General features: G+C 37.0%; 1 protein-coding gene across 1 annotated transcript; it reads left to right on the forward strand.

The window, feature by feature from the left end:
* The first annotated feature begins 6,716 nt into the window (after nt 1-6,716).
* Nucleotides 6,717-35,476, forward strand: lrrc4cb (leucine rich repeat containing 4C, genome duplicate b). The gene is made up of 2 exons (XM_016541066.1): nt 6,717-6,997; nt 31,332-35,476. Exon 2 carries the CDS (start codon nt 31,382-31,384, stop codon nt 33,275-33,277), a length of 1,896 nt encoding a protein of 631 aa, XP_016396552.1. The 5' UTR covers nt 6,717-6,997; nt 31,332-31,381; the 3' UTR covers nt 33,278-35,476.
* Nucleotides 35,477-72,089: the final 36,613 nt, after the last annotated feature.

Genomic DNA, 72,089 nt, shown 5'->3' on the forward strand with positions numbered 1-72,089 from the left:
TAGATAGCAGTGGGAAATGAATCAATTTACTGGCTTAAGTACCTGCATTCAACTCGAAGATGTACACTGTTTAATTGTTGGGTTCCTTATTTAGGCGTATTAGCACACTGATCTGAACAATTCTTTGTTTCTTTTTGGAGTAGAGTGTTTAGAACATGGCTTGGTATTTTAGAACATTAGATCCCCGTCTAAGCGGTAAGCTGTTGGATTGTTTCAGTTTCACCAAACAGTCAAAATCATTGATTCAGGTGATAAATGACTACTGTAGTAATTTTCAGGATCCAGTTCAGTTCCTCTGTCTTAATCCTAATTCTTTGAAAACTGCACTCCACATCATGGTGATTTGGCATTCACCTAAAATGTGTGCTTCAAACTAATTTTTTTCTTTTCAAATGAATTTTCTTTCTTTGTACAATAAAACATACTACACAACACAAAATACAAGCATGTCAATTTCTAGTTATCTAGATCAGTGTTTCCCAACCTTTTTTTAGTCGCGGCACCCTTTGGAAATTTAAACAAACTTGTGGCACCCTACAAAATAAATTTTGTCACAGTATTTGAATTTCTAACTTCGATATGATAATTTGAAAAGTATAGATATTCGGTACAACAGGGAAGAACTGCAGAATATAATGTCATACAGATATTTTTAATATTATAAAAAAAAATTGTCCATCAATGGTGGCAATCAGTAGGCTAATTTCTAATGAAGAGACCAATTTATATGACAGATTTTAATGTAGGCTTTTATACATATGTAAACATTATTTAATTACCATTATAACTAGCTATCTCACAAATTTTTCTCACTCAGTGTTTTTTTAATTTTACAGTGGGGTAATTTTGGTGCAGTAGCACGAGATAGCTTGATTTCAAACTTTGAATTGAATAAAAAATGACAAGTAAGCAGTCAGTAATAAAATAAGAACAAATAAAGAAATTAATAATGATAGCACAAATAAAAAATAACGACAGGCCTTCGATAGAAAGCTATTATTATCAGAACACGGGAGCATAACATAGACCTAGCTGTTATGAATGAGAGGGCAGCATTACCAGAGTTGCCCATATACTGTACCACACCATGTTACAACACAGTAGGGCTATTGCAGACAGAAACAATACTGTACTACATCGATGTTTCCTGTCGGCTCGATTTTTGAGTGGACTTTGCTGTTCCGATGAGCATGAACGGTATACGAGTGGAGCGACTGAGCGGAGCGCACACGCATAGAGCGGGATAATACGCAGAGCGTCACACCACGTGAAAGTGAAACCTGAGCGGTGAACTAATTTTCGGAAGCCGAAATTTCGGTGCATCTCTAATTATTGGCGACATCAGAAATGGATATTAAATAATAGATGCTTTTTTGAACATTTTAGCAATTTAAAAATATTAAAAAATGATTTTTTACACGGCACCCCTGCTCTCGACAGACGGCACCCCGGTTGGGAAACACTGATCTAGATCAGCATTAATAATAGCATGTTAAACATAAAAAAGCAGAGAACTCTGAGTGAGTTAGAGCTATACAGCAGGTTAGTTAACTGTTTTTATTTGAACTTTTATTTGTTAATATGTGACCCTGGACCACAAAACCAGTCATAAGTCGCGCGGGTATATTTGTAGCAATAGCCAACAATACAATGTATAGGTCAAAATTATCGATTTTTCTGTCAGGATATTAAGTAAAGATCATGTTCCATGAAGATATTTTGTAAATTTCCTACCATAAATATATCAAAACTTAATTTTTGATTGAGGCTTATCCATTCAGCTTTCAGATGATGTATAAATCTCAATTTAAAAAAATTGACCCTTATGACTGGTTTTGGGGTCCAGGGTCACATATTATGCAGTTTTCCACATGATGCATCTGAGTGTACTAAAACGCTACATCATTGTTTAATTTTTATTTTGTTTTGTTTTTTACACCCTGTCTTTTGGTTACTCCATGGTGCTTTTTTGGTTATGCTTTATTTTGATAGTCTACTTTAGACATTCTACTAATTATAAGTAATTTTCCAACTACTTCTCAACTAACTATTTAATTTGTAACTACTATAAACTATAAAATATCAACTAACTCTTATTAGAGTATTAGTAAACTGTTAGGTTATAGGGTTAGGTTTAGTAGAGTAAGTTGACATGTAGTTGGAAAGTTACTTATAGTAGGACTGTCATAATGAAATGTTAAAAAAAAAATTGTATCAAATTTTTTTATCAAAATGATTTTAAATTCTTGACTTTTCTTTTTTTTTTTTTTTCTATATTAGAAAACAAGAGTGATTTTAACTTTGCTCACAAATCCCTGCTGGTTTACATACCGTTACTCGTTATTTGACCTGCTCATTATTTGGCCTTTTAGGCTCCTGGCCAAAACTATACCATGCCGTTAAGCATTCAGGAGAAACTTACATAACCCAAAGAATTATTGCACTAATGGTAATTTTATGGAGTCAAATTGAGACTAAAACTAAATACACCACCAATTAACAGACTCTTCCTCCTCTTCTCTGGTCATGAAAGGTGCTCCTCAAAGAGTGTAAGGCTGGCAGCCTCATCTCTGCTCTCTGAATGGTCCTTATCATATGGTTATTCTACATTGAGGTATAAGTCATTTAATATTAAAGTGAGACAGGAAAAAAAAACAAGAGCAGTGGGACAGCATTATTAATAATTTAAAGCTATAGCCATATTAGCTTTAGAAAGTCTCTCCTGATGTCTTTCTGTCTACATCTTGAAGACTGTCCCAGAAAGCTGACAGGTTTCTGAATGCAAGCTAGCTGGCTCTGAACTGCAGATGTGTGGGATGTAGCAAAAAAAAAAAAAAAAAGACGTAATAATTAATGCTTGAGGTACAAGAATGCTAGAGAGTTCAATCAAACAAGCAACTGCATGAAAATGACAGATTTTACAACAGAATTTACAACCCATCCGTCCATGCAGCTCTTCAGCCACATCTGGCAAACTGCACTGCGCCATATAGCAAATTAAAATCATAAAGCCTATACCTGCTGTAGCATTTTCTCTCTCCATAGAGTTTTATCAGAAAATGAATTCATTCAACATATGCATAAACTGCTGAGCTTCAGAAAACTTATTCAAAGAAAGCAAAATAACTCTGCATTTTTAATATTAAAGTGTTATCAATTCAAAGTACAGTCTTATAGATACATTTCATTTTGACGGTTGCTTTTTTCATTCGCCATAGTCTTCTCCCTCTACTACAAGTATTACAGCCTAACTCCCTCCCCCACAAAGAATTTAAAAAAAATCTGTTTATTTGCAAAGCAGATGAACCATAGTCGTTGAGGCAGCATTTTTCCTGCCGTCTTCGTTGGCAGCAGAACCAGCAGAAAGAAAACTTTGTATAGCCCATCCTGTCTATAAAATCATTATCAGCAAATGAAAAAGCAACAGGCGCATAAGACAATAGGGGGTAATGAGATTTGATGTAAACGGACAGTCACCCAATGGCCATCAGTGGGTGTGGAGGTTGGGGACACACAAAAAATAGAGATACTGTAGATAGATAGATAGATAGATAGATAGATAGACAGACAGACAGAGAGACAGACAGACAGACAGACGATAGATAGACAGACAGACAGACAGACAGACGATAGATAGATAGATAGATAGATAGATAGATAGATAGTTTTAAACTAAAACAAAGTAAACCATAACTGAATACTAACACGTTTTCTCAAACAAAATTATTTGTGAAAATCCATTAATTTTTGACATACTGTAATTGTTACATTAGGTATGTTACCTATTATAACATAACACTTGAAACATAGTTCACAAAGTTCTTGGAGTCGAGTTGAATCACAAAGAAAGATCAGAGAATGGTTTAATCTTCAAATAAGGCAGCAGAATGAGTATGATTTTAAATTTAATTTTAGTTTTCATCTGTGATTTTGATCTGTGTCTTTGACCTTGTTCTAATCCGACGTGCTGCGCCTCAGTTTACAGAGTGTATCTCTGTTTGGTTGCATCATGGAAAAGGGGAATGGAGTACTGGGACATTACCTGCATGAAAAAGTTACCACTCACCACTGGTTTTATGTATGCTGGAATAAAAAATGTACTAGAGATATATACCAATGACGCAAGGTTTTTCACCCGTGTTCAAACTCACAGGATCACATTATATAAATCTATGTATATGAGATTGAGGTGTTTTTAATGTTTGGAGTGATGGTATTATGCTTTTTCTGTTTACATTAATTGCAGCGACAGTCCCCCCAAGTTAGTTATCGTTGAGTGCTTTACTCTAAGCCATAATGGTGATAAAGAGAGTGCTATCAGTAACTCTCCTTTGATTAGATCACAGAATAGGGGAATATGGTGAACAGTATATTGCACTGATTAATCTGAAGGCTGATCTAATGGACCGTGTCACTACAAAAGACTGCTGTTACAATTTAACATAGGGTGATCTATGCAGAAAGACAGTTTTGGTACTACAAAAACTGGTACTACAAGTTTTGGTACTACAAATTTTTGGTAGATTTGCAAACAAGCTTTCTCAGTCTATCAAGTTTATATGATAACACTTCCCTCCTAAAAATAAATGTATCGAAACAATAATTAATATTATTTTAATATAATAATCATTGAATTTTGGTTTATAGCTGATATGTTTGGGGTGTTTGCTGGTAATATGGTCTAGATGATTGATCGGTTGGACTAACAGGACTGACATTGACTTGGTCTGATAGACTCTATCAGACCAGGTTAACGTCAGCCCTGATAGTTCAATTGATCAATCATCTAGACAAGTGAATTACCATAAATGAGCGACTTGCTCAAAGTCACACCATTTGCCATCATAAACCACATTTCCAGAAGGGGTGACACAAATGAGCTTTAACACTGCTATACAATTAAGCTATTAAAGCATATTAGGAAATATCCAGGCTCTAACTTGTATGACATGATATCTCATAATAGCATGATGATTAATGATCATCTTAAAAATTATACAGAGTGTTTCACTTTGTATTCTTTATAGAAGCTTATGATTAAGAGCATTCACATTTGCTAGTGAATTTTCCAGAGATCTGTGAAATGTTGAAGTTTGATCTTATAAATTATTCATTTAAGAAATGTTAAAGAACTTTAGCATGCAGCTTCATCAAAGGCATTCTTTTTCTTAGTTACTTTCAATTACTTTGCCATTTCATAATATATCATACTTTATAACAACTTAATTATTTTGTATTCTGCATTATTAAGCTGTTTGTGAAAGAACCGTTTTAGTTAATGTGCATTTCACAAATAAATCATTGTGATTATCAGTCAATATGGATCCACTTTGCACATCCATTGCAAATATTTATTCCCAACCCCTACTGATACACAAATGGATAGAAAACAGCTTTAGTGTTGTTTGTTGCCATGCAGTGTTTTAGGAGAAAATTACATCCAAGGGGCCTTTTATCCCAATGGGCTTTTAGCTTCATTGTACCCCATCATAGAAAGAGTATGTGCAAGGAACTAAACCTTAGAAAATAAAATAAATTGGTTCAAATTTGATTTATAGATTCACAAAGAATTATTTAACATTTCACATTGGGGGTTGGGGGGGGGGGGGGGGCACATTTGAAACATTTGAAAAATATATACCTGTATATTATTACTTAATTACTTTTATGTATTATTTTATATATTATTTATATATAAAAACGAATTGTTTGCGTTCATTAAGGCTCTGCATTAAAGGAACAACAATGCTTCCCTGCATATAAAATTTAGTGTTATCCTGCTGATGGTTGGCAGAGAACAGAAATACCGAGAGGGCGATGCATGCCGGTAGGTGGCAATCCCACATCAATTTGTGCCAAAAAAGAAGAAAAAAACATTACAGAGAAAATCCACACATATTAATAAATGCAAGTTTAAATAAAGATAGCATGCTTATCTTTTTGTCTTTTAGGCGAAATGAGTAACTAAAGACTGCACGCACACACACAAAACGATGCGCATCATTCAGCAACAGATGCGTTTCAAACGCGCAGTGTCAGGTTTTAATATATCATCCGTCAATCGCTGCAAATATTCCCTTCTCCTCAGCCACATTTTCACAGACGGTGTCTCTTTCCGTGTGCTTACACTTTCTATTTACATTTTCTGACGAAACATAGAGCTGGCCGGCGCAACGGCGATTTGTAAGCAATACGAAAGGAGCAGAAAACTGCAGCGCCAAACAAACGTCGCTTTAAATGAGCCTGGACGAGCTGAGCTGAGATTCACGAAGGGAACGTATTAAGTTTAGTGCGCTGACATTAAACGGCAGAATTAGCCAGAAGCTCCCTTAGCTTAACGCGAGTTAAAACGTTATTGCTGGATGTTGAGCCGCCGGTTCAACTTTGAGGAGGCTCTGCAGTCGACATCGCTCACGAGAAATGATGAAGGCGAGAGGAAGGAGTGCGCACTCAAGGAGGCTCTGAGGTGATGCATTCAACAGCGTTCAGCGGAGTCAGCACGTTGTGTTACATCTATGGACTGCGGTTGTGGATGTGGGCAAGATCTGAGGAGCATGGGGCCAGTTGAAGAACGGCGGTGTATGGCAGTGGTTTTAAAGGGCACATCTCGATCTGAGTGAAACCTACCAAGTACTAACTACTGGATTTTACCCAAAGGGAGGCTGTTCAAAACCCATGTGGTTTAGACATTTCCTTCCCGGATTTGGATACTAGTCTTTTTTTATGTGTCCAGCAAAACATGTCAACGGTGGTAGATTTATCCCAGATGTATTTACAGATTTTGTAGAAGATTTGTTCTCTTCAGGCCCCCCTCCCCCTTTTTTTGCACCTGCTTTGCTTTGTCAAAGCTCACCGAGCGCTTTAGAGCGCGCTGCTCTTACTTGCATCTCCGTACATCGTGCATGGATTCTACATGAACTGGTGGTTTTGTGAGGGCTGCAGTGATGCTCCCATTTACTGATATCGCCTCACAGCTCGCATTTCCTGACAGAAATGGGTAAGGAACCGTAGCCTAACCTAACCGGTCTGTACAGTCTATTTTAAAGCGAACCTATTTTCTTATTAAGTTGACGTTGAATGGATGCATCTCATCTTTTGAATGTGCTCCTATCTATCTATCTATCTATCTCTATCTATCTATCTATCTATCTATGCTGCAGAGGGTTATGATTTGCTTTATTTCTGTGGCTGTGATGTGGTATATTTGGGGTTATTTATTCAGCTGTCTTATGCTTTTCTGTTGCACTACTTACCATTACTTTTGCTAGAATATGGCGTTGGGTCATTCATATTCTGTTCACATGTGCATTGCTATGCTCTAAAGAGACAAGGGGAAAGAGGCAGTGTATCCATGATGGTCGACACAACTGTTTCTCATTGCCTCTAATAGACCCCAGTGACTTTTGAAGATTCCTGAATACCGCAAGTAAATGTTATTAGTTAACACACTGCAACATAACCATTTTATAATTAATTTGTGGTTGGAATAAAAAACGCAGGAAGTTCCAGGAAGGCTGGCAGCTCACACTGGTGCTAATCTGCATTTAACATTCAACCCTCAAAAGGCTTCAGAACTTCACTAAGGTAGAGAGGTGCTGTAATGGACACTATAAGCAAGTCTGATTCATTGGATAAGCTTCTGTGCTATGTATTGGTTTTTGAGAGAGTTTACATAATTTATGATGGATGATTCATGGATTCGTGGGTTGTTGCTTCACCAGTGGTGTTGAGGATTGAGGAGCTGTCTTTTTTGGGAAGGTGCTGAAAACCATTACTGTTTATGGTAGGAAAGAACATTATGAGAAGGTTAAAAAAATGGGCTGCAATAATTATCAAATTATTGCATTATGTACTTATCAGAGTAAGCATTGTATAAAAAGTTCAATCAAATAAGACTTAAATGCGCCAATTCATGTTTTTTGTTTTTATGGATGTCCTTAATGCATACTTTCCTTCAAGCATTCTTAAGCTCCTAAAATGAAAGAGTTACAGAGCAACAACAATATTTGACAAGTTAATGCTTGCAGATATAATAAAGATTCTCTCTTTGTTAGCTAAATATACTAAATGGGATTTAACTTTCCCTTTCACTGCAAATAATCCATGACAGATGTTCTGAGCATTTTCAGTCCACTGTGGACCATAATCACCTTAGCCAGCTTAAATGAAAGAATCAAATAGCTCAATTACAGTATTTTAGAGAAAATGAATTCTCCCAAATTAAATGTGTGATTAAAATCACATATCCATTGGGGTCACAATAAAAAAAAATCATTATATTAATCTGCAATTTGCAAGAATCGAGTTCTTCTGTTTCCAGTAAAGTATCTCCACCTTTCTGTTGTGGAAACATTCTTTATCTTTCTCTCTTTTCTAAGATTGTGACCTGAAATTAATTCTTGGGCTGGACATTCCTTATCCCCAAGCTCTTATTCGATTGATAATATGTCAGAAGCAGTTCAAAGAAACAAGGTTCAATGTGTAATGCAGGCACTGGCGTGCTGTCATGAAGATGAGTGTTAATGTATTGAATGTGTCTGCTGAGCCAAAAAAAATGCCAGATACCATTCAATTCCCCTAAGGCAAGGAGGAGCCTGTAAACGAGAGCATTTAGCCAATATCGCACACATTAACCTCCGTAATCTCTGCCATTTAGAGAAAAATGAAGCAGCTGAAATGCTTCTGCCCACCCTGATGCTTCATAAAGACCATCTCTAATGTGGGTCAGGCTGTGCAAAATTAAAAAAGTTTAATGACATAGATTGAAAGGATTGTATAGACTAGCTTCTTCATCTTTAGATGCAAAAGATATGCTAAAAATGGAGAGGATTGCGCTGTGGCAAAATTGTAAATGTAATGTTTTTTCTCTCAGTGCTGGAGTGTTAATGCAGTGCGGCCGAATGAATGACTGCACCGCTGGTGTACTGTTCTCGGGTCAGAGGAAGTGCTGTTAGACAAGATATAATCCAGCCAGCAGTGAGCACCGCTTCTGCCAAACACACAGCCACACTGGCTTTCTCTTTAAAAATGGTGTTTTATTAATCGTGCGGCGTCCCATTACTCTGTCCCAGCAGAATTTAAAGTAACAATAGTACAATGATGGAATTTTAAGTAGGATAAATGTCTGACTTCCTCTTTAGCTAAAATGTTTGACCTTTGGACCATTACTGTAGAATCGATAGCACTTGTTAGATGCATTCATGCTTATGTCAGCCATTGTGAAATGGCAACAAATAATTCAATTATTTTGTGGTTATTGATGAAATCTATCTGTTGTGTTTGAAGACAATATCATCTACACATACATCCCAAATACCACACTAGCAACGATACACTAAAAAATATATTTTTTTAAAGTATTTTTCTACTTCAAAATTTCATGTTTAATTCATAGTTTTTCTTGCCATTTCTTTGTCATTTTTTGTGAAATTTACTAGAAAATTAATTTCAAATTAAATCCCGCATCATTTTTTTTTTCAGTGTAGGCAATCAGTTTGTTTCATTCATTAGTACTGCCAATAAATTAAAGAATCATTCTGCTAAAAAAAATACTGGACACAAGACTACAAGGCACAAGCTTGTAAAGCTTTGTATATCCTGTAACTTTTAACAATCCTCATATCTGATCTAGTACCCAGGATGACTGAGCTTTGAAGAAACCCTCTGGTTTCTATGTGTTTTATTCAGGCATTATGTTTATGTTTAATAAGGTCTCCAGTGGCAGATTCTTGCTGATGATAATTCTGGAATCACCAAAGGCTGTTGCTGGGTCATGTGGTCTCTGTGAATGCCTGTTCACATTATTCTTCTGAGAATTTGTACCGGAGCGAAGATACCGTGGGTTATTACCTGCAGTATGTTGGTTGTCACAGTAGATCTCCCTTAACAATTTAGACTGTGCTGAGGTGAATGTGCTCCTGGAATGGCCTAACCTGGTTTCCTTGCTCATTGCCTACTTGCCTGTCGAGTAATATTGGGGTCATGGGTTCAAATCCCACTTGGAGCCATAGCAAAATTTATCAAGCATATATGTAATGAGCTACCCTGCATAGTGACACAAGCTAACAATTAGATCCATCCAAAATGGCTTCTTTTATAGACCCGTGAAGCTGTGAGAACTGATATATAAGCGCACCCTATTGATGTTTTTTGCTCTAACGCATTTTAGATCCTTCATGGTCTCTTTTATTATGTGATGTGCAATGAATCAGTTGTTGATGGAGATATCAGTGTATGATTTATAATTAGTCTGTCTGTGGTCGTTGCAAGGAGCAGATCGCCTAATGTGAATTACGTAAGAAATAGATGTAGGTCTTGGGGAACAGGATGCAGCCCAAATGGCTACAGATAAATGATGGAGCGAACATGCTGCACTGGTTTTAGTTCAGCAGCAGATGTCTAATGCCATACGCGGACGCAAAAACCCTTTCTGACAGACATTTGGCGCACTGGAGAGGAGCCAGGGTGTTGCACAGATGCATAGGAACGGAGAGGTTAGAGTTCGTGCATTTTAAATCTATGGAGATAGATCCTTTGAGCAGCTTATTAAGCAAATCTCTCATTTTAGTGAAAATGAAAATTGACTCCTATGCCCTCAGGCCTCGGTAACTGTAATAAATGTCTGTGCATTTGAAGTACTAAGGCTTTGCGGCTCAGTCAGAGCCCACCATAGAGATTGTGCCGTCACACAATAGCGACAGCCTCCGTGTTGATTGTTAATTCAGAAATCCTATGTCAACACTATATCCTACAGATGAGCCAAATGGCATAAATTGTACTGTTCAGAGAGATTAGTCAGTGGAGACAGAGAGGGAGGTGTTCTCAGCTCAGCTCAGCTTATAAATATCACTTTGCCTTGATTGCACTGTATGTTTGTCATCACCGCCGTGGAAGGCACAGTACAAATCTGGGTTGCTCATTATATTGGAACCCCTTTTCAAACAGCCACCCTCCCCTCCCCAAGAGGATGTCTTCACCCACTCTCAGCATATTTCGGATATGGGAGAGGAACTTGAAGGCAGTTGGCTTTTTCAAGCCTCTCAGATCAGTTGGCCTGGATTCACAAACAGAAGTGTGTCAAAGAGATCCGTGTCTTTGAGGCTGATAAATCACAGACTTCCTAGAATGCATACTGTTGTGACAGGGTCCGGGGTCGAAGCTTGTTCCACAATAAAAACATTTGCCAACCAACAGACTCTCCTAATATGATGGCAGAGGCGGATATAGATCGAAACAGCTTGGCATCTCGGCAGACGCATACTGACACATACTGCTATCCATGAGACAGTGTCTGGACAGAGTGGTTGAGCAGCAAATGCTGGAAGATCTAAATACATTTACTCCGTCTTAATGCTTTTGGTTTAGGTGATCATATTGCAATTTATTCAATAATGCATCTATTATGTGTTTGTCTGTTGCTTTATCTATCTTATTATTCTGGCATTCTGGCATTCTGTCATACTATTGTCCCATCATTGTATTTGTCCTTTTAGGCCTATAAAACTTCAAATTTCAAACCTTTTAAAACTTGTTTCAAATGTTTTTGACAACTTTTCTAATAAAAAAATTAGTCATAATTTCAATGAGTTTTAATTTAATTTAATTCAAATTTAAATTGCAATTCTATATCCTGTTTACTACCTCAATTCAATTCTAAAGGGAGATTGATTGTTCTGATCACTAAAAATTAGTTTCTTGTTCACACCAGATTCTTATTCATTTAAGTAAACTGCATGTGTTTTGGCACAAGAGTAGAGAACAATTTGCACAATAACTAAATAGCTTGCTAATCAAAACTGATGAGTTGTTTCTCAGTGCAACTGTCATAATCCTCACAACTTCTAAATATTATTTAATTGTGTAAGTCATCACATGCAGAATGATCCAAACATCAAAATTTGTCAGGCATACATTTATATGTGATAAATATCTAGGACCTGGAATATTTTCTGTTTACATGTAACACATTGCTGCAAAAAATAAATGTACTGTATACATACAAATGTGTACAATACAGTATTGACTTTTTCTTGTAAACTTCTACTGTTGAAATCTACTTGTGATGCACAATACAGCAGCATTATAGACAGTCAGTGTCAATAAAAAGTAGGATATGGTCCCATATATAAAAAAGTGTTGTTTCTCATTCAATTAGAGAATAGTAAGATGAGCCAAAGCGATTGAGAACAACTGTAATATAGATTGCAGTTGACGTGGTCATAAGCTTTAGATTTCACTCATCTATTCAGAGTTTAGAGGCAGATCTGTTTCATAGTTGTTCTTAAAAATATTCCTAGAGAATTCTTGCATCAAAATTGATTTCATCCTTAGCCACTTCATTTGGTTTCTGTTGGAAATTCTACCACACTCTCCAAATATTCCAGTTGTTTTATGAAACTGGAAAACAGAACGAATTGAGGTAATGTCCCGGCCTCCTCGGAGAGCCACTCAGGGTTTTGAAGCACACTGGATTTATGTGTGCCGGCATGCTTGCAGCTGAGTGCTTCAATTGGCCAGGCTTCATGCAGAGTCAATATTAATGACGGAGGAGACTATACGGCCACAGTCAGATTATAGCTTGGAGGCCCGCAGCTGCTCCTATTGTCATCTCAAGCAGGGAAAGTAATGGTTACCACTGTTTGCCTCCCTTGTTCTCTTCTGCATTGTCTGTGGTGTGCAGTCATTAAGGTTAATGACTAGGCGGAAATATTTGTTTTGAACAGTGAAAAACATAGCTCACAGGAACACGTAGGTGTGCTGAATGAGATTTGGGGCAGTGTGTTGCTTTCACAATATGTTTCTCCACCAGAAGCTAGATGTTGGGTTGCTGTAGCACGTTCCCTTCACTGAGTGAGTGCTGCCGCTCGAACGCGCATGCAGCAGAAGCTCACGTTGTAATTCATGTTTTTTGTATGTGACAGCGCTGTGTCGGTGTGATAGATATCTCGGCAGAGGCGGCGCTTCAGCCACATCTCATTCCCGCAAATGGATGCAGAGGGTCCAGCTGGATAATCCCTCTGCTGACAGGACTGCAAACAAATGAGGGCGTTCCATACGTCGCTAAATTAATCAAGCAGATTGTCATCAGCAACCACCCTTCTCATTTGAAGACTTAAACACAGGCTTCGGTTCATCTACCACGAGTCAATATAAGAAGCGTCAGCCGCTATATGTCCTACTTTTCAGAGAGCAACAGTGGTAGGTGTGATAATGACAAAGGCTAGCGTCTCGGTAACTGGGACTTCATCGATATTGAGAATGGTGTTTTATGAGTAAAACAGTCTCCCTTGTATTAATCGACCATGGGGGACCACTTAACTGAGTGAAACTGGCCGCTTCCACACACTAAGGCATGTCAGTGCATTAGAGGAGCAAAGGCTCTTTGAGTGGATTGGCTGTGTAATGCAATCTGTATGCACGGGATGAGCACCATGCTAGCTGTGGCTCCTTCATTTGTGCCCAACCAGGAGGGTCAGGCTGTTGTTGTCTTTTTCCTCACTCTCCTTGGCTGCTGTATTTTTGCCTTCCACAATTGTCAAGTTTAATTTAAGAAGAATCACAAAGCAAAACACTAAGTTCTCATGGCAACACCGAATCTGCCACATCAGTAGTATCTGTACAGTGACATCCATCACCATCGAATGATTTTTTTGAATGCCTGGTGTACATTCATACAATCTAAGAATGAATCTAATTCCAGAAATGAATTTTTGGAGTCTTCTGCTAAAGCAATTTCTGTTTTAGACAAAGATTTTGTGTTTTAATTACTACACATGGTAACTTAGCTAATGAATAATGAATGTGGCTCTGCACTGTATGTGCTCTGCCTTTTAATGCACCACTATCACTCTTTGCCTCAGTCTCCTGACTCTCTATTCTGCTCTGTCTTCCTCTGTCTCTTGAGTTCAGTTTAAGAGGCAGACAAAATGGATATATCTTCACATTAGTTTGCCAGAAAAAAAGGAGATATTGAAAGGAAAGTGAAGCAAAGCTAATGACTCTTTCTGATTGTGGGACTCATTAGCAAACCTCACTCAAGCGATTTTTTTTGATGCACCACCAAAACATCACTCTTGTATTTGAAACACACTGCAACACACTCCAACATTTGGGGTCGGTATGATTTTTTAAAATGTTTCTGAAAGTCTCCTGTGTTCACCAAGGTTGCATTTATGTGATCAAACGTGCAGTACAAAACAGTAATATTATGAAATAGGCCTATTATCATAATTTAAAATAAAATGTTCTATTTCGATACATTTTAAAAATGTAATTTATTTCTGTAATTGCAAGAATTTTCAGCAGCCATTACTCCTGTATTACTGTCACATGATCCTTCAGAAACCATTCTAACATGCTTAAGAAACATTTCTCATTATTATCAATGTTGAAAACTTCCAACGATGTAAAAGTCTTTACTGTCATTTTTGATCAATTTAATGCACACTTGCTAAATAAAATATCAATTTCTTTTTTTTTTTTAATGTAATGGAAGTGTAGATTCAATTTGAAAAAGTTAAAACATGACAATGCTGTCATTGTTTACAAATTACTTTATCTTACATTTTATTTTCTGTTTTGTGTGCAACATAAAGGAGTATCATAAAGTAGGCTGTATGATTTTCTTTCTTCTACTGAACACAAAAGAAGATATTTTGAAAGTCAAAACAACACTGGACCCCAATTACATTCATTGTATGGATCAAGTAAGACATTTTTGTAATAAAAAAAGGCATACAGTTCATACATGAGGGTGAGTAAATGATAACATTTTCATTTTGGGGTGAACTGTCCCTTTAAGCTGATATTCACTGAAAATCTTTCCCTCTACCACAACACTCAAATCCCTCACTCATTTAAATATTCAAAAGTAGTTTGCCTCAAGAACCATTACAATTCATTTGTATAAATGTTACTCGAGCGACGTTTCCTTTATGAAATACCCTAGACGGAAGTAGTGAACATGTTGGAGCTTAACCATAATGACAGTTAAGTTTTGTGACTCTCAAGGTCTTTCGAAGTGTTTACATGTCCACAGAGATGGTATAAAGGGATGGAAATGGGCTACACATATAAATTTAGCTGCTACAGTATAGGGATTGAAAGTTGCAACTTTTAGTTAAAAAAAGCCAAATTTTTTTTTTTTTAGAGAGTGTTTGTTTACTCTAGCATGCACAATACCTGATACAGCCAGATAAACTGTGTGATTTGAGCTAAAGAAGTAAAATTTATAGTACCATTGTTGTGAGATGTTATTTCAGTTTTTTGAGCTTTCTCCATTCAGGGAGATAGTAGCTGTACTTGTATGCCCATTACCCACATTGAAAATAGCTGTCCGGGGGCATCATCAACTTGCCTTAAAGGGACACTGAATATGTAGCCTGGTCTCATGTTTATACGTATTAATACATAACATTTACAAGCATACGTCAGTATTGTACGTTTTAGTGCCTGTAAAACCGTAAGTAAATGTACGTTTTATAGTACCACATTTTACGTAAAATACATACAAATTATCATGAGATCACGTTGGAATATGAGAGGTACCTTGCACAAATGGAGGAGAAGGACCCCAGGTGTTTACATAACGTATTGTACCATGCAGCATTGTAAATTCCCATTCCGTTTGATGTGAGATGAAAACAGTCATGCTGTATACTCTTGACAGTATCTCTTTCTCGTTGCCAGCAATGCTTTATGGACTGGCTGTGCAGTAGATTTAACAGGAAACAATGACAAGCACTTCAAAGTGGAATTGAACTTGGTTGATCTCAGCCATTATCAAAACACCCGTTTTGAAGATACAGACCATAAACACTGTAAACAACAGTATCAGTTTGCTTTTGCAATTGTTTAGTAGTGACTAGAGGCTCTAATGCAAATCCATGAATTATTCCTAAGCAAGCTGTCTGTGTGAGAGAAAGGGATACAGAAAGAAGTAGACAGACAGAGAGAGAGAGCGAGAGTAAGCTCTGACTCACAACTGCTGTGCAACAGCCTGGACACAATGTGGGGTCCAGTCGTTGAATTAAAATCACAGCAACTTAAAAGAGGAAAGCCTGCATTCACTGCGGCAAAACATGGCACGGTTCTCTGAAAAACCATGATACATAGTGTGTTTCACTCTTCCCGCCCCCTTGTTCTTAAATCATACTAGCGTCAAACGGGCCACAGCAGAGCAGAGCTGCTTAGACATTTTAGCCTTGCTTTTAGATGTCTTTTTTTGGATTTTAAGCTTTGTCTTTGTATTTGTATTTCTATTTACAATTACTTTATGATTTTAGCATATAATACTACATATGTGTAGCATCTTTAATAGAAGATACTAAGCGCTACATGCATTTTTCATAACATTTTTCCCTGGAGTTAAGAATGGACATTTACATTTACAAGTCATATCAGTACATACAGCTCAGAATACGTGACTCTTGCTAAATTAGGCCTATGGTAATTCAGTTGGTTAAAGGTTTAAGTTAATTTCTAGCCAGAAAGCTATTAAACACACTTAGTTGAGTTTTTATATGCTACTGTACATATGTATACATAACTATACATGTATACATACTTTTCTAATCTTTTTGTATTCTATCTATTTGTTTTCTTTTTATTTATTATACAATTAACAAAATCAAAACAGGCCACTAACACTAGCCTGCTCTATTCTTTTTCTATTCTATCTGTTTTCTTTTTATTTATTATATGATTTTTTTTTTAAACCTTGCTACGTGTACTACGTTAAGCTAACTGAGACTTGTTATAGCACATGTATATCATTGCTCTCTTGTTGATTTTGATTGCTTCCACTGTCCTCATTTGTAAATCACTTTGGAAAAGTGTAAATTTGAAGATATTTTCTACCCTAGGGGGTTTCAGTCTTTAATATGCCACTTGAACTGAAAAGAAAAAAAGACCTCGAACACTAGCTTGCTCTATTTTTTTTCTATTCTATCTGTTTTCTTTTTATTTATTATATGATTTTTTTTTTAAACCTTGCTACGTGTACTACGTTAAGCTAACTGAGACTTGTTATAGCACTTGTATATCATTGCTCTTTTGTTGATTTTGATTGCTTCCATTGTCCTCATTTGTAAGTCGCTTTGGATAAAAGCGTCTGCTAAATGTCTAAATGTAGATGTAATGTATACATAGCTAGATATCTCCACTGAGAAGGGTATTAGTACTACAGGTACTACAATTATAGAGAATTTTAAAAAAGCAATTATCCTAGACAATTATACAGTTGCTTTCATCCCAAGAATCTGGGATAAGCTTCAGCATCCCTGTGACCCCTACGTAGGACAAGCGATTTGGACAATGGTTGGATGTATTATACTGGTATTAGCGCTGGTTTGACATTAGGTGGTGCTATGAGGTAATATTTCTGTGCAGTTGCCTACACAATAACGTAAGCAATTCGATTTTAAACTTTGAATTTTATTGATTTATTTAACTAAAAATTCAAACGAAACTGAAAAATAAAGTAAATGAAATTTACACAATTAAAGGATTAGTTCAACTAAAAAAGGAAATATGTGCTATGGTGTGTCTGAGAGAATAGTGTACCTATGGAAATATCGCGGAACTGCGCATAATTGGGTCCTTCACAGAAACAAGTGAGCATATGCATGATCTAAAACAACATAAAGAAAACAATTACCGTATTGTCCCGAATATAAGACGATGTTTTTTTCTTGGAAATACATCTGAAAAAACGCGGTCGTCTTATATTCGGGCCAATACGGTATATATGCAAAATTGCTGATTTTCCTAATTGTCAATATTTAGTGATAGCCTCAGTATGGGATATTTTCCCTCACTATTACAGGTATGTATCATTGTTTCTTACCACGGCAACCACTTGCGCTTTGCCACTGAATATGTTTCTTGTATGTAAAAAGCACCTGTACACATTAGATGCAGCAAGATCGCAGAAAGAGTGTGCCACACACCATTTAAGATGATAATACAGTATTTAAGATTATTCTTTTTATTTATATATATTGATAAATGAACCATTAAAGCAATCTCACACTTTGCATACAATGTATGAATGTATACAATGTGAACTGTACAATTTTTAGTAAAAAAGTTAGCATGAAGGACCACTGGTCCAGCCGTTATTACTGTATGCTATCAGGCTAGCAGGTGCAATTATATGCATTTTTTGGTCCCACTTTATATTAGGTGATCTTAACTACTATGTACTTACATCATAAAATAAGTACAATGTACTTATTGTGCTCATATTGTATCGCAAAACACCTGCTGCTATTGAGGTGGGATACGGGTAAGGTTAGGGGCAGGTTTGGGGGTATAGGTGGGTTAAGGTGTAAGGGTTGGGTCAAAAGTGTAATTATAGATGTAATTACAGAAATTAATTACATGCAGGTATTTTTTAAAAATGTAAGTGACTGTAACAACTTGTATGTACACAATAAGTGCATTGTATCAAATGATTAATTTAAATGTAAGTGCATAGTAAAGTCCACCTAATATAAAATGGGACCCATTTTTCTAATGTCATTTTTTTATTATTAAAATGCACGATGTTTTTTTCTTGGAAATACATCTGAAAAAACGCGGTCGTCTTATATTCAGGGTCTAGACTTTGACATGTCAATAATACACCCACAACAGTAGGTGGCGCCAAAACCGCATAAAACGAGTGTGCCATGAAATACATAATGTAATGCGGGTTGTAAAGATCGCGAGTAAAAACAAACCTTACAGCTGCAGGAGTCGTGACTGTCACGTTAGCCTGATGGTACGGGTAAGGTTAGGGGCAGGTTTGGGGGTATAGGTGGGTTAAGGTGTAAGGGTTGGGTCAAAAGTGTAATTATAGATGTAATTACAGAAATTAATTACATGCAGGTATTTTTTAAAAATGTAAGTGACTGTAACAACTTGTATGTACACAATAAGTGCATTGTATCAAATGATTAATTTAAATGTAAGTGCATAGTAAAGTCCACCTAATATAAAATGGGACCCATTTTTCTAATGTCATTTTTTTATTATTAAAATGCATTGGCTGCATAACAATTAGGGTAAATAATGTGATTTTTAATGCATTTTATAAAAAATACTTTTTTTTGTTTTGTTTTATACTTTTCAGTGCAAAAACTTTCCACGTAAAAAAATCCAGATTTATTATATAAAATTCTCATTGTACAGCATAGTTTGTGTATATGGGCATAGTGTGAGGTCTAGAATACTGCAGGTACATGTTGAAAGGTGACTCTTGATTTTACATTTCATATTTCATGAGGTACAGTCCCTGTGATTCTGGATTCGTTTATATTGCATTCAGGGGTCAGTGCAGTGCGCTTTTAAAGATTGCTGTCTGCTCTGTTTTAGCATGGTCAGCACTCTTCCTCCCTGATTTTCAATTTGAACACTGAAGTAAACTGAAGGGGCCAGGCCCAGGAGTTATCGCTCTGCTTGCATAGTCTGGAAGAAGAGCGTCTTGTGCTCTGTCACTACAGATTTTACAAGTACTTTGACTTAACCACGGGGGGAAACAGCAGGGACAATAAAGTGTAACTAACCGGGTGTTAGTGTAACTAATTAATTTTTTCTCAACCTTTCTCTGGACTTTTCATTTTTGTTATATATTTGTGTTTTTACTCATAGACAGTTGAGTTGTGAACAGCTCACTAAAAAATTCTAAAACACAATGAGAATATGTGAGATCCTTATTCCTTCAGCTGTGTATTTCCACCAAGGCCGACTCCTGCCAAGACTCTCTTTGTCTAGTAATTGTATTCTTACTCAACAACTTAGCCCATTACAATATGGATTTTCTCCCAGGGATGTGGTTGGAGAGCCACATACGAGTCGTTCGAACACTTCCGCTCTGATAGATTATCTGCTAGAGTCTGTTGTGATGAAGATGACTAATACCATTATATTGGCAAATCTGATAAAGTCCTGATGTTCCCACATAGTGTGTTCAGAATTAGGGCTGTGCGATTATTCGAAATCGTCATAAAATCGCGATTTGAGCTTGCGCGATTTCTAAATCGCTTTATAGCACGATTTTTCGCGCCCCCGACCTCCCGCAGTATGCTATCCGAACCAATCAGAATGCAGCGCGCCTAAATGGAGCATGCGAACAGAACAGACCGGGCGGGCATACAAACGTAACCCCAGGTTCACAAACGCCATCTGTGGTGCGTATTTTTTCCGCGCCCATGTTAACGGATCAGAGCGTTCACACTGCACGCGATTGCGGTCCGGCAGTGCGCTCCAGGAGCAGTGAGTCTGCAGCAGTAATGCTGCGATCGTTTCCGCACAGAATCTATTTCTGCTGTGCTGCACGCGCTGAATTAAAGTGACAGCGCATTATTCGCGGTAAAAATTAACATGGATTGACACGGAAATTTAGTAATTACACCATAAATGCATATAATTAAAGTCTACTGTTTCACAGTCAACACATGGCTTTTTGGCTAGATTTAAAACAAGGAAAAGTGCACTTTTAGATAAACAAGGCAATAATAGATGGCACTCATGGTGGTAGTAAACAAAGTTATAATCAAAGTGATTATTTTGCCTTATGTCTGTTCTAGAGACATGTTACAGCTTTTTGATAAAGCTCTAACTGGTTTTCTTTTGGAAATATGTTTCAAATTCACACTGAATGCATTAATGACTGTAAAGCATGTCTGTGTGTGTCAAAATAGTGATTAAAATCGAAATCGCAAAATTGATCAAGAAATCGCGATAGGTTTTTTTTGTCCATATCGCACAGCCCTATTCAGAATAGCTACACAGAAATGTTCAGTGCCGCAGTGACATCAATTTGTCGAGAGCTGCTTTAAGTAACTGTGTTAACTGGCTCAACAGTGCTATACGTGCTTTCGTTTCATTTCCTATGGTATTATGGTTTCAGCACAACAATATGATCAAGATGGAGATTAAATCTTCACTAACCAGCTTTTTTCGCTAACATGCTGCAGTGCTGTGGGATGTGGTTTTGGCAGAAGTCCTGACAGTTTAAAAGTGCACCAATATTTTTGCTAACAAGGCCCTCACGACATCAGGAAACATGGTGTACCTTCGGCTGCACCTTCCCACAGTCAATGTATTGCCCCCACGGCTCCTGCCTCTGCCTGAGTTTTGCAGAAACATGCTTAATACAGCACTGCACCGTCTATTCTCCAGCAAATCCAAATAGCTTTCTGCAGGACAGTACATGCCATATCTCATGGTTAAATGATTCCAGTCAATATTTAAGGCCATCGAAAGACCATAAACCTGACTATCGGCATGAGGTCCTCTAATGATTTAGCAACTGGCCGTAAATATAGACAGCGGATTTGATTTAAGTCAATATCTGTAACTCATCTATAACTGTGAGTTTCCCTGTAGTATCGCACAGTTGAGTGTTGTTCATTAGACAATGCAAGTTCTCTTTTTGCTGTGAATATAAATAGGTGACTAAATTAACTGTGGAAGGTCATAATTTCCCAAGGGAGGGTTGCTAACATGCTTACAAGTAATGATTGCAATTTCATTTTCTTGATTTAATAGGCCAGAGGAAAAACAATTAAATTGCAAGTGATTCTCTGTGTGTTTGTGCCTGTGTTTATCTCCGCAGATTCAAACTATTGAAAGTTGGAGCTCTCGTCTGAAGGCCCAAGGGTATCTGGGCTGAGCTAATGATAATTCTGAGGTAGTTAATTTAACAAGTTCATCAGATTGATACTATTAGTAGTGATATTAAAAGCGGCAAGACTAATGGAATGTTCAAATATCAATAGTAATTACATGAACTTATTATTAAAGGCTAGGTAATTGTAGATGAATGTTAGCAGGATACCATAAGGAAATCCCAATACTAACTAGTGTTGTACTCAAGACCACCTAAACTGAGACCAAGGCAGAGTGAGACTAGGTCAAGACCAAAACCAGACCAGAATCCTTAAATTCATCTGAAAGATCCACATTTACTGCCTAAATAATGTCTTGAAAAAAAAATAAAAAATCATTTTCACTACAATTATAACTGTGTAAACAATGTTATGAACATTCTGAATATAGAAATATGATGGAAAAATAAGTGACATTAAATAATATTAAACTAAAACCGACAGTAAGTGGTGGCAAATCACTTAATGAGCGAGTTGTGGAATCATTTATTCAACTTCTTTGTTCAAATAAGCTGATTCATTCAGTAACAGAACACCGCTGTGTGTTGCTCGGAAATACACGACAGTTTGTTGGTGCAAAAATTGTGTCTTAAATGTAAGTCACTTAATATTAGCTTCTGGTTTACTGAATGTTCGTGTAAAATCAATATCACTTTTGCAATCATGCTGATATTTGCGAAAACAGCTCTCTTGCTCTTGTGATATTACTCAATTACATCATGTTAGAATATAAAATGCATGATCTCATACCAGTACTTTTTTGTGAACATTAATAATAGTGCTGTCAAACGATTAATCGAATCCAAAATAAACATTTTTGTTTACATAATATATGTGTGTGTACTGTGTATATTTATTATATATATAATAATATAATAATACAATATATAATATATAATGTAAACAAAAACGTTTATTTTGGATGCGATTGATCACGATTAATCGTTTGACAGCACTAATTAATAATACTTTTTGTGACAAAAGAACAGTCACAAACAAAACAACAGTAACAAAAGAAATCAAATTAGAAATGTGTATATATTTATTTACAGTATGTTGATTGCATTTAAAGCAGTAAGTTTTAGATCCAATCACATTAATAATGTTAACAAATGAATCAGACAATGCACTGGCAATTTAGTGATTATCCCTGCAGCTGTGGTCTTGACAGGTCTTGAAATAAAATCCCAAGTCCTCTTAAGCTGCGTATACACTACACAATTTAAGGGCCGATTTTCACTCGCTGACAGTTTTCTGAAGATCGATAAATGCAAAATCTAAGGCAAATCAGTGCTCATTAACATCATTAACATCTGCATAGTGTGAATTATCAAAGAGGTGATCTAAGAGAAGCACAATGCGTCGCAGATGCCTCAGATGCCTATAGCAGGCTATATATCTGTCCTGTCTGCGACTCAGAGCCTTGCAGTATGAAATGCGTTATGACTGAAAATGACACCAGCTACAACATACAACCAATGAGAGAGCAAGATACAGGGCAAAGTATATTTCTGTTTCTCTTTCTTTCTTTTTTTTGCTGCAATTCAGCACAGAAAGCCTGGATCGCAAGTTTCTTCTAGCGCATGCGTTTGGTAAACAAGACAGTCTGGGGATTCTTCCTATAGTGAAATATTGTGCAATGTAAGAGCCAGTAGGCCTTTAGTTACAATTTACCAGCTAACTGGTCGCAAGGAGAGACAGTTTTGGTGGATGAGTACTCACTAGGAGGCAGTCCTGTGGGTGGCCCTGTCTGACCAATCCCAGTGGGGCCTTGCTGCAGGCCAGTGGGGGGCATACCAGGCTGAGTAGGCATCATGCCCTGCTTCTGTAACCGTGTCTTTCGCTTCTCTTCCAGTTCCTTCTGGATCTTATAAATCTTCTCCGCCAGCAGGTGATAATACTCCGCCTGAAAGTGTGATGTATAAATAGTGACATAAATCAGTGATTACAACAATAAACACAAATCATTAACAGCCAACAAAGACAATATACACACCCTGCTGTTAGCGGACTCATACATATCCCCCTCAACTTTACGCGCATAGGCCACTAGATTCTCCATCCGCCGGTCCTTCAGTGCAGCTGGGTCTGGAGTGGGAAAAATGGCCTGGACTCTGAAGAAATAGAACAGCAGCAAGGGGCATGGAAATGAATATTAAATGAATATCAGAAGCCTTTGTTTTCACTGGTTATTTATTGGTCATTATTATTATTATGAAGCAATTGAAGTACTTGTTCTTCCACTATGATTTATTTATTTATTTTTACTGCCATACCAGCATCTATGGCTATTTTCATGGCAAGATTAATGTATTTTAAAAGAAAGTTATAGTAATAACACAGTAGTAATGAAAAACAACAACAACAACAACAACAACAATTGACAACCAACTCACATCAATATAACAAATATAAGCAGTTAAAAAAAGCTGTCAGACGATTAATCGAATCCAAAATAAACGTTTTTGTTTACATAATATATGTGTGTGTACTGTGTATATTTATTATATATATAATAATATAATAATACAATATATAATATATAATGTAAACAAAAACGTTTATTTTGGATGCGATTGATCACGATTAATCGTTTGACAGCACTAATTAATAATACTTTTTGTGACAAAAGAACAGTCACAAACAAAACAACAGTAACAAAAGAAATCAAATTAGAAATAAGTGTATATATTTATTTACAGTATGTTGATTGCATTTAAAGCAGTAAGTTTTAGATCCAATCACATTAATAATGTTAACAAATGAATCAGACAATGCACTGGCAATTTAGTGATTATCCCTGCAGCTGTGGTCTTGACAGGTCTTGAAATAAAATCCCAAGTCCTCTTAAGCTGCGTATACACTACACAATTTAAGGGCCGATTTTCACTCGCTGACAGTTTTCTGAAGATCGATAAATGCAAAATCTAAGGCAAATCAGTGCTCATTAACATCAGTGATGATTGCATAGTGTGAATTATCAAAGAGGTGATCTAAGAGAAGCACAATGCGTCGCAGATGCCTAGGAAATATTTAGCAGGCTATATATCTGTCCTGTCTGCGACTCAGAGCCTTGCAGTATGAAATGCGTTATGACTGAAAATGACACCAGCTACAACATACAACCAATGAGAGAGCAAGATACAGGGCAAAGTATATTTCTGTTTCTCTTTCTTTCTTTTTTTTGCTGCAATTCAGCACAGAAAGCCTGGATCGCAAGTTTCTTCTAGCGCATGCGTTTGGTAAACAAGACAGTCTGGGGATTCTTCCTATAGTGAAATATTGTGCAATGTGTAACCCTTGGCTGCCAGTCCGTCATGTAATGTACAAACCAGAGTAGCTTTATGAACAGTCATATAGTATTAGACAGAGTCAAGACCAAAACCAAAATGGCCCTGAGACCAAGACCGAGACGTGAGTACTGCAACACTAATACTAACATTATAAAGTTTTGGCTTTAGCCGTTTTTGGTGGAAACATTAGATCAATGGATCATCTCCCTGCAGCCTGATCCACCCACACAGCCAGAGAAGAGCGAGGGGGGGGGAAGAGTGATTACGGCCATTTCATCTGATTATTCATCAGTGTCATTATGATAATGGAGGCAGCATAAGTTATTTTGGCACAATCCAATGATTATGGCGATTATACCTGGCCATAGATGCTTCAGTCTAAATGACTTGACAGGCTAAGACTCCTACTGGATGCGCAGAGGAAGCTGAGGAAGATCTATGTGGGAGTAATTTGCATTACTCCCTCGTTTTGTATCTATTTTCTCTGCCTAAACCGCTTGAAAAGCCCTTCTAAGAGTCATCTTAAGCTGAGTGTACACTACCCAATTTAAGGCTGCTTTTCACTCTCTCAGTGAAGATCACATAGTGTGAATTTTTAAAAAGGCGATATAAGAGTAGCGCAATGCATTGCAGATGCCTAGGAAATATTTAGCAGGCTATTTATCTGTCTCTGAGCATTGCAGTGTAGAATGTGTTATGACTGAAAATGACACCAGCTATGACATACAGCCAATGAGAGAGCAGGATACCGGGCAAATATATTTTAGTTTTTCCTTTTTTTCCTTTTTTTTTTTTTTTTTTTATACTGCAAATCAGCACACAGAAAAACTGGATTGCAAGTTTCTTCTAGCACATGCAAATTTAGGATTCTTGCTATAGTGAAATATTGTGTAATATGTAACCCCTGGCTGCCAATTCGTTATGTAATGCGCAAACACAGCAGCTTCAAGAACAGTTGTGTAGTGTGAAAGGAACAGCGATCCGACGACTTTGAAAATTGTGTAGTGTATGGGTGCCATTATTCTGAGACCAAGACAAGACCATGTAGCTACAAATGTGGCTGATACCGTGACAAGACCGAAAACTTCTTGAGACCAAGACTGGTCTTGAGAACTACAACACTATTACTATCATTATAAAATTTTGGCTTTAGACATATTTGGTGGGAACATTAGATCTATGGTCAACATCTCCCTGCAGCCTGATCCACCCACACAACCAGAGAAGAGCGAGGGGAGAAAAAGAGTGATTACGGCCATTTCATCTGACTATTCATCAGTGTCATTATGATAATGGAGGCAGCATAAGTTATTTTGGCACAATCCAATGATTATGGCGATTATACCTGGCCATAGATGCTTCAGTCTAAATGACTTGACAGGCTAAGACTCCTACTGGATGCGCAGAGGAAGCTGAGGAAGATCTATGTGGGAGTAATTTGCATTACTCCCTCGTTTTGTATCTATTTTCTCTGCCTAAACTGCTTGAAAAGCCCTTCTAAGAGGCAAGTAAGATATTGATTTTTTACTTGTTTAAACACACCGGTAGGATAGGGCTTCGATCATTTGAAAGATGTGCATCACCCTCCTTAGAATATACTGACGTTCAGATGCAGAATTGAATTGTATTGTACACCCTGTTGTTTAATGCAGTAACGGATTTTGGTTTTATTTCAACATTGCAATAATTTTAATGACCGTGAAATAAATTGCAGAAGGATCATACTTTTCACAATTACTTTGAAATCATACTACAGCGTCAGTTTTATTCCATTGTTTAATGTTATTGTGTACTCAAGGTGAACATGACATGCACTTATTGTGCACTTCAGTCTTTGTAAATTTAAATGGAGGGCTTCCATTTGTAAAGCCTCTTCTTTGGCTTCAACACAGTCTCCCCATTTAAGTAAAGACCTTGGCAGGCATCCCATAAGCAAAATCCTTTCTGTAAGCCATTGTTTCCAGGTCCTGAGGAGCCAACACAGTGTCTCCTGAGAACTCACTTTAGCGTGTTGTTTGGTTTGTCCTTTTACACTTCTAGGGCAAATAAGCAGAGCACACTCCAGAACATTGTACTGTGTATTTAAACGTTTTTACATAATATTTAGATTTAGTTAATAACTGCTTATGCAATTTTATGTTGCCTCTAACCCCAGCAATGAAAATGCAAAAGGGAAATTATGCACATACCATTTACCTTAGTTAAAAAGCATTAAATATTTCGCAAACACATTTTATTAGGTGTAGTGTGAGATGTTTGCCGCTTTGTACTCACAACACATCCATGACTTGACTGCATTTGGATGTATATTCCTCTATAACACTAAATCGATCGTTGTCCTTGTGGAGACCCTTGGTGTCCTAAATGGAGGAAACAGAGATTTACTGAGATAGCAAACAGAGGAGCACAGTGTACCGAAGGATTGCTTCCAAGGATAAGCTATAAGATTCTCTGAATATTAATTGGCTGATTTACCACCAAATACATAACCCTGCCATGAAAAAAGATCGGTTAATCATTCAGATCATTATGAGCCGTTTTTATTTATTTTAAAAATATTTATTTTGTAATCTGGGGATAAACAACATAAAATGATAATGAGCAATAGTGCAATAGATTGCAGCTGGTATAATGACTTTAATCAGTGTCCCTCCTAGTGTTCTATTGGAGCTGTTAAAAAAAGACACATTCATCATTTGCCAGTCCACTCATTTAACTCCTTCTCTCTGATGTCTTAGCATTTTAAAGAGTTATCAGATTGACTTTGAAGTAAATTGCAGAGAATGACTGAGAACAAGTTATTATGGAGCCAGATCAGCCTCAAAAATAACACATTTGCAAAACAAAATTCATAAATGCACAGCACAATTTACATTTACAAAATCCGATTCGTAAATTCAAAACACAATTCATAAATACACAAGCGCATCCCATACACCGCACGACTCCGAGAGTCTCTGTGAACAAAAGCACAAACGGAACAAACCAACAGGAGGCAATACCATCATCTTTCTCCTTTTATTCCAGACACAGAATAAGAACATACACAGACAAGGCCATATCGCCAAGTGCCTCCCCTACACATCTCTCTCCATGACGGTGACAGCCACACTTTTTATGCTAATTGTTGACAGGACGCTAACATCTTTATGTCGAGACTTTTAATTTGGTTATTACAAAGTGCGAACACTTGCATCCCATACACCGCACGACTCCGAGAGTGTCTGTGAACAGAAGCACAAACGGAACAAACCAACAGGTGGCAGTATCATCATCTTTCTCCTTTTATTCCAGACACAGAATAAGGACATACCCAAACAAGGCCATATCGCCAAGTGCCTCCCCTACACATCTCTCTCCATGACGGTGACAGCCACACTTTTTATAACAAGGCAGTAAATGAACCAAACCCACCCGAACTAACTTGAACATAAACACAAATAACATTGCTAACGGTTATAGCCACCAGTAAACTTACAGCTGTGCTTTTTGATTGCGAATGAGCTTAGACTGTAGCACTCATGTGAACATTATGAACATAATGACCAAGAATAGGTTGTCTGTTTGAGATGATATTAAAATAAATTAGTCTAAAAGCTGAAAAAAACACCATTTCAAAAGCTCTCTGAAGGAGGTTAATGTTTATTAGATTTTTATACTGATGTCCCTTTATTTTATTCATCTTGAACTTTGTAAAGAAGCGTATTTTAATTTGTTTACTCAAAAAATCAGTTTCATCAACTTCATATTTGTCTTTATTTTTTATTTGTGTGTGTGTGTGTGTGTGTGTGTGTGTGTGTTACATATATGTGTTCAAGTTTTATCTGTGGAGCACTAAAGTAATTAATTTGATTGGCGTAAGAGGCCTCAAGGAATATGCAGGCTTTGGAAAGTGTACTGCATGGAAAAATTCAGTCAAAACGCATTAAATTAGTGCTTTACTCTCAAGATTCATCATCATCAACAAAGAGCAAGGACAAGCCTTGTATATGCGTTCGAATATTTATGAAATTGCTTATGCTCATTAAAATGTTGTTATTGCTTGTGATTTAAAAAAGTATTGATTCCTATAGGAAATGGCAGCAGTTTTCAAAGAAACAAAATATTATGCATATATCATCAAATTATTTGGAATTTTTCCCGGCAGCATATTTATATCTTAATAATAACAACATATACTCTCAATAAGGTACATGTTAGTACTTTAAAAATTGTTTACCCCTAAAAGGTACATATTACTACCTACAGTGTACATATTAGTACCATTTGAAAGGGCGCTGTATGTCCCCAGTGACCGTTTTGTATCTTATTTCTGAGTGTATAATGAAGCCTTTGCATAATCAGACAGATAGAGACTGGATTAAAATATGTCAAACACATGAGTTTGAATGTGACAGTTGTGAAAAGTGTGTGTCAGAAAGCTTAGTTACTGCCTAAGACTTGCTGTTTTATACTTGTAGGTTTTATGCATGTAGGATGATCTGTGGATTACTATTATGTAATTAATGCGATACAAATGTTAGTTTTACATTTTAGAGTAATTCACGTGCCTCCAATTTTTTGATGCAGGCCTCGAGCTAATCACTCAATCAATTCCTGAGAGATTAGTTTGCTACCTCTGTAAATTCCATGGTTATTTTTGGTAATGAAAAAGAGGCTCCTGCCAGGACATGCCCTGATTACCTCACGCATCCCATTAAATGTACATCCATTGGAAGTTCTCTCAGCTTCTCACAGTAAGGTGTCAATTACGCTGCTGCTAAACATTCATTGCCTACTAGCAAGATTAACGTCTCACTGTGACTAAATCAATCAGAGTCCTCACTTTTAACAATTTTATAAGATGATCAGCAGCACAGATGCACAGTGAGACCATCCGAGACGTTTCAATAGGATATTACAGACAAGAGAGATGAATAATTCTAATTGAATCATTAATTTTATTCTAAGGAGACTGAGATATTTAAACTTGATCATCACTGACAAAGTATGTGATATTTTTCAGTCTGGATTCAGACTGCTTCTAACAACAGACTAATCTAATACTGACAAAAGTCAAGTTCACAATCATCTGCAGCATTTATGTATTGTATATCAACCAACATGCAGCCCACTCATGCATTGAGGTTGATGTTTTTATTGGTGTCATGTGCCTTCAGTTCACAGCACCTGTTGCCATACTGATTGGAAAGCTATCTGTCTCATATTTATTTCATTTCTGTGTTAAGAGATTCTGAGAGTAATTATAACATAGCTTGCTTGATCTCATAAATGAAAGCATTTCTATGTATTTCAAGATACTCAATTGCTTCACTTCATAATATACAGAAATTAAATTTTTCCTGAATTTCTCTCGCCTTTTATTTCCCTCTCATTATTTATAACAATACTGATTATAGTAACCTATTTGCAAACAGCATAGGAAATAAGACATCTTATTTTTCATAAGAACACTTGAGCAGATAATGAGAGCAGAGACTTGCAGGGAGAAGGGATTTTAAATGTAGTGTGTGCTGTAGCAGTGGCACATTTCTTGTGGGTTTTGACAATTCGGTTGCTCTGTATCTTCATAGCATGTGCAAGCACATAGAGTTGAATATACAAGCCAAATACACATCCTTATCTGCTAGATATGCCCAGTGATGGACCTGTCTGCACCTTAATCCATCCCTCTGACAGCTTGCTGTGACAGGATTTCCATATATCTAATTTTAGTGCACAGCATAAATGATTCAGGGTGGTTTAGGGAATTTCACACTCAAGGCACTTGGTAATATTATAATGAAACTAATGTACAAAAAATATCTTGCTTTTAAGCATTACAATAACATCACACATGCGGTTTCTTTACTGGGTGTGGCTAGTTTTTCCTTTGAAAATGCCGTTCCTAATAAATTTATATTATTAATGTTTTTTCCCCATCTTTTTCACTGTGTTAATTGCAGGAAGTCTTGAAAGTGGGAATAAAAAATAGTCCGGTCAAAGTGAACTAGTTGACTAAGCTCAGGTCTGCTATTACATACAGTGCAACAACAAAAAGAAATCAAGAAATTGCATCTTTCAGTCACTTGCACTTTTTTATATTGTAGTGTGTGTGCTTCTATGTGCAGGCTCATTTAACAGCTGTGATGGTAATGATACTCAATTCATCAATCACATCAGAAAAAGTATATTTTGCATGTGCACTGCCTAAACAGCAATGCTTGTTTTCATCAGAATATCAGAAATGTACATGCATTTCCATTTGACAGAAGAATGTTCTTCTTGATAAATTGCAGAACATCAGCGGAATTTGATGTTCTGTTTGACTGCCATCATGCTACGCTGACAATTCAACATGACGTACTATGCTAACAGATTTATTTTCCTCTTTCCTCTTTTTCAGACTGCCTGTAAATGTTTGGGGAGAGAAACTCAGCAGGCATTAAATTATGAATGTTGAACAAGATGACCTCTTACCATCAGCGCCAGATGTTGAGAGGTCCTAGATGGAAAGGGGCTTGGTTTGACCCCTTGTTTCTCCTGCTTCTAGCCCTGCAGTTGCTTGTTGTCGCTGGATTGGTACGAGCCCAAACCTGTCCTTCCGTATGTTCCTGCAGTAATCAGTTTAGTAAGGTCATCTGCACACGCAGAGGGCTAAAGGATGTCCCTGATGGCATCTCCACCAATACACGGTATCTAAACCTTCAGGACAATCAGATCCAGGTCATCAAATTAGACAGTTTCAAGCATCTGCGACACCTTGAGATTCTTCAGCTCAGCAGAAACCACATCCGCAACATAGAGATTGGCGCCTTCAACGGGCTTACCAGCCTTAACACTCTGGAGCTTTTTGACAATCGCCTCACGACCATCCCAAATGGCGCCTTTGAGTATCTATCAAAACTAAAAGAGCTGTGGCTTAGGAATAACCCTATTGAGAGCATACCGTCTGATGCCTTCAGTCGCTTGCCCTCCCTGCGGCGGTTGGACTTGGGAGAGCTGAAGCGTCTCTCCTACATTTCGAGTGGAGCATTTCAGGGCTTAAGTAACCTTCGGTACCTGAATCTGGGCATGTGTAACCTCAAAGAGGTCCCCAATATTCAGCCCTTGATTCGCTTGGATGAGCTGGAGATGTCTGGGAACCAGCTCACCGTCATTCAGCCCAGTTCTTTTAAGGGTCTCGTTCATCTTCAGAAGCTGTGGATGATGCACGCCCAAGTCCAAACCATAGAGCGGAACTCCTTCGACGACCTGCACTCTTTACGAGAGCTCAACCTGGCTCACAACAACCTTACCTTTTTGCCCCATGATCTCTTCACGCCTTTGCACCACCTGCAGCGAGTACATTTGCATCACAATCCCTGGAACTGCAACTGTGATATTCTTTGGCTGAGCTGGTGGCTGAGAGAGACCGTACCTACGAACACCAGCTGCTGCGCCCGCTGCAATTCCCCTCCCAGCCTCAAGGGGCGCTACATCGGCGAGCTGGACCAGAGCTACTTTCAGTGCTATGCACCCGTTATCGTCGAGCCGCCTGCCGACCTCAATTTGACTGAAGGAATGGCGGCAGAGCTCAAATGTCGGACGAATTCCGTGACCTCGGTCAGCTGGCTAACACCAAATGGCTCCATCATGACACATGGGGCGCTCAAGATGCGCATCTCCGTCCAAAACGACGGAACGTTAAACTTCACCAACGTCACCATCCAGGACACGGGAACCTACACTTGCATCGTAAGCAACATGCTAGGCAACATTTCGGCCTCCGCTGTCCTCAATGTGACATCCGTCGACAACAGCGGCTTTAGTTACTTCACTACGGTCACTGTAGAGACAATTGAAACCGTTATCGATGGGGAGAGCAGGACACCGGTGCAGCCATCTTTTGGCTGGGCGTCCTCTTCGACCACAAGGGGAACACCTATTGCCACCGAGAGAGCGTACACCATTCCCGTGACTGACATAGACATTGATGGCGCTCTCAATGGTTTGGAGGAGGTGATGAAAACCACCAAGATCATCATCGGCTGCTTTGTGGCCATCACGCTCATGGCGGCCGTCATGCTCATAATATTCTACAAGATGCGCAAGCAGCACCACCAGCAGGATCACGATGGGCCGACCCGCACCATCGAGATCATCAACGTACACGAGGAGCTGACGAGGGTTCCGGCCTTGGAGAGTCACCTGACTCTCCCGCCTCTGGAGCATGAGCATTACAACCACTATAACTCCTACAAAACTTCTTATAACCATGTGTCTGCTCTCAGCTCGCTGCATAGTTCAGTGCATGAACCTTTACTAATCCAAACCAGCTCAAAGGATAACGTGCAGGAGACGCAAATTTGACCATGTCGAACGAACCGAACTGTACTAATGCTGTTTAAATTTTGGTTCGGACATGCTGTTGTAATGAAGATGACAGTGTGCATTAAGACATTCAGTAATGTCAGTGAGAGCCAGGGTGTATAATTATTTTAACAAGTGTCTTTACAAATCTTATTTATTTAAAGATATGTGAAGTGACTGAATCATGAAATCACAAGTCAAAAAGGTTAACATATTTTTTCTTTTTCGTTTTGAGAACTGGGGGAATGAATGGTTTACTTTCATGTGTTGGTAGAATTAAGGTCAGCTGCGATGGTTATTAGAGCAATGAGACAAGAGTTGTGTTTTTGTTTTTTAGTTGTGGCATATTACATCCCTTTGCACCAATGTGTTTTCGTTTTTTTGAGACACTGGAAACAAAAACTGGCCACTGAAAACAGCAGACTTTAAATCGCATGGAGCACTTAGATATGAATGGTGGGCCTGATGGATGCGGTGACTCTAGAGAGGTGTATAAATGGTTACATTTCCACATGAAAAATCATGTTACTGAACAAAAAAGGGAAAGCTTTCATTGGCAGGGCCTGGATTATTCTGCAAATGCAGCTTGTGGGATAGGACATATTTCTAGTATTTATAGAAGCCAGTGTTCGGAGCACACAACAATTAACTTCAATTCAGAAAATAGGTTTGCATAATTGCCTTGAATTACAGCCCTTAAGTCAAGATAGTGTCTAAAATGTGGCACTGGAAATTCAGGATTTTAGGTTCAGCATTTTTTTCACAAAATATATTTATAACTGTAAATGCCAACAATCTATGAATATAAATATGAATTCTATACATCGTTGAACATCAGGCTAGTACAATTATAGCCCCAATGCCACATGTGTGTGGGATATAATAGTATGTTAACCAAATGCAAGATATGAAATAACCCTGAGTGGCTGAGGACAAGGGAATATGATTTCGAAGATCGTTTGCTGTGCGAGTTTCAGACAAAAATGGCTGAGGAAATAAATAATGAAATAAAAAATAGCCTGCTAATGTCACTATGGAAACCACGACCTACTGAAAAAAAAAAAACACTGGACACAGTCAGAGTGCAGCCCAGTGCTTAAAACGTGTATTGTTTATTTGAGAATTGCATTATTTTCAATAGAGCTGATTTGTAAACCACTGGTTTTTACTGTGTATGTGTGCTTTTATATGTTTGTGTTGTATCTGCCATATACCATTGAGTTATTATTTTACCATTGTCTATAGAATTTTACCTTCTGTCGTCTATTTTGAAATCACTTTTTTCTAGAATGGAATGCTTTGAATGGCAACTGCATTCGTCACCTAACATGAGTGTGTGAATGTGTCGTGTGTCCATACGTGCAAAGGGTTGTGTGTTTGTACGCTCTGCCATGAAACTCTGTTTTTCATCAGCATGTGTATTGCTTTCTCAAAATGTTTCTCAGCATGAAAGCTGATGTGTGATGTCTCTCTCCCCCTTTTAATCATTTTGGACGGCATGATGAGAAGATGTGATACTGGTCTCACCAGTCAACTGCTGAAGTAAACCTAATAGGTTAATTTGTCAAAGGCATCAGAAGGGTACATGAAGTATATACCTCTAATTCATCACATGAGCTGACAAGTTTCATTTTAAATAGATGTGTTTGCCAGCAGGGAATTCATCACACAACATTGTGTATGTAAGGTTTTAATCTCACATTTTAGCAGTGAATTAACAGAATCATCTACTGAATGTGACAAGAAAACATATTTCATCTTACATGATTCTTTTTGTATTTAATTTTACGTTTCCATTTTTTGGTGGCCCCAGATGTTTACTTTTACCCTCATTGCCATTCATATATGGAAGATGAATTATCACGTTAAGCATTTCATAAATGATAAACTGTTGCTTCCCAGCATATGTGTTTTTTAATTCATTCATTTTTGTATTCAATTAAAAAATGTTCCTACTATTTTTATTGTACATAACAGGTGGGATAAATTGGGACACTAGAAAAAAAACAGCATTGTGCAGTTGGAAAAAAGATGACAATGTCTCTGTTTTCAGAGGGTCTGTATATGAATGCTAGCTTGCTCCTATCTGCTTCAGTGTTCCTGAGCACTGCATCAGTTACAGAAGCTACTTTGACTAGATCATTGATACCTACATGGCCTACATAGAAAATCTGTGGTGTTGGACTAAGCGGATTCTCTTTTGTTTTCTTCTTGTGATTTGTTTGTTATTGGTAACTCATTTTAGATTTCTATGCTGAACTGAAGTGATTTTTTGGGCAAGAGAATGTCTCTTTATTGACATATTTCTACAAGAACTGTTATTGAAAAATAACCAATAATATTTCTGTCAAACTACACATTTGCTGATCAATTCATAATGCTACTGTATGGGGATACAGCTAACTAAGCGTTAACCATGAAAAAATATATAAAATACCAGAGAATGTAGTTCATACGGTACATGCTGTAAATGTAAATAAAATGTTTTTTTTCTAAAGTGTGAAGTGTTGGGACTTTTAAACTGTGCTTTTCAGTATTTCACATTATTTGCTTTGGGTTAATAACAGCTGGAGAATCACACTTCGAACAGCCATACCATAGAATGCCATTAGGTCTCTAGAGTAGATGTTAACCTCGTCTAAGCCGTGAACTATTTTAAACACTATAAAATAAGCTGTTTCTCAGGCGTAATAATATGTTACATAAATAGAAATACTGTATTTCTGACTTGTGGCCCAAGCCTTGACTGGTAGTGAGATGTACTGTAAAACAGGACCTATGCATAAGCTCTTACTATATGATGTTTTCAAGATTTTTTTTCATCTCACACCAATTAGTACTAATCAGTGCTAATGTTGTTGCGTTAAACAGGTGTCGAGTTTTCATAAATAACTTTCAAACTAGTAAATGAGTTGATGCACAGGATGACCCTGTCTGTTTGAGAAAGCAGAGACTAAAGCAGAGACAGTCCACCTGTACAGTACATACATGCATGGAAGAAATCTTAAGCACATCTTATGATACTGTTGTTGTCAGATTTGATTCCTGGTTTGAAATATGTTACTATTTAAACCAACTTTCAACAAACTGTTGAAGAGATTTCTGTCTCTCCCCATTCAACTAAATATGAGCTGTACTTGCGAAGCTGGAAATAGCTGCCTGTGGGCGTTAAGAATATGGCCGCCAAGTGAACGGACTTGTTATAACTTTGGAGAAAGCCACATGATCATGATTTCCTGTGTGAATCAGACTATTTAAATCGTGCAATCACAAATATAAGTCTTCCACAATAAGGTCACAATAGCTGACATCTGGTCACCTATAAATGCATTTTCATTTAAAAATTAGACACACAGGTTTAGAAACTAGTAGCTAGTAGTACAGTATGTGGGTGGGATGTCAAAGATGTTGATAATGAAATGTTAGCATATGTCTGTGGTAAAGATTTGTGTTCTGTGGAATCTAAAACAGGATGAAGGCAGGGTGTCCTGTGGAATACCAATTAAGTTATTTTTCAGAAAAACACTTAAAGGGATACTCTATAGCCAAAAATGAAAATTCTCTCATTTACTCACCCTCAAGAAGGGAATGACTTTCCCATATGAATCCATATGACCCCAGTTGATGAATCAATGTCTTCTGAAGCTAAATGAACTCGTCTAGGACAGTTGGCTAGAAATGATGGTTAATAGTTAAAAAAAAAAAAAAAGTTACAAATGTGGTATTAGGTAGTTATATTAGTAATATTAGTTGGTTAGTATTTTTCTTACACACCTCTTGTCATTTTGCTTCAGAGGACATTGATTTATCAACTAGGCTTGTATGGATTGTGTTCAATTTTGTGTGATTTTTGAAAAATCAGTTTTGGTGGTCACATACACTTAAATGGATTCAAAAAGATGGATTAATTTTCTAAAAATCTTATATACATCTGGGACGGCATTAGGGTCAGTACAATAGGAGAAAATGTTCATTTCTGGGAGAACAATCCCTTTCAAGTTACACACCCATCAAAACATTTGCCCTTGTAAAAAATATATATATATTTATATACATATTAAATACATTTATTTCATACTAAGTATAGTTCAAATCTATTACCATATTTACTGACATATCGCTCAAGACTTACTGATATAAAAATTATAATTAACTTAATTAAATAATTTAACTTTATTTGGAGTGATACTTGTGCACAATGCACATTTCTTATTACATTAAGCCTATGTTTTAATGTCACTTGATGAGGATTGTATGATCTTTGAATAATAGTCTATAATGCAAGATATTCAAAGTGTACCTGAAGTATACTTGCACTAGTTCCACTTTAGCACAATCAAATATACTAAGTATATCTTTAGTTGGACTTCTGCACAATTAAAGTGCATTAAGTACAAAATTAGTTGTTCCAATTTATCAGACTTTAAGTATACCAGTTCAGTATACCAAAAGTACAATTGCAGGGTACTTTTGTTAAGTACGTAAGTATGAAAATGTATGTTTAGTATACTTAGCATTAAATAAATGCATTTCAAATAAATTTTAGTATAGTTTCACTATTTTCACTAGGGTGTACACACAATAATATATATCTTTGGTTGTTGCTTATATGCATACAGGATTAATTTTAAAACCAAGGATTTTTTTTTTGTAACACCCCTGGATCCACAAACCCATTTAGACATCGTTTGCATTAATTCATGTAAATGAGGAAGCCTGCATGAAGCAAAGTCACAGGTTCACACTGAACACTATATAGCACCGACATCAAACTGAGAGACGAGTGACCCCTAGACTTCCAGAGGCATATTTTGGTTTAAGCTGAATTTGATTTTACAGCACCTTCTGTTGAGTTATGAGCCACTTGACCTCTAATCCATCGGGTTTAGACTGAGGTCTTCACAGCGCTTGAAACTTGTGAATTGAATTTATAGGTGCCCTGCATTGTCTCGTTCCCCACGTGATTAATTGCGCCGGGCCTCCTCTTGATTTTACAGCACCTTCTGTTGAGTTATGAGCCACTTGACCTCTAATCCATAGGGTTTAGACTGAGGTCTTCACAGCGCTTGAAACTTGTGAATTGAATTTATAGGTGCCCTGCATTGTCTCGTTCCCCACGTGATTAATTGCGCCGGGCCTCCTGACAGACGGAAGTACACCAGTTAATTAATTTTGCAGGGACAACGCCATTAGCCGCACAGGAAGAGGACGGGTGTGCGCTGGAATAGAATACAGGTGCAGTCTGTGTGTCTGCCTGTCCCAGCCCACAGCGCCACCTGTAATAATTAATCTCTTTAGTGATTCACACAAGCTGTCGGCAGAACCTCGTCACATTTACAGGTAGCAGTATCTCCCATCACTGCAATTACTCTGATATGGAAGGGATCAATTGCAACAACATATCATTTGAGCGCTGACTGGTTCCTCTACAAAGAAACCGTGCAGACTTTGGCATCTTTATCTTTTAAATAGTGCTGATATAGTTATCTGCAGTTATGATTTATTCTAGTGGATTGGCAGCGAAGAGGCGATGAAATACGGAAAGCTATGCCTCTGCCAGGAAGTCCACTTACTCCTCCCTCAGCAGAAACTTTTAGGCATCACATTAATTCATCTTCATCTCATATTTTTAGGCTGCTGGAGGAGAAAACATATAAATAGAGGAACCTGACCAAAACTAATTACGAATGTAAAATAAAATATTTTCATATAAGTGGTAATATACAGTCATTAACACAAAACACTGACAAGGAGATCAGGACGCACACTTAGCTTAGTGCACAGTTATTGACCAAACAAACAAATAAATAAATATGTGGCATTTTTATAATTTTGCCTTTATGTGTATTAACACAAAGAAACAGTTCTCCCAAAAATGAAAATTTGCTGAAAATGTACTCACCCTCAGGTCATCCAACACATATTTGTTTCTTCATACAGATTTGGAGAAATTTACCATTACATCACTTGCTCGCAAATGGATCCCCTGCAGTGAATGGGTGCCATCAGAATGAAAGTCCTGATAGAAACCTCAAAATAAACCATTAGTAATCCACACAACTCCAGTCCATCAGGTAACGTCTTGTGAATTAAAAAGCTGTGGGTAAGAAACAAATCCATCATCAAGTTAATTAAACTTTAAACCATCACTTCTGGTCATGGATCTGGATCTGAGCCCGTTATCCATAATGATGCTTCCTGCAGTGATAAAGTCCATCTCTGTTGTCCTTTCACATCAAAATCCACCAACATAACTGTTCTGGGGTGCGTTTCCCAAAAGCAAGTATGGTCGCAAGTTTTGTCATTACCAATAGAGTTCAATGGAACTAACGACCATAGTTAGCTAACAATGCTTTTGGGAAATGCACCCCTGGACTGTTTTACTTGTAAACAGTGATTGATCTATTTCTCTATTTATCTGACTATTTCTCTCCTGATTCAGACACAATGACTTTTCACTGGAGAGTAAAGGATAGAGTACTTGTATTTTAGCAGCCAAAAGCAAAGGTCTGAGACGTGCGCTTAAAACTGTGCATGCGCACTGGCTGGTCTAGCCTGAAAAATAAGCCTTTTTAAATGCTATTCAAGCAAAATAAACAACATTTACGATACAGTTGCTGTCAGATTTCATTGGTGATTTCAAATATGAAATTTAATCGTAAGCTTGTTGAACAGTTTTGGAGAATTTGATGTTTTCCCATTCAAAGAGACAGGAGCTGCACTTGCATGCCCGAGAGGCATTTCAAAGATGGCCGCCGAGTGACATGACTTGCCTTAAAGGGACTTTGTTTTTTGCAAAAGGTCAATTACTTGTGGATTATTGTAATGTTTTTATCAGCTGTTTGGAATCTCATTTTGATGGCACCCATTCACTGCAGAGGATCCATTGGTGAGCAAGTGATGTAATACTATATCTCCAAATCTGTTCTGATAAAGAAACTCATTTACATCTTGGATGACCTGAGGGTGAGTAAATTTTCATCAGATTTTATTTTTTGGCTGAACTATTCCTTGAAAATAGCACCAGGTTCAGTGACCTGAGTTGTCTTTGGCGACCATGTTGCCATGTTTGTTGCCATGGTGACAGCAAATATCAGGAAGTTTTAAATCACAGAATGCTGCGACTGACCAGTCAGAATCAAGTATTCCAAAGTAAATAAATAAATCAGTTTACTGGCTGAAATACCACAGAACTCCATGCTGTAGGCAACTTTCTGAATGTTTTGTTTTTATTTATTTGACATTACTATTTAATGAGGAAAAGCTGCCTCAATGCCAGAGAACCAACCCAACTCACAGTGTTTCAGCTGCATAAATTCCAAGGTCTGTTTTTCACCTCTTTGATTAAGGAACTGACATGGCAATTTGTGTATTATTTGATGTGAGTAATTTGTATAGGTCCCATGCTGAGCAGCTTCTAGTTGAGCGCTTGGGGTTTTTGAGGCCAGGGTCACCCTGGAACATCCACAGAGATTCCTCTGCGACCCGGGGGGCAGACATTTCGGGCAACTGATGTTCCCTGCTCTCTGAAGTCACAACATCCTTCTTCAAACAGCGGCTGTGATTATAATGCTTATCTTCAGTCTCTTCTTCTTTAGCAGAGAGTAATTAACAGCTAGCACGAAGAGTCTGTCTGGTGCTAAACTGTAATTACAAGTCCCATTACTCCAAGGGGGGCGTTCAAAGCAATTAGCATTTCTCATACAGCGGACTGAAAAGTAAGATGAGAGCATTTCATTCAATTTGATGGTGTTACATTCTCAAGATGCACGCAAACTATTGCACCGGCAAGAATTTAAGGGAAGATTTGCTTGATGTTTACCCACTTTCAACCACAATGAATTACACACCAATGCCACTCCTACACAAAATGATGGTCCATTTATTGATATTGCGCATCTTTAGTCTAGTCTTTAGCCATTTTCTTCAGAGAGGATGGTTAAAATTTATGGTGCAAAAGCTACAACACTCAAAATTTTTCATAGCTTAGTCATCTTCCAGAGTCATTGACAGTGCTTGCTAATTTACTAGAATCCTAAGAGGATAAGTTCTTTGGTTTGAAGAAAATAAACCAGCTTCAAAAATGTATACTTTTACTTCTGAATACAGAAAACCAGTAATCACCATAATTTGCGGTTCTTTGTACAAGCTGTGAAACTTCGGTATCTGTACCTTCTTACACGATTCATTTTAATGTAATACTATTTTAAATGTGTAATATCTGTGGCTTAAAAGTGGCTTTTCTTTCTGGTAAGACTGAAAAAAAAATCTTCATATTTACAGACTACTTTTGTTCTCATTCATGAATCACTCAGACCCGTGGAGCAGGAAACTGTCTAGACTCCACCACTGACTGATATGTTTCTTTTTCTGTTTACCTATTTTGTATTCTACATGGGCCTGCGTCCTTGCTTAATTAATCGTTTCACTTCTCTAATCGCTTCAAAGTGCAATCACTTTTTCTTTCTCACAGATGGCAAACATCAGCATACAGCCCCATCTCAGTGTGTATATGGGAATTTCCCCATTGAAAGAGAGATCACATGGCATGAAGTAATGAGAATAGCTTTGTGCCATCTTCAACTTCACGTTTTAAGACAGTGATTTAAAAAAAAAAAAAAAAACTACAATCTTGTGGCTAAATAAGGAGTGCCAGCACTGCTGAGACACTCTTTTGACTATCTGGCACATATTGTGGTGTCTTTAAGCATTCTTGATGATGTGTTGCCTCCGGAATTGGCATTCTTTGTGAGTGTTTTTGTTCCAGGCTTACTATGGAGACAACAGTGGGTGTTTGCCATCTGTGTAGATAGAAACACCTGCTGTGCACTCCAGATTACAGAGGAACTTCTCCATTGCATTCATTTGTAAATGTCAGGTATGAATATAATATAATTTAAGCTTCCATTTCTGCCTCTGATTGCCTCATCCTCTTTGTTGGGAATATCACACTGTGAACTTATGAGAGCTGTGTAGATTAGGGTGGTTGTGGGAAAACTTCTTTATTCAAATGAAAGTGTGCACTACATGCTTTAGTTCAGGTTTTTCTGAGATAATGAAGAATTTATTATAAAACCGCATTTATGTGGAACAGATATTTAGTTAAGTGCAAAGGCTTGGCACTTTACTTCTATTAATAAGTAATGCTAGCATGAAGGAAAAAAGAGAAGGAGCATGCTAAAAAAGTGTTTAGAAATGCTGCATCCAATGTGCACAAGCCATTATAGGCCTCTATTACTTTATGTATTGCATGCTGATCTGTTTCACATGGACTGTAATGCTAACAATCAGTCACTAAAATACTTTCAGTATATCTGCACATTTATATAGATAAACAAATGCAGATGAAAATGAAAATTTGCAGATATCTTGAAAGTATGTTGATACAGTGGGTACGGAAAGTATTCAGACCCCCTTAAATTTTTCACTCTTTGTTATCATATTAATATACTATCTAATAAGTAATCTGTCTAATAATCTATCTATTAATCTAATAACAAAGCAAATGTTTCAAGCATGTGATTTAATTTTAAGTTTAAACTTTTTTTTATCTAGAGCAAGTAAATGGCAACACTGTGGCTATTTTTGGATTTTTTTTTTGTAATATCGCATAAAAAAACGCTGGATAGAAATGGCAAGATGTGCATACATTTTTAAAATGTGCATTAAAAACGTATGCGCTCAATTAAGTCGCATAATTTTTTTATCCAATAAAAAGACATGCACATACACTGCGATGGAAACACATTTAAGACATAAATTCCTCACATGATTTTGCTTCAACTGATTATGTGACTGTATAACTGGACTAACGGATTGATCTTAAATATAAAATGTTGTTTAAATCATTAAGAAATGCCTGAGCCAAGGTCTGCCATCAAAATTATTTGGTATAACTACCTCACACGATTGAGTTACAGACATCAGAACATAAGACAACATGACCGCGTTCATTTTGTTCTCTTCAACTCACTGGATGGAAATGATGCTTTATTTACAAATGTTTAATACGATATGTGCATAAGTTAAATTCACAGCTTTGGATGGAAACATAGCTAGTGTTGCCAGTGTAAAATTAAAGTTATTAAATATATCTTGTTAGTTTAACTTTTATATAAAAACAATATCAAACTTCCAAGTCAAAATAAGAGCACAATTGCTTAAAATAAATTCTATTCTATTCTATTCTATGAGAAATCCAGTCTCCATGTGACATTTGCAAACGAGGAGCCAAACACATGCGCTACATAAAATTTGCAAGAGGCCAGAATTGCAGAACTCCTTAAGCACTAAGTGCCCTGCTACAGAACAGAAATGTATGTATCAGGCAACAAAACAGCTTCCGTCGTAAATCCTCACAAATGGCAGTGTGTAAAAGCTTCACTGACAAGGAATTTATTTCAAAAGCAGGTCTGAGATCTGACATCAAGCCCTGTAGCTTAAATAGGAACAAAGTGGGGGAAGAAATCCAATTTGAACAAAAGAGGAGTGGGACAGATCCACCTCAGCACTAAGATTTGGCGGTTCAAAGAGAGGCGTCTGACACAGACACAATGGTGGCGCTGTCACAGTGACATCTCTTACTGTGGAAGAGATGGACATGTGATACTGGAATGAGTAATGGAGGTTTGTGCTCTGAGCATTTGTCACCCGTGCTTGTTCGTGGAGTACAGGGCGAGGCTGATATTACGCACTGCATGTCATTAATCTCTGTGCAAACAGTATTTTTACACTGCTGAGATTCTGGCACCTGCTACTGCCATTTACACTGATGTTGTGACTCATAATGAATGACAACATAAATGGAAATGAAAAAATCCACCCCTCCACAGTAGCTGTCATATCTCATTCACCTGTCTCATGACACCAAAGAACCAATAATGCTCAATATCGCTGACATCTAAGTTGCTTTACGCTTTGCAAATCCTCGTCTTTTGTGGAATCTTGTTTTTATATATATTTTTTTGTTGTCAAATTTTGCATTCCATGTTAAAAGATCTTAAATATCTTGGGTTCACAGTTCAACTCGCCTGAGGCTACATGTTACAAAAAGAGAACATATAAACGCCCTCTGAGATCTGAGAAAAAGGCCATTTTACAGAGTGAAAATTCTCAAGCCCCAGGCAGTCGTTTGTTGGCTTCAGCCTTTTATAGAAGTTTGCTTACTCCCACAGTGCATGGCAATCATTATGATATTCAGACCAACAGCCTTGACCAACCCTTTTCTGTTGAATGAAATATAAAACAAGGTTGCTTGCACCCTATGAGAAATAATTAAGAGTGCATATCATTCATCAAATGCTAATGAACAAGAATAAACAACAGCAGTCTCAAAATATTGTCAACATGCACGTTTGGAAGAAGAAATGTCCATTTTCTTTAAGGGATACAGTGGTGGCCAAAATGATTAGAACACGAGTATTTTCACCAGCTAAAAAATGGTTTTAAGCTAGTTATTTATTTTGCTGTAGTGTGTCAGATAGGCCTTTTGAAGCATCTTGGAGATGTTGCTACAGTTCTTCTGGATTGAGTCTGTCTCAGTTTGTTCTGTTTCTTCATGTCACTCCAGACAGACTGATGATGATCAGATCAGATCTCTGTGTGGAGCACTGGCTGTTGTCAGACAAAAATCTCACTGGATTATTACAATTATTGGCAAAATGAATGCATCAAAATGTAAACTGATGTTTCCTACTGACACACTATAGCAAAAGATAGAAATAACTGACTTAAAACCATTTTTGCTGGTGACAATACTAGTGTTCTAATAATTTTGGCCACCACTGTAGATCACCCAAAAAAATGAAAATTCTGTCATCATTTACTCACTCGTATGAGAGGATGTTTTGAAGAATGTGGGTAACCAAACGTCCATAGTATTTTTTTTTTAATACTATGGAAGTCAATAGCTACCGTTACTGTTTGGTTACCAACATTCTTAAAAATATTTTCTTTTGTCTTTAGCAGAAGAAAGAAACTTGGAACAAGTGTAGGGTGAGTAAGTTATGACAGAATTTTCATTTTTAGGTGAACTATCCCTTTAATCTACATAAAAATATAGCTTACAGTGCTTTTTGGATTCCCCATGCAGCATAAATTCAGTCAGCTCAACCAATATATTTTTGCTTTATGACTGCAGACAAAAAAGGTACACTGAAATGATGCACTGTGTTGTGCAGACAGACTGTCGTCTGTTTTTTTGTTTTTTTTTATAAATCTTTGATTTCCTTCCAGTTATTTGGCACTAGCTCACTGAGTGGGTGATTGTTCTGCTTTACCAAGCGAGTTTAGTACTAGTAGAGAGCACTTGTACACCTGCACAGTGGCTTAATCTCTTTCGTTTTTCACAGAAGCAACAGCAAATTAGTCTTTGGATGAACTGAATTCAATTGTGGACAGTGGTTCCACATGCTGAAAAAAAAAAGTTTTCATTACATGAAATTGCCATGTAAATTCAATTATTGTGTATAGCACAAACTTACTAACTGAATTGAGTCCAATAAAATAAGAAATGCTAAAGTAACTCTAGTTATTATCTTTACGTTTGCTAGAAAAAAATAAGCTATTTCACTTGCAATTGCACAGTAATTGCTCACTGAGTAAATTATTATAAGGTACAGTCTTTATGTAGCCACTCTCAACCGAGGCACCATGAAATTAACTTTTTTTTTTTTTAAAGAATATTGCCATTTATTTTAAATGATCTATCCATGCACATCATTATTTTTTTAAATTCATGCACCTTCATAATCTTTAATCAAAACATCATCTTCATTAACATTAACATCAGCACAGCGACATCATTTCTCAGAGCGAAAGCGGTTCAATAATCCATCCCCTCCAGCAACCTGTCACTCACACCAGATCGCAGCTAACAAAAATCTAACAATCCAATCAACTCCTGAGTCCCGCTCCCTACATTTGTCTTGTTCTTGTTTCACTTGTATATATGCACAGTAGGAAAGAAAAGACTATCACACATGCTGACTTTAAATACTAACAGAGTTTCCCCTTTTACAACTTGCTCACAAACAAATACAATTATTTAACACATTTACCCCATCCAGTCTCGGGCAAAGCATGCTGGGAACTGGAAATACCCTGCTCAGTTTCGGTTAGTGCCAGCAAAATTATTCATGTAGTCTCAGCACAAATATATTAAATAAACATTTATTTCACACATTCACTTTCTCACTGCACACAATGAAATTAAGTTGTGACAAGATAATGCTGCATTAGTTTTAGCAGCATTTTTTAAAGTGAGGAACAGTATCGCCTGTCATATTTATCTCTGTTAAATGGCTACCTTACACATAATTCACTCTCTGCTGTGTTTTTATCTCTTTTTGATTTACTAAGCATGCATCTTTTAGACAAACTCTGCCTTTAAACAGTTCATCTAATTTGCTACACAGCAGTCGGTGATGGCAGTCAATTGACAAAGCTGCAATCCACTTCAGTAGTGGACATGTGATGATCAAACAGTAATGAGTGAGTGATGCTACAACATAATTAGATGTTTGCAATGTGTCAGATGCTGCTAGATACACCAGCAGAGATTTGTCATATTACTGCTTGTTAGTTAGAAAAGGAAATCCATAAAAATAGGTCACAATGTTATATTTCTGATAGGTGTTTTACCTGTATTGTGAATGATGTATTGTGTTTTAGGGTTATAGGAAATGTCCGTAACAGATAATGTCCTGGCAAAAAATTTTTACTAATCTACCAGTAGATTTTCCATTTTCCTATAGATTTATTTCTTACTGTGTATAGATACTGCTAAAGGTGGATATTTTAAAAACAGTAATATTGTGAAATATTACTACAATTTAAAATAACCGTTTTCTATTTGAATATATTTTACAATGAATTTATACTATAATAATGGCATAGCTGATTTTTATTAATTTTTTTACAGGATTGTCTTATGAATGGAAAATTTGAAAGCATTTATTTGAAATATTAATCTTTTGTAACATTGTAGCATGTCTTTGTGCACCTTTGCTGAATAAAAGTGTTAATTTCTTTCTTTTAAAAAAAAAAAGATGGTAGTGTATCACAGAAAACATTAACCAACACAACAGTTTTTAACATTCATAAGAAGTTGTTTCTTGAGCACCAAATCAGCATATCAGAATGATTTCTGGACAGACTGGAGTAAAGATGCTGATAATTCAGCTTTGCCATTACAGGAATAAATTATATTTTAAAATATGTTCAAATAGAAATCAGTTCTTTTAAATTGTGGTAATATTTCACAACATTACTGTTTTTAATGCATTTTTGGTCAAATAAATGCATCCTTGGTAAGTATAAGAGACTTCTTAACATTTTTTTTTTTTAATTATAATAACCTTTTGATCGGTAGTGTACATAGCCAAATTTAATAGTATCTAGATACTACCATGTGATTGGTGATTTTCAGTATGTACAGCTGCCCAACGGCCCTGTAACATATGGCATCTTCTAACATCAACAGACTTAGCTGATGTGGCTCAAATGGTGCCCAAGTTTGTGTAAAAAAAAACAGAATTGGCAGCAATTTCATTCACACTAGAAGAGACCTAGATCTGCCAGTGGCTTGATGGGCTGTCCAAAAACAAAAACAAAAAACACAAAAACAGTCTCAACATGACAGCCAATCGAGCAGGTCATGTCAAAAGAGCTCTGGAAATGGCTCCTTTAAATACATTCAGCCATTTTCTCCTTTTGAATCCTTTGCCCCATCACAATATCCCTCAACAACCTCTCAAAAGTTTTTGGCATTAATGTGTGAACATCCACATTGCGAGCCAAGCCACTCAGGCCTCGTTTCGCAGTGGGCTCAATGGACATATGGACGGGACAGTTTTAGACAGTATTGTCAACGCTGGGGAGTGAGTCGCCTGCAGCGCCACACACTGCCTGTCAGGCAAAGATATCTGGGACATGTCAAGAGGTGTCGTGAAACACCTTTGCTCTCAAAGATGATGAACAAAACAGTGATTTAATAATGCTTCAGAATAATTGTAAAGTCCAATCGCTTCTAATGTAAAACTGTCAAGCTGTATATCTGTTGATGGCAACTCTAAACCATTCGGAATTGAGAAAAGTTATGTTTACCTTGGTTGCTTGACAGAAGCTTACAGTTGTTTATGATCCTTGGCTCATGAAATATTATCACTGAGGAGTGTAACAGCTAGTCGCTCACGGTGTATGCCAGCAATAGCCTGACAGCTCCTTTTGAAGGTGGGTCAACCATGTGCCTGCAAACTGTGCTGCTGCAACACACTGACCTGGGGCCTCTGCTGAATTCTTTAGTATTTTCTCCCTTCATTGGTTTGCAGAGGCTAGAGAAAAATTAAAGGGCCCTTCAGAGCGTGCAGTGTTGTCATTTGAGAAGGGAAAGGGTACTATTACGTATGATCAGTGGAGTGCTGGGTGGAACGAGTCTTACTCAGCAGAAAATCCAGGTCACAAGATGATAAACAGCACCTAGGTCCTCCGTCATCAATAAGACTATGCAGTTTGGGAAGGAAAGAACAGTTCACTTGTATATCAGCTGCCAGAATTGCTCTCATATACAAATAAAGTTATTTGTGCTTTAAAAGGCTAGAGACTATGGAAGATGGTTTCTGCCAAGGGTTAAAACATTTGGTTACACTTTATTTCAATAGTCCACTTTAGACATTCTACTAACTATAAGTAACTTTGTAACTACATGTCAACTACATGTCAACTAATTCTCATTAATTTGCAACTACATGTCTACTAACTCTCAGAGTAGACAGGGTAGGTTTAGGGTTAGTAGAATAAATTGACAAAGAAAGTGTTAGAAGATATTAAGCAGACAGTCTACTAATACTCTACTAACTGCTAGTTGACATGTAGTTGCAAAGTTACTTGCTGTTAATAGAATGTCTAAAGTGGACTATCGAAATAAAGTGTTACCAAACATTTTTTTTAAATGTGACTTTTTAGCTCACAAACCTGACTTTTTTCTCATAATTATGAGTTTATAAAGATAGAAACTCAGAATTGCAAGCTATAAACTTGCCAATCTGAAAGGAAAAGTCTGAATTGTGATATAAAAAGCCACAATTACCTTTTTTTTATTATTATTCCATGGCAGAAACAAACAAAAAACAAAAAAATGAATTGTGAGATGTACACTCGGGATTCTGAGGAAAATGTAATGTGTATTGGAGAGAGTGGGGTAAGATGAGCCATTTTTTACTTATGTGGTCCTCAAGATAAGGAAAAATGAGGCAGAAGTACAATGAAAGTATCTAAAGTGATTTCAGGATGTCTCCTATCATTTTAAATGATCAGAGTGTATCTGACAAAGGGTTCTAAGAATATTCTTATTTAAAAAAGTGTTTCCGTGGCTCAATTTGCCCCAGGTTAGGGGTAAGTTGATCCGAGTCAGTGAGTAAGATACAAAATCTGGGTGTAAACTGTCCATCTGACTTAATCTGATTCAAACCCATGTGAAATTTTACAGATAGTTTACCTCTTTTAAAAATTTAATAATCCCATTTCCTTTTACAAACAGTCACATTTCTTGTCTTAAAGCTAACTTAAACAACATAAAACCAACCAAATGAAATTTCAATTTCAATCTTTAATTGTTTGCATTTCTGAAACAATATGTTGAACACCAAATTTGTAATCTTCCCAAAAACAGACTAAACAGAGTTTGAGTAAAATTAAATAAAAACTAAATTCGAATAAAGGAAAAAATGTCACTGAAACTAATAAACATTTTAGTCAAAAGATTTAGCTTATGGCAGATTTTCTGCAAAGTCAAACAGGCCATTAGGCACTACCGGTGGATAAATATTTAAAAGATAAAAAGTTGCAATTACCTGGCAGAAACAGGCTTCTATAAGACATTATAATATGTGCAAACATGTGAATGTGAAGTCTGAAATGGCCATAAAATTTAGTGTATGTAGAAATGGAAAACACAGTATTAAATGAAATCTTCTACTGGATGAAATGAATGGGGTCGGCAATTATGAGGGGAATCAGTATGATAAAACAATTATCTTGGAATTGTTTGGAACTGAATACAACCACTGGACTGTTTCCCTGTCTGTACTTAACTTCATTTTCATGCTTTTCATGCTAATTTGCATTAAAATAAACAACACATGCAGTATCTGTAGACATTCAAATTCAGTTTACTCTAGAACTGTAATATTTGAGTGCCACTCCAATGCACAGACCAATATCTTTGGATGTCACAAAGGCTGAGTAAAACAAGATATTCAGTGCTTATCCAATAACTCCTCTGTGAGGAGGAGATGTGATTAGGAAAATGGTTACACTTCAAAATTTATACTAGTAGCCTTGCCTAGAGTGTTGATATGAATCGTGCTGTAGTGACTCATACAATGACAATTATTTGACTTTTTTTTTGAATGTCCAAGTGTTTTATGGGATTAGTCAGTTGTACTTTACAAATTAAACTCATAAGACTTGAAGTTACATACAATCATGTCGATTTGGCCCTAAATGTGACACTGGCAATTGTAACCTTCTGAGACGATGTCTTATGTAATTTAATGATTTATTACACATGACTATGATACTAAATTAAATTTTATTGTCAAACAAAAACTAAAGCAGGCCCTGTTTGGTACTTTTAAATCTTGGAAGATGGTTTGAAAAACATGAAAACCCTGCCTCTCCACAGATACAATCAGTATTTCAGTGCCTCTACAGCAAATGTCAAAAGCTCGAACAGCAGCAATCCTCAGGCAAACATATTGTCAGGCTCTGATGCCCAAATATAGCTAAGCATTTCATCAACTCAATCTGTTTGCCACTGACTAAAGACAACTCATTTCATTACAAGAAAAATAGTTTCACTTGATACTGACACTTAATTCATGCTCCACATGACATTAGTACGTTTCCAAGACTCAAGGATGGTAAATAACAGCTCTTGCTGTAACAACCAACTGTCACTACTTCAAGATTTTGTATGGCAGAAATGACCGTAAGAGACTGTTCCTCTGTAACAGACGACACGTGAAGAGCATTTCCAGCTGATAGGTCATATATTCACTTTGAGGGACAAAATAATAGATTCCAGCTGCTGCTTGTCACCTTGGCATCTGTCTGCTCAACATGATTTTAAATATTTAAATATGTTTAACAGCATCACATTTATTTAACACAGTTAATCCATCTGCCTAATTTGACATCGTTAGAGTTTCATTCTGCAATTTATACAGACTAGCTGAACTATTGTGACAGTACACATATACACACACAAATCAATAAATGAGTGAATCACATCACCATAACCTCCACAGTGGTTCCAGTTCAATTCTGATTTCAAATCCTCAGGAGATCAGAAACGGTTTGTACATTTCTAAAGCTGTACGTGTGTAAAAGGGTTCAAGATGTTGTCGATGCATTACATGTATACACTTTACACATGAATACCTTTCAATATGAATGAGATCAGCATGGTCCGCAACACAAACTGTAGATGTCTCTCTCTCCATTTTGTAAAAGTCCTATTTATTGAGCTGGGTGTGCTTCCACCAGCTGCAGAATCATATCCCTACGTTTCTAATAACAGGGAGTAACCAGGCTGAAGGGCTGAGGTTTGTAAGATGGCAAGTGATGCAGAAACGATGCTTTCAAAACAAGTGACCTTTATTTTATTTTATGCTAATGGTAAAACTGAACAACTACGGTTTATATGCTGTCGCTTAGTACTGTGCCAGTGAAGATGTGGGTCTTTTTCCTTGGACAGAAGAAAGTCATTTGGAAAGATGTGACAGTTTAATGTAATTGTGCACGGTGAGCGCTGGGAGAGACAGCAATAGTGCCCTGAGATGAGCAGAGAAAACCCAAGGGTATTACTGTAGCTGCCATGCACTCTTCTGCCTGTTACCAGCCTGATGAAACCTGGAGCTGAGGACATACACAGATCTTGACCATGCAAAGAACTGAGATGGAAAATGGAGCTGATCGCAAATCAAGCTGACTGACATTTCATGAAGTTTTTACAGAGTTCACTACAAAGGTTTGAGTCATATTTTTGCCATGTAATATCTCTTAGGAATGTAAGAATATTGGCAAGTAAAGCATACTAACTATCTTTACATAACTACAATAGTTACTGCAGTTTTTGTTTCTGTAAAAACGACAAAATTCATTCTCCACAATGCAGTAACTGCAGCAGCAGTGGTATGAAATAATGGATTCTACGGTAAGATTTTGTTTTATAGTGTTCACAAAGCCACATATAAAGCATTATTGCAAGTCAGTCTGGAACAGTTTCAGTTTTTTTAGCTCCATGAAAGAATGAATTGTATATATTGCAATTCATTTAAGCCTAAAGATCCTATAAGACAAAGAAGCAAACTTGCTGTAGTTGTAGCAAATGTAGCATATTCTGTAATTGTGGTTCCAAGATAAAGACAAAATGTCTTACTTGAGTCCTGGGCAGAAAACAAATATAAAGCAATTAGCTACAGCTAGCTAAGCAACCATACAGAGAATAACATGGACATTAACTGTTTCCTTCGTGTAATCCTCTAAAATATCTGTCTTTTAACTGTTCAATACTATTTAAAATGAGCATCAGAGGTAAAAGCTTATGATGCTTAATCCTATAAAAGCTTGTAAGCCTTAATGCTTTTTTCTCTGCTTTTTACAACAAAGAGGAAGCAGGACCTCGTGCTCCAATGAGATCAATTAGGCCCAACCTTTTTGCCAACTGGGAGAACCATAATAAATAGAGAAGCAGGATCATGAAATGGCCTTGTTTAGAAAGCAACAAAGATACTTGAGTAAATTAGCAGTTGTCCCAATGAGCATGTCCCTGGTAAAAAGTAATATAGTCTGAAAACCCAACTCAGCATATTAGTCTCCATTGAAATTTGGATGAGGTACAGGTTTCAGTCCGATTAAAACTTCAACCATTTGGGTTTTAACTACCTCAGCAAAAAGAGACTGACATTTGGGATCAGTCCTGAAGTTGAAATCATTTTGGGGTAAATTAACAAAACCCTACTATACACATCATCAACAAGAACATCATAGCAACACTTTCCTCTTTGATTAATTACGCCCCTCTTTCTGTATATATTTCCCATCACATCAGCTCATTAGTGGTCATGTAGATCCCCCTTAGTTTCTTTCCTATGTTGCCAAGACATTCATTTTAAATCAAATTCATATTCACTCCTTTTCGCTGGGTTTTAATAGCTCAGTGAGATCAGTCAACCACATTTAGGGCCCAAGGCGATGGCCTTGCCTGAACCGTGGGTGTTAAATTGTGCTGTCGAGAGAAATCACAAACATTACAGCCTTATGCTGAGAGGCAGAAGGGGTGATTTGGAAGACTAATGCTGGTGTCAAAAGAGCTTTTGTTATTGCCATTGCTCAGTGTTGATATTGATGTACCCTGCACAGCCTCCATTGGGTTCTAGAATAAGGGTGCCGGTGGGCACTCTTAATGATTGCAGCTCTGCATGGACAGTAGTGCAGAGATAGACATATGTGTGATAGCAAGATATGTGATGATTTCTGTGGCCCCGTATCAATCAGCCAGGGCACGGTGGTGACAGTTTTGTGCAACTACCACTTACAGGCTCATTGGCTTTAGTCAAACTACATGCTGTAGAGCAATAGGATAATATTTTTCCACCTACATTTGACGCAGATCAGATTTAATTTCTGAGGAGTTTTCAAAACATACTAAAAATCTTTTTTATAGTGTGATTTGGGACAGTGATTATTACATAAATCTTTTGGTCACACTTTATTTTAAGGTCTAATTCTTGCCATTAACAAACCATTAACTATAATAAACTCTTAATTTGCTGCTTATTAATAGATGTTAAGTTTAGGTATTGGGTAGGATTAGGGAGGTAAAATGTAGCCATGTATGCAAAATATGCTTTATTAGTACTAGTAAACAGCCAAAATGTTAGTAATAGGCATGCTAATAAGCAACTAGTTAATAGTGAGAATTGGTCCCTACCAATTGCTAGCAATCTTTTTTTATAAACGTGTCAACTTGTTCGTAAGACAAAGGAAAACAATCAGTTGAGAGCAAAAAATCAAGACTGAGCTCTAAAGACTGTGATAGTCAAACAGGTAGACAAACATTTGTTTTATTTGCCAGACAAACGTAGAGTGAAATTAATTTGAATAAGTAATAGATTTGTATAAATAATTGTATGAATAATTTGAATAAAATTTCACCATCCAGTTAGGCTCATCAACCATAAACTCCTTCAAAAACAGCTAGAAACCTTGGAGTTGTGATTGATGATATATATGTGTATGTGTATGTATATATATATATATGTATATATGTGTGTATGTATATATACATATATATATATATTATTATGAAATATATATATGAAAGTGACATGGCCAAGAATGGTGACCCATACTCGGAATTAGTGCTCTGCATCCCATCCAAAGTGCACACACACAGCAGTGAACACACACACCGTGAACACACACCCGGAGCAGTGGGCAGCCATTTTTGCTGCGGCACTGCGGCGCTCAAGGGCACCTCAGTCGTGGTATTGAAGGTGAGAGAGAGCGCTGTACATTCACTCCCCCCACCTACAATCCCTGCCGGTACGAGATTCGAACCCGCAACCTTTGGGTTACGAGTCCAACTCTCTAACCATTAGGCCATGACTTCCCCATATATACAGCTACGTGTACTGTGTTAGGCTAACCGAGACTTGTCATTTGCACTTATATATTGTTGCTCTTTTGTTAGTTTTGACTGCTTTTATTGTCCTCATTTGTAAGTCGCTTTGGATAAAAGCGTCTGTTAAATGACTAAATAAATAAATAAGTAATAGAAACATTTCATTATGAGGCATTAATTCTTCCTAAGCAAAGCTGCCTTTTTGTTATTCTCTTTTTAATGCCCTAATCTGTATCCTCCTGTATCCTCCAGTATTCTCTGACCTCCTAACAATACTGCACTTGTTGCCATAGAAACATAATTTTCATCTCACTCACAGGCCATGCAATATAACTTCACAAACTGCACCCACATTCACTCTCAAAATGACACAGGATACAGATTGAGGCGCATTACCATTCTTACATAATGGCACTGACACATAACAGTGGTAGAAGTAAAAATGTACTACGGTCTTGTTAAAATTATTGTATTTCTGACCGTTACTCGGCTTGGAAGGGAGAGAGAGAGTGAGACTGTGTTCAGATCAAAATGAAGTGATGAGTGTATTGCGTGAAAAGGGTAGAACAGAACAGCTGGAGATGGAGGCTAAAAGGCAGATGGATGGGTGACTCAGGAACTGCAGATAAAGTAAGCGTTTGTGTTGGAAGGTTGGTTGTTTGCATACGGCTCCGAATTTGGCACGATGTTAACGAAAGTTTCTAGAAAACACTTCCGTCAAATCTGTAATTAGTTACACAATATGCTGCATGCAGTGATATAGACTTCATCAGACAATCAGCATATCTATTTGCAGAACACACTGTGATTTACCAATATAACCACTAGGGAGGAAAGGCTTTGTTCTGTAAAGCCACTTAATTAATTTTCTTTAGCCTATTCATTTTTGAAGATTAATGACAAATTGAGTACTTAATATTTTTGATATTTTATTTTATAGAAGCAATAAAACAATAAAAGTAAAAATGTCCTTTAGCAATGACTATTCACAGTGTAGCACTTTTAACCTATTGCTTAATTGTGTTGATATTAACAAATGTTAAATGACAGAACTGGTGTCAGCCGGTTCTCTTGTTCAATTTAATATCTAACATCGACACAAGCTTTTCATCTGCATATTTAAAAAAGCAAAGAAAGAAATATCATGGTTGACCAGGCTGGGAGGGTTGTAACACATTCTACTGTACTTCCACTAAATTGCACAGAATGGGACATTATATACATGCCATATTGCCACAGTTGTGAGACTGATTATATATACTTTTTGAATTAAAATGCTTGAATGTGTGGTGATGAGGAATGGAATAACAATTATTTTGAACTAAATAAGATTAGCACAATCAATTAATTTACAAAGACTGAGCGATTTGACATCCTTTTCAATTACTTCTTAATTAACTCCTTAAAAATACAATAAACAGCTTTATGAAAAACTGCATAGAAGTATAAATACCTTGAATTTATTGGACAAATGTTCATATTTATCTTTGGTTATAGGTTAGGTTTTTAAAGTAAGATTTTGGATAATACCATCATAAATCCTAATCATTTATTGGCGTAAATGCATTAAAGTAACATAAAATTACTACTGAACATTGGCAATGATGATATGACTCTTTGGCAGCTGCACTTAAACTTGCTCCAGGTTTCTTTTATGAAGGTCAATGGGTCAGCACACCTTTACTGACTGATTGCCAATTGAGGTTATTACACCAATACAGTTTACCTGGTAAATAACTGTAGCGTTGTTATTATGTTCTGAATTTTTGCTATTTAATAAAATGTTTCATAGTTTGTGTTGTTACTTATCAATGCAAATTCTGCATGATAACGATTTATGCTGATGGTGTCCAAAACTCCACTTGGCGTATAAGGTTTCCAAACTTTTGAAGGACAATGCGTGTGTGTGTGTGTGTGCGCGGTTTAATGAATGTAACACTCAAAGAATAATGCATCTGACCTGTCACTGGAAGATGAAGCAAAAATCAAAGTGTGTTAGCATACAAGTTTAGATGGCGTTAAGCTCCATGAGCACCTTCAGTGGCAATAAGCCAGAAATGTAATAGTTTCGTACATAAATATGCAAGAGTGTCTCTTTTCATTTAAGACCAACGGCATTCATTATCTACTTATATTCTAAATAAATAATAAGCTTGAGAGTGAGCTCAACAAAAGTGGTTGTAAGAGACCTGGACAGCACCATTATAGATGAAAGCAGTTCTTGAATATCAAACTCCTGGCAGAAGCTTGTTGGATAACTCAGTATAGGAGATGTTACACGCTATACCATCATGTTGCCCCCCGTAAATGATAATGGCCACATGATAATGCAGCGAGAGGAAATTTGGAGCCCTGATAAGTTGTTTCCAGACAAAAGCAAACCTCTGACAGGCCTTTGTGTGATGTGGGCCCCCTTCTCATGCATAGTAATGGTTCTGAGCTCTGGGCTCTGGGCTTGATTTCCTTATCTGCCTTCCTAATTATCAAGGCATGAGAAAGGTCATTTTGCTGCTAAATTATCTGCTATGCATTTGATTACCTAGCCTTCATAGTGGATGTAGAACTGGAGTAACCTTGGCTTTCAGAAGTACTGACAACGATGCTTTGAACCGATACTTTCAATTCACACTTTTACTTCAAAGAAACTCTTGTTAATATCTACAACTGTGTCAATTTAAAGAGAGAAAGAGAAAAACTCATTGAGACTTGTAAAACAAATTTGTTTGTCACACACACACACATGTACTGTATATATGTTTCTGTGAATTGTGGGGACTTTCCATAGACTTCTATTACTTTTATACTGACCAAACCATGTTTTTTTTATCCCCTAACCCTAAACCTTCCCCTTACAGAAAACCTGTTTGCATTGTTACACTTTCAGATAAACATCATTTACTATTTTTAATAATTTTTTCCCTCGTGGTCACCTCAGGCCGGTCCCCACAATGTCAAAAAATTCAGGTTTTACTATCCTGTAAATCCCATGTAGCATAAACAAGTACAAACGTACGTACGTACGTGTGTGTGTGTGTGTGTATGTGTTCTTTCTGGTTCTCGAATCTGATTGGCTGAGAGGAGTGTGATATTCTAGTGATAACAGAATCCACTATAATTTTATAAAATTATATGAAGTTTTAGGAGTTTTTTGGCGAGAATGTACTTGTTTAGACTTGTTTGAGCCCCTGCCGCTTTAACTGTCGACGCTAAAGTGCCCTTTCGGTCTGGTCTATGTGCCTCCGGACCGCGATTTCTACCGAGGGGGGGCAATTCAAGCTCGAGATGCCCTTCCTGTACACTTAGTTTGACTTAGGGCACAGAAACTGGGACTGTCAATTTACAATTCAAATCAACCAAATTGCGTGAATGTTTGGCAAGAGTTATCCTCACCTAAAGGGCAAGATTAGAGCTATCTGCATAGAGCAGACTAATCATGAATAATTTGACGCCAAAAATGACTTTTACGTTGTTTATTACCACACTGTCATATTTCTCCTCATGTCAGACATGCAAATGTTGCCCTGTCTTGGCTTAATTAGCTCCACAGTCACACAATTTTTAGTTGATCACTCGCTACTGGAGTTACTGAGGAGAAAACATACCCCAAAGGGTCTTATCAGATAAAACAGGATGGTATCACTGCAGACTTTTTGCATCTATTTTACATCATGCCAAATTATGTGTAGAACCCAGTCCTTTCAATATTACATCAATATCAGGACTCTTTTTAATTAGTACTATGGTTTTAGTATCCAAAATGACTGTTCATTGCCTCAACTGTCCAAGTCAGCTCTATTATCGAGCAGTTTAGTCACAGATTAATCACAGCTCTTTCTGGAATAATCAAATCTAAAACTGATCATATTAATAATCACATGCTAAAATCAGACTCAAGTCAGAAATCTCCTATTCTGCTATAAGGATGAATAACTGAGCGGTTTGTCACCACTGTTGATGAATATTAATTCAGTTGATTCAAATTGGTTCGTAGATGGAGAACGTCTCAGGTTACGTTCTCTGTATCAATCTCCTCGGAGAAAGACAGGCGGAACGTCGCGCCCTCTCCCCGGGGGGGAAGCACCGCAGCGTGGGCTTCCGAACCCCGAGAGCGGGCGCTGGATCTGGTGGTTAAGGAAGTAGATAGGGACGCGCGTGCCCGTCTACATTCCCTCCACCGGATCCATATGTGAAACCCACGAACACAGCCGCCGCTCCGCCTCGGCGAAAGCGGGGCCGGCACCGCGAGGAACGCTAGTGAAGGCTCTCTCCTCAAAGAGAGCCCTCCCAAGCAGACAGCAAACAAACTGTGTGCATCCCCACCCGTAAAGTAACGCGGGCAGGGAGGAACACACAGCCTGAACGCTGCCTGCCCTCGCCTTAGGTGTCTGGTTTTGTCTTGTTTTTAGATTCGCTTGACAGACAACACTAAATAAGACTCACAAACAGATATCAGACTGACACACACACAGAGCGCTTGCTGAATGACAAAACGCTGACGCTGGTCTCGCCGCACATGCTTTTATAGCTGCCTGGTCATTACGTCACCCGCCCGTGACGTCTCGCCCATCTATTGGTCTGATTACACACGAGATTCAGAGCCGGTCACGCTGAAGGGCGTTCCCAAAGCGTCCTCCGACGCAGCTCGAGTTCCTGAAGAGGAACTAGATTTTATGTAACCTCGACAGGGTGATCTGGACCACGCCGCAGAATGTTAACTCAACAAATAAATAAATATATGTACATTAAATATTGATATGCACTGAAATTTTCCAATCTTGCCCGCATTTAAAGAAAAGAGTCCGCTACAACATACAAAACAATTCAAGGTCATTTTCACACTACAATCAATGACTAAGACAGCAGTTGCTCTTGTATGAAATGAGTAAATTCATGGTGTGACCAGAATGAAGAATTAAGTATTCAAGCAAAGCAGCATAATAACTAGTTTCTAGATCAAACTGTTGTTTTAAAAATTCTGGACATTCAAAATGTAGATGAAAAACATGTCAATATATATAAAAATGCATTAGCATTAGGATAAGATGGAGAAAGATGCCTCCTTAAGAACAATGTGCATTTACTTTTAAGTTGTAACATATTTAGATGTACATTTATCATATGTAGGATCATGATGCATCAGCCCGTGTGTTAAGGAAAATAAATAGAAACCTTTGTTAAATTAGTTGCATAGCACAGAATGTAAAATTATTAAAAGAGGCCATCTTACAGAATCCTTGTATTCCATTTATTTTATGACTTACACAGGTATATTTAATTTACATATTTAATTGACCATATTTTAAATGAAGAGATGTCATAATAGTAACACTATTAATTCAAATTAATTGATTTCACTCACCCTATAGGCTTTAATAAAAAGTTTAAATATACATTAAAATTACATTTGAATTAATAGGTATTACATTTAAAAAATAACAAACTTGTAACAACATGCCACTTGGGGCCTTCTCTGCCAATTCAGGGGGGTCAACTTACACCAAAGATCGAATTTTGTTTTTCACTTCGAAGTTAAAACATCTATGTGTCCACAAGTCCCTCGTTAACAAATAGAGCATTAATATCCAACATCAGTGTGATAGATTTCTATTAAACTAAATCACACACATGTTGATTTTCAGATGAAATTACACATTTTAAAATAGTGTAGCCATTCATCAAAAATGTTGAGATGAGCTTTTATGCTGTCTATATGGTTAAGAAAAAATAAATAAATAGGGCTGGAGGGTCATCTTGCCCTGGAGCATCTTACCCCATCTTATCCTCCAGTAAATGTTTCAAGATTTCTCTCCATATTAAATGTCAAAGGCCTAAAATTACTTAAATTTTTTTCCATTCCTAGATACCAGCCCAAAACTCTTGTCTTGAAGGACAACTTGACAGTGTGTACTTATTCAGAACCAAAAGCATAATACCTGGCTCAAGAGCTACATTAATTAACTGAATCAGGTGCATTAGAGGTGTGTTCATACTGGAACAAAAAATTGCTTCTGCTGATGTCCTCAAGGGTGGAAGTCAGCTACCTCATAATTAGAGAACGCTAACAGCTAAGAAAAAAAAGGAATAGCTGGCATTCAGACTTTCTTCAAGGAAAATTTTTTTTTTCATAACTATATTTGGGTTATGTATGAGCTGGGAACACACTTCATACCCCTCTTCAATTTGTCTTGTGTTTCAGGTGGTTTGAGTGAGAGGTTGCTGTAAATTGCATTTGCATTCATTAGTTTCATCCCTTGTCTCTGCACTGCCATTAAGTTAATATGAGTGTGTGCGTGAATCTCCTATTTAGGTGAAAATGGATTTGGGCTCCATTAGCTGATTAGCCGTAAAATTACATTATCTCTCACAATGTGAACTTAATGCCAGTAATTTGAAGATGGATTACCTTGTGCTGAGACCCTCTCCCTGTCAATCATTTCCATCATAGGCTCGTCATCTAACATACATATGAATTATAATTTATGCATTGATAGCCAGAACACCTTGTACAGAACACAAGGAAATATGAATTTTGTTTATGGTTTCAACTAGTGCTGTTGGGAAATGTCAAACTAAGAGAATCTGCCAAAACTTTTCACAATTTATTTGTTTATGTATGATGCTGTATATTCTATCCTGGTATGGTACACTTTATATTGTTACAGTGGAAAATTTTCCCATTTTATTTTTGGACATAAAACAATTCTAATAACTAAAATATTACAGGAAATATTGCCTTTTGTCAAAAGTTTTTCGGATCAGTTTCTCATTGAATTAAATCAATATTTATTTAATTAATTGAACAAATATTTATACACTTCAAAATCCTACAAAATAAAATTGAGTGCATCATTATAATGCGTTCTTCAATAGTGTTAGAAGCATTAAAAACTAATTCTGAACTTTCTCACTATTGTCACTTGGAAAAGCTGACTGTGCATTCTTGCCCTTTCTATACATTCTATACAATAATAAATTAATAAATGCAATAATATATCTGATGATACTACCTATATAAATTCCCAATGAGTACAATTGCACTATACAGCGTTGTCATATGGCAACACAGCAATTTTCCACTGTGGTACAGTGTTGTTATATATAGTTGTCAGTGTTGGCAATATTCATATTTTCTCAATTTTCTGTAAAGAATTGGAATAGTTTACCCAAAAATGTAAATTTGCTGAAAGTTTACTCACCCTCAGGCCATCTAAGATGTAGATGATGACGGCACCCATTCACTGGAGAGGATCCACTGGTGAGCAAGTGATGTGATGTTAAATTTCTCAAAATATGTTTTGACGAAGAAACAAACTCATCTACATCCTGTATGGCCTGTGGGGGAGTACATTTTCATTTTTGGGTGAACCATTTGTTTAATGGAGCAATTTTGAAGCACTTCAGCTGGTTATATCTCTTGTAGGGGGAAAGGAGTCTTGAAAAAAAAGGCAAAGGTCATGTGACGTAAAAACTACATATAATTGGTAACTTTAAAGCCTGCCCTTTATTTCCAGCAATGCATAATATATTTCCAGGTTTCTCTAAAAGGTGAGAAAGTGAAGGAGAATGTTGCCGTATAGCTATACCATACCATATAGGCTAAGTGTCATGTTAAAGGTCAATGAAAACAAACCGTCTAACCATGATTAAAGTCCATATTACTTTAACTTGATACTTGTATAGTCACATCATCAATGTGTATTTATGTAGATGAATGTTTTTCCTGTGTAGCTCCTTCCTCAGGTGTGTGGGGGAAAAAAATAATCACAGAGATGTTGTGATTTCATTATGCACAGTATAATGTGCCGGCTGGGAACCCTCAAGATAATCAATGAAAACCTGATGGGAAAAGAAGAGTTGTGTTGAGCTATTGTCGTGGAAAGGAGGGTCTTCAGGGAAAACAAAGACAGAAAAAGCAAAATGGGTCTGCAAGGTGTTGACATAATAGAGAATGTCATATTTACATTTCACATTAGTAAAGTGGTTGCCGTTATGTTTTTCTCCAATTGTTTAGGCCCAAAGATTATAAAAACCAGCATAGAAAGACGCAATGGATTAGTCTCACTCAGACAGTCTCAGTCTCATATAATAATAATAAACAATAATACGTTTTATTATTAAGCACCTTTCCCACAGCTCAAGGTCGCGTCACAACAAAGCGTGGAATTTTAAGAGACAGATGCAACTGACATACATGAGTAACTACACATCAAGAGAGAGAGAGAGAAATACACAAAAACATTCAGAGTCAGAGAAACAGTACTGTGAAAAAGTTTTTATTTGGGATTTGAGGAGATGCTGTGGAGACTCGATGGGAGTGAGATTCAGAGTTTTGGTGCCATGATACAAAATTAACTTCCACCCACAAAAAGAAAGTCGAAATCTAGGGATGAAGTAACCCACATATGTAGCGAGAGGCCGTTGAGACATTTAAAGGTTATAGGAGAAGCATCTTGTAATGGATACAAAGTAGCCAATGTAATTTACAAAGGATGTGGGCACATTGTTTGGTGTGGGTGACTTTTGCTTCAGAGGTTTGAACATATTGCAATGATTGCAGCGGGTACTGCAGGCCAACCAAGAGAGAAGAGCTAAAACAGCATAACATCAATCCATGTTGAATGTGAGAAAATTAGAGCAACCATGCTTTCAAATCACCAATGCAGGCATTAAAAGAACAGAGTGGGAGGACAGATCTGAAAGTCATGAGCAGAGCAATGAAAGCTGACACCATGATGGCTGACAATATGACAAAGAGGAAGCATGTAAATACTGAAAAGCAAAGTCTGTCAGTGGAATACTGTTTAAACCATGAGAAAGCAAAGTCTGTTTCCTTTAGAAGAAAGTCAAGAAAGGAGTATGTACTGAACTCAAACGCTAAGATCGAGCAGGATGAGGATACCAAGAGTCAGCAGCTAAAAGAAGGTCATTGATATCACTCAAGAGACCAGCGTCTGTGCCGTGGAAAGTGTGAAAAACAGACTGAAAAGGGTCATAGAGACTGTGAGTAAGCAGATGCGATTATAGTTGTAAAGCGACAAGCGGTTTAGATAAGAAAGAAGATTTGAGATAGATCTGAAATCGTTCCGTGCAGATGGATCCAAGCCACGTTTCTTAATTATAGGGGTGACAGCATCTGTTTTCAGGTGTATTGGCACAGAAGCAGAAGAGAGAGCATTTTATCAAATGTGAAATGGGAGCAGTTTTTTAAAATGGGGTGAGGGAAGGGTATAGGTGGCAGGATGATGAGTTAGATTTTATAATTAACTCGCTGACAGAGGATGAGAGAATTTGTTTCAAGGCTTGAAGCTCAGGGGTAAACTACAGAGACAAGTAAGAGGAGGGCGCCAGCCTAGTTTCGGTGGAACCGTGTGTCTATAAAACTTCATAGATGGTAGAGTTACCACCGTTTAAATATTTGGGGTTGGTAAGATTTGTAAATGTTTTTGAAAGAAGTCTCCAATGCTCACTAAGGTTGCGTTTAATTGATCAAAATACAGTAAAACAGTAGTGTGAAATATTAGTACAATTTCAATGAAGTCTTTTCTATTTTAATATATTTTAAAAAGGTAATGACAAAGCTGAATTTTCAGCAGCCATTCAGTGTCACATGATTCTTCAGAAATCATTTTATGCTGATTTGATGCACAAGAATGATGAAAACAGCTGTGCTGCTTAATATTTTTGTGGATCCATAACATTTATTTCAGGATGAATAGAAAGTTCAAAAGAACAACATTTATTTTTAATTACATTTTTCTAATATTATAAGTGTTGTTACTGTCATTTTCCTTCAAGTTAATGCGTTGTGTCCTCCATCCAGCCCCAGACACCAGATCCTGTCAGAAAATATCCATTTTGTCTGGTAACAGAACAGCTAGTCAGCAAAGTTGTCTAATATCTAAAACCCGTTAACAGCAAGTCTTGTCTGGTACCCAAAGCTGTATTAAGTTTTCTATCAGCCAAAACGTTCACTAAGTAAAGCCAGAGAAGAGCAGAAGCAGGAGATGAAGTAATGATGATAAAAAAGGAGCAGTTTATTGAATAATCTTAGTTTGTGTTTCAATGCTCAGACTTTGTCTGACCAGTACTAAAATCCAACAAGTGTTATTATACCACAAACCAGAGCAATGGAAAAGTATTGCTTCACAACATCATCCTATAAAACTTGAATTTACATAAATATTCCACAAACATCCCTTGAAACCAAACAATCTTAAGTCTAAACAACAATGGAAAAATAATGTTTAAAAAACAATAACATTATATAAATGACCAATCAATGAATAAATCAACAAAATTAGTATACAAATGGCTAAAATTATTATTATAAATGATTCAATGGAATAATAAAAATGAATGAATGAATGTAAAAGAAAAAAGTAAAACACAACACAAATGTATGGTTGCTCTCTTGAAGCAAAACACACACGCTGCATTTGAGGATCCTTAGATCCTTCAGTGTCCTTGCTGAATATAAATATGCATTTCTTTCAAAAAAAGAAGAAAAAAAAAGTCTGACTTGAAACCTTTAAACTGTATGTGTAGAAATAAAAGATCACCAGTGTTTCTACAATAAACGGCTGGTTGTGTATATGAGCTATGCTACTATAATATAGCATGCAGATAGCCTAGTTGTAATTATAGATTCAGTGTTATGTTTTCTCACCAACCGAAATGCATTTGAAAAGCCAGTATGGGCTTACCTCATTCTCTCCACTACCATGCCATCAGAGTCAATGAGCTGAAAACATTAATACTAATGTTTGTAAAGGGGGAACATTTCTTTTAAACAATTTCATTAAACTTTTGAGGTTGTTGTTAATATGAATCCATTGTGATGGGCTATAATTTGAAGCGATAGAAACAAATATCTGAAAAGCTCCATTCCCAATTTCCTGGTTGGTTCTGATGCCTCTTATCAAAATGTCTCTTATCAGTCTTTCCCTGTGCCGGCATTATCAGATCCCTTTGTCTACAGCTGTAAAATGAAAAGAACACAAATTATTCTGGCCCAAAATGCATTTTCCTTATCTAAAAAATTAAATGTATAACCTTGATATTCATTTAGCAACCTGACTAACGGTTCACATGGTAAGGGGTAAGTATATTATTACCTTTGCTGGTTCTATAGTGTGTGAAACATGATTTAAAAAAAAAAAGTGATAAAGAAAGAGCTTTAAACCTCCTTTTTATATTGGAAATTGTCCACTGGTCTTTTTACTGCACAAAGGGAATTGTGGCTTGGAGAAAGAAGAGTCTCTAGAGTAAGAAACATTAATTGACTTTGCTAAGTCAACCTTTAATGTACAAATCAGCGTAGAAATACCATCCTCGCCACTATTTTGCTTCTTTTTCATGTGGCACGGGCATTCTTCTCACAGTCAAGTATAGACATTAATTCCTTTCAATCTTCACACTCAATTTATTCTGAAATGTCCCTGCCAATATGCTTGGTCCTCTAAATTAGTGGCGGTGAATTATACGGTAAAGAAATGGAAGAAAGAAAAACCTTAATCATACACCATAGCTACGTGTGGGGAGTCTTGTATTATGAAATATGTTCATTCTTCCCTGAGGATATAAGTGGTCAATGGAGGAATGGAAACCAATGGAATGAACCAATAAATAGCAAAGAGCTCAAATAATTAGGTCTTTTAGTTCCGCTTTGGGTATTTTGTTAAAGGTTATTTTCTAAGCCGGCATTCTTTACAAAAAGAAAGGTGGAATTCATGAATAACTTGCAGAAGTACAAAACTGTCCAATTTATAGCAATTTTATCTTTTCTCACCAGCCATATGCCTTGAACGGTGCTGATATACTGTTCATTTGCTTTAGCCCTTCATTCCACATACTGAGAAATCAGGTGTTTTTGAATATATGTGTCCAGTCAATAATGCTGCTGTGATTATAAAACATTAATTGCACCGTTTATCAATACTGTTTATCAGCGTGCAAATGTTTTAGCATTAATTCCAGTGGGCGAGCAAATGAATGATGAGACTGGCATTCGAGGAGAAAAAAACAATCATTATGATGAACAAATTAACCTCTCCACCACCCTAAAGTCTATCATAGCATCCTTTTACAGACAGACAGACAGACAGACAGGGGCTGCTGCTTTCAGCGGTAAATGTTTGGGGTTCACCATATTACAGTGAATGTATTTCCATTTCGAAGGGCTCGGAGCAGCCAGAGAAGTACAGTGACAGACAAGATCTGCAAGCTGCTGTCACATATTTCAGGGAGACAGTCAAGCTCTGCTGATGCTGAATGTCTACAAAAATATCTTTGTATGCTGGAGGACTTGAGGAGGTGTGAGACAGGAATTATGATGTGACAACAGAGACCCCTAATGGAGGAAAGAAATCCTTCAACCCTCAGCAGCAATGAGTTCTATAAAAAAAGTTAATAATGATTATAATGATTAGCTGTCTTGATTAATTACTGCCAAGATTTACTTGTCCTGGAAAACAAAGACACAATATCAGATCTCTGAAAACATATTTGCAGGTCTTGACCAACATATACACACACATACAGTAAAGTATACAGTATACACATACTATATATATATATATATATATATTACTTCTGTCAAATTATTATTTGCGATTAATCGCATCCAAAATAAAAGTTTTTGTTTACATAATATATGTATGTGTACTGTGTTTATTATGTATAATTACACACACATACAGTAATATATATATATATACATACATATATATACACACACACACTGAGATATTCATCATAAGAACTAATAACTCCGCATTTCTGAACACTCTCAAAACAATTGTATTATTATTATTAACTACAAGTTGACTACAAGTCGTATAAAAAAAATTTTTTTTTAAAAAGATTGACAGATTTACAGATAGATAGTTGGACAGATGGATGGATGGATAACATTGTTCAACAACAAACCTGAGAAATAATGTTGTTGAATATTGTTTGTTGAATAATTTTTTGCAAAAACAAATAAATAAATTCCACCATTGCTGCCCAGAATTTATTCATGTTGACCTTCTGTGAATACATGTCCCTGTAATGCCAACCAATAAATATCTTATATTTAACACTGGGAACTACAACTTTTTAGATGACTTACAGAACTGTTTAACTACAAGGAAGGACTGACTCACTGGAATAAAACTTGGGTCCCTTTGCTCAAGACCACAACTGTAATAGTTCTCTCTACATCTACAAGCTTTGGGTTACCAATTATGATTTGAACGTCCTGGTCTTTAACCATGGAGTCATGCTTCACCATTTTCATGAGCAATGAATGAGCATCTTGCCAAAACAGCGCTCTGTCCTTCCCTCGTGCTGATTTGATTTTAAGAGACCATAGGCCAAACTCTATTCATCAAAGGCAGGGGTATCCAAACTTGGTCCTAGAGGGCTGCCGTCCCGCAGAGTTCAGCTCCATCCATCTCCAAAACACCTGCCTGGAAGCTTCTAGGACGCTTAGTTAGACCTTGAGTAGCTGGTTCAGGTGTGTTTAATACGGTGGCCAAGAAGTGCAAAGCAAATCACAATTCTGAAAACAAAATAACAAATTACAAACGCAAATGCAAGCCTAAAAAACAAAATAACAATTCAGAAAGCACAACAACAATTCAGAAAACATTATAACAAGTCAGAAAACACAATGACAAATCAGACAAACCACATTTAGTTAAAAGTGGCTATAAATCGTCAGTTCCAGTGGCGCAGATGGATAAGTGCTAGTTGTTGGCATTTTGACGCGATCGACCGGGGTTCGATCCCGTCTTTTGCCGAACTTTTTTTTCCTCCCTTTTCAAATCTCGTATTAGCAATGGATTCTATTTACACTAAGTGAAAATAGCAGTATTTTTAGCAATATGCTATTTACACTAAGTGCAAATACCTATTTACACTATGTTAAAATAGTAGGATTTCTATTATCAAGTATACTACTTGTTGCAAATAGTGGCAATTATCTGCACTTCAGTATTGTAGTACATTATAAAACAGTATGCAATAATGACGTATTGAGTGTAAATTATCATTTAAATTTTTAAATGGATGCCACCTTATTGGTAGAATAAAGCCGTCCCTACACCTACCCTAACCCTACCCGATACTTTATTTTCAACTTTTTGATTATTTCCTTAATTTTTATTGAAAATAAATGCCTTTACGATGTGATACGAGATTTGAAAAGGGAGAAAAAAAAAGTTCGGCAAAAGGCGGGATCGAACCCGGGTCGATCGCAATGTGAATATACACTCCGTATTTTTTATTCCATAGTAAGGGCAGTTCATACAATACATTTAAACTGAGCTACTTTAATACCATCTCCGAACTTTCTACCACGACTCTGCTGTTCTTCGGCTGGTTCTTCCTGTATACGTTGATTGACAGATGTCTCGTCCAGTCAGCGGTGAGTAATCCCAAACCAATGGCGCTGTCTCAAACTATATCTACCTCTTCCGGTTTGTCTGATTTGTCATTGTGTTTTCTGACTTGTTATAATGTTTTCTGAATTGTTGTTGTGCTTTCTGAATTGTTATTTTGTTTTTTAGACTTGCATTTGCGTTTGTAATTTGTTATTTTGTTTTCAGAATTGTGATTTACTTTGCACTTCTCGGCCACCTTAGTTTAATTGGGGTTGCAGCTAAACTCAGCAGGACAAGGGCTCTCCAGCAACGAGTTTGGACACCCCTAATCAAAGGTGTCATGAAAATAGCCTCCTAGCCCCGTTTTTATTGATAAAGTGTATTGAATATTAGAACTTGACTTCATGCCAATTCCAGAATTAATTCGAGTGAAACTAGGGAAAGAAAACAGAACGATTTCTAATTATTCTCTCAATATAACCTTGTGAGCCTTTCAATAAACAAACATTAACATCAATTATTATACTAAATTTGCTACACAGCTTAAAGGAACATTGTACAAAATTAAAATCATTATTTACTTAAAGACTTATCTGTCTATTTAAATCATGATACAAGCCCAGAATAATCAATAAATGAGTACAAAAAAAAACTCGCACAAATTTCACTGGTCTCTCAGCATTGCCAGGACAGAACAGGGAGAATGAGATTATAAAACTGTGATGAGAAGCAAAATTTCCAGTTTTCTTCAGTAAAGTGAAAATTTTTTTTTAGTGAAACGGTAATTAGCATTACATACCAGAATGGATCCAGGCTGAGTGGAGGGAAGGAGTTAAAAAGCAAGAGACATTTATGTTTTGCTTTGTTTTTTTGGAAAACTAAACAGCCACATAACCACCAGATAGCTGATGGTGGAAAATCAAAGTTGTTTGAGACTATTTTTGAAACTGACAGCATTTGTATGGAACAGGATTTTGTATGAAAAAGAGCAACTTGGACATTCTGCTAAATTACTTCTTTTGTGTTCCACATAAGTGTTTGCAAAATTTGGAGGTAGTCCTTAAGAAGTCCTTCTGAAGAAGTCCTTATTTCCAACCAGTTGAGAATGCAGTACACAAACATCATCCAACTAACTTAAAAAACAAGAAATCACACTTGAACAATGTGAGAAGCTGATACATATACCTCAAAAACTGATTGTCACATTACATTAATTCATTTCTGTTTTTAAGAATATCACAGAGAATGAAATTTGTAGGACTTAAGATCACTGTATATCACTGGGTAACATTGAAAGTGAACCGAAAATGAAAATTTGTTATGATCACCCTTTAGTTCCAAACAAGTTTGCTTTCATCCTTCTGTGGAACATAAAAAATATATTTTGAAGAATGTTGGTAACCAAACGATTTGACTTCCACTGTATGGACAAAAAGCAGAGCCATTTCTCAAATGACCTTCTTTTATGTTCCACAGAAGTAAATAATGGAGTAAATAATGACTGAATTTCCACTTTGGGTGAACTTTTTAAAGACACAAACTTTATCCGTTTGTGTAAATCTTGATTACTCTAAAGAATCAAGAACTCAAGTCACTATATCTATATTTCACATTCAAAACTTTATTGCACAGATCATATAAAGACAAAATATAAAGCAATTATTTTCATATGCATCTGTGAGAAAACAGTCTCAAGAGATTTTGCCTTTGACAAAACCATAACAGTGCTAATGTGCGGCCCAGCAACTCCACAGCTTTTCTAAGCCAGATGGGACAGGCATGCAACACATTTCCAGTTAACGTTAACTGTAACATGCTACACATTAGCCATTTACTAGTGCAGAGAAAAATCAGAACAGAAACATATATTACAGCTCAACCAGTAATTTACCCATCTTTGGTAGATATAAACAGTTTGGGTCAGTCAGTCTGGCTTCATTGTGAAGCATCTACCCTGACTGTTCCCTTAAAATAGTCTCCATTCTACACTGAACCTCAGTCTCTCAGTCCATTCAGATTCAAGGTGAGGTCCAAACCGGCCTGCAGGCTCCTCGAGTTACTGACGTTATAAAGCAATTATTTTCATATGCATCTGTGAGAAAACAGTCTCAAGAGATTTTGCCTTTGACAAAACCATAACAGTGCTAATGTGCGGCCCAGCAACTCCACAGCTTTTCTAAGCCAGATGGGACAGGCATGCAACACATTTCCAGTTAACGTTAACTGTAACATGCTACACATTAGCCATTTACTAGTGCAGAGAAAAATCAGAACAGAAACATATATTACAGCTCAACCAGTAATTTACCCATCTTTGGTAGATATAAACAGTTTGGGTCAGTCAGTCAGGCTTCATTGTGAAGCATCTACCCTGACTGTTCCCTTAAAATAGTCTCCATTCTACACTGAACCTCAGTCTCTCAGTCCATTCAGATTCAAGGTGAGGTCCAAACCGGCCTGCAGGCTCCTCGAGTTACTGACGTCCTTGTGTGCATCTGCGCAGACTCTCAAGCGACTGCAAGAAGGTGCGCCGTGCCTTGTCTTCCTCCACTGTGAATGGTCCTTCCTCGTCCACCTCCTCAGCAATCTTGTCGCAGCTGAACTGCCTCTTCCTTTGCAGGACGGAGCGGGCACTGTCACAGTCTTGGGTCCTGGACAAGCCCAACATCTGGGGGAATTCCTCCATGGCAAAGGACATTCGGTGAACGGCCAAAGCATTCAAGTGGCTCATCTCCATTGCATGTGCGGACATTATGGA

The sequence above is a fragment of the Sinocyclocheilus rhinocerous genome, unplaced genomic scaffold (genome assembly GCF_001515625.1).
Source record: "Sinocyclocheilus rhinocerous isolate Xijiao unplaced genomic scaffold, SAMN03320098_v1.1 scaffold368, whole genome shotgun sequence".
NCBI lineage: Eukaryota > Metazoa > Chordata > Actinopteri > Cypriniformes > Cyprinidae > Sinocyclocheilus > Sinocyclocheilus rhinocerous.

Excerpts from the sequence above, each read along its gene's own strand:
- lrrc4cb (XM_016541066.1), top strand. The coding sequence starts at position 31,382 with ATGTTGAACAAGATGACCTCTTACCATCAGCGCCAGATGTTGAGAGGT.